General features: G+C 39.4%; 7 protein-coding genes across 7 annotated transcripts in view; 4 read left to right on the top strand and 3 right to left on the bottom strand.

Annotated features, from left to right (window-relative positions):
• Positions 1–12,406: 12,406 nt before the first annotated feature.
• Positions 12,407–16,289, bottom strand: dynlt2b (dynein light chain Tctex-type 2B). Its single transcript, XM_085382944.1, has 5 exons — positions 15,947–16,289; positions 15,264–15,397; positions 13,501–13,570; positions 13,041–13,104; positions 12,407–12,965 (listed from the first exon to the last, which is right to left on the bottom strand). Exons 1-5 carry the CDS (start codon positions 15,991–15,993, stop codon positions 12,918–12,920), a joined length of 363 nt encoding a protein of 120 aa, XP_085239070.1. The 5' UTR covers positions 15,994–16,289; the 3' UTR covers positions 12,407–12,917.
• A 477-nt stretch (positions 16,290–16,766) lies between these two features.
• Positions 16,767–19,057, bottom strand: LOC146653188 (receptor-transporting protein 3-like). Its single transcript, XM_085382513.1, has 2 exons — positions 18,859–19,057; positions 16,767–17,872 (listed from the first exon to the last, which is right to left on the bottom strand). Exons 1-2 carry the CDS (start codon positions 19,002–19,004, stop codon positions 17,539–17,541), a joined length of 480 nt encoding a protein of 159 aa, XP_085238639.1. The 5' UTR covers positions 19,005–19,057; the 3' UTR covers positions 16,767–17,538.
• Positions 19,058–19,978: 921 nt separating this feature from the next.
• LOC146653189 (receptor-transporting protein 2-like) lies at positions 19,979–21,801 on the top strand. Its single transcript, XM_085382323.1, has 2 exons — positions 19,979–20,237; positions 20,620–21,801. Exons 1-2 carry the CDS (start codon positions 20,089–20,091, stop codon positions 20,945–20,947), a joined length of 477 nt encoding a protein of 158 aa, XP_085238449.1. The 5' UTR covers positions 19,979–20,088; the 3' UTR covers positions 20,948–21,801.
• Positions 21,802–21,913: 112 nt separating this feature from the next.
• On the top strand, positions 21,914–25,812 carry LOC146653190 (5-hydroxytryptamine receptor 3C-like). The gene is made up of 10 exons (XM_085381246.1): positions 21,914–21,937; positions 22,649–22,706; positions 23,036–23,199; positions 23,396–23,440; positions 23,567–23,673; positions 23,944–24,113; positions 24,203–24,369; positions 24,588–24,798; positions 25,247–25,432; positions 25,523–25,812. Exons 1-10 carry the CDS (start codon positions 21,914–21,916, stop codon positions 25,810–25,812), a joined length of 1,422 nt encoding a protein of 473 aa, XP_085237372.1.
• Positions 25,813–34,989: 9,177 nt separating this feature from the next.
• LOC146653191 (5-hydroxytryptamine receptor 3C-like) lies at positions 34,990–45,662 on the top strand. Its single transcript, XM_085381247.1, has 16 exons — positions 34,990–35,011; positions 35,235–35,328; positions 36,264–36,382; positions 36,509–36,678; positions 36,922–37,096; positions 37,366–37,548; positions 38,078–38,250; positions 38,891–38,954; positions 39,722–39,885; positions 40,053–40,097; positions 40,379–40,485; positions 42,592–42,761; positions 42,890–43,053; positions 43,332–43,542; positions 45,087–45,296; positions 45,379–45,662. The coding sequence occupies exons 1-16, from the start codon at positions 34,990–34,992 to the stop codon at positions 45,660–45,662; spliced, it is 2,355 nt and encodes a 784-aa protein (XP_085237373.1).
• A 6,227-nt stretch (positions 45,663–51,889) lies between these two features.
• Positions 51,890–58,197, bottom strand: LOC146653192 (uncharacterized). Its single transcript, XM_085381248.1, has 3 exons — positions 54,879–58,197; positions 52,110–52,297; positions 51,890–52,033 (listed from the first exon to the last, which is right to left on the bottom strand). The coding sequence occupies exons 1-3, from the start codon at positions 58,195–58,197 to the stop codon at positions 51,890–51,892; spliced, it is 3,651 nt and encodes a 1,216-aa protein (XP_085237374.1).
• An 11,574-nt stretch (positions 58,198–69,771) lies between these two features.
• The window catches only part of LOC146653193 (5-hydroxytryptamine receptor 3E-like), a 6,377-nt gene continuing 5,288 nt past the window's right edge, over positions 69,772–70,860 (top strand). The window contains exons 1-3 of the mRNA XM_085382887.1: positions 69,772–69,900; positions 70,204–70,248; positions 70,526–70,632. Of these exons, the coding sequence (XP_085239013.1) occupies positions 69,787–69,900; positions 70,204–70,248; positions 70,526–70,632 (266 nt within the window). The 5' untranslated portion in view covers positions 69,772–69,786. The remainder of the gene's footprint in view (positions 69,901–70,203; positions 70,249–70,525; positions 70,633–70,860) is intronic.

The following is a 70,860-nucleotide window of genomic DNA, read 5'->3' on the forward strand; positions in this document are numbered from 1 at the left end:
TGTGTAATTATCCCTTTCATCTAGTTTTTAAGAGAAAAGCAATTTCACCTTGAATGCATAATTATAAAGCAAAATTGATTACCCATCACCTCCTGATTAAAGGCCGAGAGAGAGAGAGAGAGAGCAAAAATGCTTATTTCACTCCTTACACCAGATTATCTTTAAGATCATATGCAATGACAGCAATGTAATTATATTAACTGCATTAACTGTTCATTTATTTGTAACCACAACTGACAAAGTTTCTGTTGCATTAGTACAATTTAAGCCTAGCAGTGTCATTGTTTATTCAGAAAACACTGTATTAAAATAAAATAAATCATTAACAGAATCATAATTTTAATATATAAAACAAAAAGAGTGTGGAGGCTGTGAAACAGAGCTATGACAGTAAACAAGAACACCAAAGAAACATGCAAGCCACTTCACAACACTTCAAAGTCCCATTAAGACTCACACTAGCTGATTAATCAGAGGTTTTAGAAAGAAAGGACTCGTGTTGGAAATATATTTGCCTGTATTTATATGTACAGTACACTGTGTGTTTTTTTCTTTTGCAGTCTGATAAGCTTAGTACATTTGTCACGGCCAGGCGGATCAGCTGCACGCTGATCAGCCCTCTCTGTTTCTCTTCCTCTTCTCTCTCGCCGGGGCGGAACTCACTGTGGGTTCATGCCCTTGGCCCACGCCCTCGGGAGATGAGACCCAGGTGTCTCATTAAGGGGAGCAGCATTTAAGCCAGGAGGTGACTGCTGTTCGTCGCTGGATCGTTGTCTACCACGCGTTAGTAAAGTCAAAGCTACAGCAAGTTTAGTGAAGAGTGTTTTCCTCTGTGCATCGTCCTTAACCCTGTCTCCCTGTCTACAGAACCTCTTAGATTTTTCCCCGTGTGTTTCCCGTGTGGCAGTGTTGGAGTGTGAACCTGTGATCGTGTGAGTGGATATTCTGAAGAACGTATGCTTTCCCTTGGACTTCCCTGGAGACCCCTTCTTCCCCCACTCAGCTGTATATAACACCCCCCTGCACATTCTTGTATATACACCTGGTGACTTGTAAATAAACTCTTCTTGTAAGCATCAGTACCGGAGTCCTGCGCTTGAGTCCTCCTTCCAACCGTAACAACATTTTAAGATTGACCCTGATTATCATCCTGTAGCTTAAGGTGTCAGAAAGACGGCTCTGTTGTTGGACATGAGCTTTGGTTATATTTCTGTACTTATTCTGTAATTGAGAACGAAGTAGATACAGAGCAGAAAAAAAGGTGGCTGGTCTTTGTTTTGTTTGTTTGTGTTTTTTGGTTTCAAAGCAGGTCAGGATTGTTCAAAGTCCAAACATAAAGCAACTCAAAGAAAAATCATTTTCACCAGAAACCTTGATGAGTGACTGCAGCCAATATTCTCCTACAGTAACAGCGGCGCATCGAAGCTGCTCATAAACAGCAAAGTAAATAACAGCAATAAAAACACAATTACTCTGTGGAAAGTATAAAAATCTGATACAAGCAGACAATGTGTATAACACGCTGCATCACTGAGTGAAATGTATAATCAATAAGAAGATTATAAAGTGCATGTAGGGAATGAAAAAAGCCAAGAAAAAAAAGCTGAAACCCAGAGTGTTCACAAAGTGTGCACAAAAAAAACACACAAACTGCCACCAATAATTATTTTCGCCTAATTATATTAACGACCAATTCTTAATAGTTGGGTGGAACTTATGGTGACCACTGCATCGACTGTGTTCATGCAAATCCTGCAATCCAGTAATTATGGCTAATTTATAAATATAGCTACTGAGAGGGAGTTTGATTATCATTGTCAGCCACAATGATAATTACAGGTTGTCAGATTAAACTATGCAGAGGATATGGCAGCGTATAAAAAGACGACACAAATCTGAGCTACATCGAACAGTATTTTAAGACTTCTTGTGGATATGTCCTCCTCCTCTTTCAAACTCCCGTTTTTGTTTTCTTCCCTCTCCCGGTTTGATTTATTGATGCACTTAAATTGATGCTATTATGTTGTTCTAAATGTAAACCTTACCAAGCACCTCCAACAATCATCCTTTTTAATGAAGTATCATAGAGCCAGAAAAAAAGTTTATAAAGACATAAAAGGAAAAATGTAAACAGGATTTTAAGTCAAGATTTAATGAACATTCCCTCCAACTTCATTCAGTCCCCATTTATTGATTTATTTATTTCCACATGTTTGTCCTTACCTGATTTGAGCCAAAGTAGTTTGAAATCATTTCTGAGGGGCAGGTATTTAGGTGCATCTGCTGGCTTTAAGCCGGAAAAGCAATTAAGGCTCAAGAGAAAAGTGTTTACTCTGAAAAATCAATAGACCTGCTTAATCACTGCGTATGCTTTTGGGAATAGGCAAACTAAAAGTGAAAGGTTTAAATAACACATCCAAACATAAACTGTGAGGAACGCTGACCAGTCCATTATTTTTTTTTAAATAATAGAAAATGTGTCTGTGGTGTTTTATTCAATGACCTGGTGTAAACGTCATGTGATAAATGGCAGCAGTTTTCACCAATAAAGGGCCAAGTTTTAAGCATTATTAGTATTAGTATAGTATTAATAGAAGTGCTTGCTCCAAGGGGTCATATGATTGTTGGGTTTTTCTCTGTATTTATTATTGTACGATCTACTGTGCAATATAAATCGCCTTGAGGCGACTGTTGTTGTGATTTGGCGCTATATCAATAAAATTGAATTGAATTGAATATTAATACCTGTGACAAAGACAAAGGCACAGCTGGTTCCTGTGATACAGCTTTAAAACCCACACCGTGATGTCCAGTAAGTGGTGGTTGAGACTATTTTAAACAGGACATAATAAGCAACGCTTCTTCTGGGCTGCTGTTCTCAGCAAATCCCATTCAAAGACTAAAAGAAAAACAAATTGCTTGTTAGAGCTTCCTCACCACTTTCCAGCCTCCCCTAGTGTGGCTCTCAGCTCTAAGCCCTTCCCTCCTACTGAGAATATAAATCTTTAACAACTGTTCACAAACATAATTGAATTAAACTCAGGAAGTCGTTTTTAAGTCAAAATAAGATCACTGTTTCCTCCCAAAATCAAGTGTCTATAAAATATCAATGAAAAAAAAAAGATTCGCCAGTCTTTTAAATCCAGTATTTGATTTTTTTTATGATTATTTTAAAGAATTAAATATGTGAAGGGTTTCACCACTCGGTGAAACACTGCTTGAATAATTTAAAAAGAACCAAAATGTGAATTTTGAATTCATATGCCCATCCAAACCTCTTTTTTAATGAATTAAGGATGAAACACAGGACTAACTGGACAACATAGTAATGCAAATGATCCATGCTAAAAAAAAGAAAAAAGAATCCCTGAGTAAAGCATGTCAACCATTTACTACATTCAGGCACAACATCCTCCAGGTGTATCTAGCGTAAAACATAATTATACTGCTTCCAGAAAAGCAGCCAGTAGGGTGATGAAAGCAAATTATAATAGAGGGTATGAACAAGATGCCGCAGTCGCTGTCTCCTGAGTGACAAACACACAGCAGTTAGTATTTGCATTTACATAAAAAAAAACTAGATCTAAATCATTTCTTACATTGTAAAGTCTCGCTGTGCAGTTCTTGAAAAAACATACAACATACAACAGAAGCAATGTGAGGAGGTTTGATGTTTTAGTGCAATGTTAACAAAGCTCACTGTTTTCTGAATGAAACTAAAAAAAAAGTGCAGATTTTTCACATGATTGTGATCATTCACATCCTGTCAGCTGGACATCCGTCTGAAGTTCATCAACTTCTCAATAGCACTGTCTGTCTTAATATTGGTATTGGTGAAGAAAAAGGTGGTTGAAGTTTAATTAAAAGTAACCTGCACTTTGAAGACACTTATATCCTATTATATTAAAAATCTTCGGTTTAAATCTGATGTTTTTAAAAACTATAGAACTTAATTTTCATAATATTTTTAACAAGCTCAAAACTCTCGCCCTAAGACAGTTGGGATAGGCTTCAGCGCCCCCTGAAAAGGAGAAGCAGAAGTGAATGGATGGATGGATATTTTTAGTTTCCTTTTCCTAGCTGACAGGAGTGGCACCCGGTGTGGTCTTCTGCTGCTGTTCAAAGATGCTGTTTTGCATACCTTGGTTGTAACAAGTTGCATGTGAATTACTTTTATCCTTCCTATCAGTCACTTAAATCATCGTTCTGCCTCATTCTGATGCTCAGTTTGAACTTATTTACTTACTTATTATTTTGTTGCACTGAAAAGCTAGATTTTTTTAATCTGGCTGTGAAGCACAGCTGAACTGTAAATGAACTCAAATACATTATAAATATATATATTCAGTTTTATCAGCTGTGAGATGATTAGTATGAATGGGATGCATTTAAAAAGCAGATGCTTTAATTAGTTAAAAAGATGCAAATATATGCTAGATTTGAGTTCTTGGATGAATAATAATTTAACTGGTTTCTGGGTTTCTCCTACTTACAAAGTTTACAGAGCATAACAGGAAAATAAAGATTAGGCCTAAAGATTAAGCTTCTAAATATTCAGACTTTTAAATTAAATAGACTGACAACCAGTCTACATGTGTTTTGTGGACTTGGAGAAGGCGTTCGACCGTGTCCCTCAGGGTGTCCTGTGGGAGGTGCTACGGGAGTATGGGGTGTCTGGCCCATTGCTACGGGCCATTCGATCCCTATACAACCGTTGCAAGAGCTTGGTTCGCATTGCCGGCAATAAGTCGGGGTCATTCCCGGTGGGTGATGGGCTCCGCCAGGGCTGCCCTTTGTCACCGACTCTGTTCATAATTTTTATGGACAGGATTTCTAGGAGCAGCCAAGTGGCGGAGGGCTTTCACTTCGGTGGCCTCAGAATCTCATCTCTGCTTTTTGCTGATGATGTGGTTCTGTTGGCTTCATCGGGTGTAGGGATGGGTACCAGTATCCGGTGCCATAATGGCACAGTGATCTCATGGGATCATAGTCACCAAGAAAACAGTTGGTAACATACTACGCCGTGAAGGACTGAAATGCTTCACGGGTCTCCCTGCTCAGAAAAGGACATGCATAGGCCCGTTAGAAGTATGCCATTGAACATCTCAATGATTCAGAGGAGGACTGGGGGAAAGTTAGGTGGTCAGATGAGACCAAAATCGAGCTGTTTGGCATCAACTTAACTTTTGGAGGAGGAAGAACGCTACCAAAGACTCCAAGAACATTGTGCCCACCGTCAAACATGGAGCTGGAAACATTGTGCTTTCGGGTGTTTTTATGCAAAGAAAAAGAGGACAACTGCACCACATCACAGGGAGGGTGGATGGGGACAAAATGTAGATGAGAATCTCCTTCCCTCACCCAGGGCATTGAAAATGAATCATGTGTGGATATTCTAGCATGACAATGATCCAAAACACACAGTCAAAGCAACAAAATATTAGCTCAAGAAAAAAGCATATTAAGGTCTTGGAGTGGCCTAGTCAGTCTCCAGGCCTTAATCCCACAGAAAATCTGTGGAGGGAGCTGAAGGTTTGAGTTGCCAAACATCAGCCATGAAACATTAACGGCTTGGAGAGCATTTGCAAAACTAGTGGCCATCTACAAGACACGTCTAACCTCTGTGATTACCAACAAAGGTTTTACTGTACATGAGTCTCTGGGTTCATGCTGCCCAGAATACCCACTGGATAGTTCAGCTTGGCTGGGCACTTGTTAAGACAGAAACATATATGAAAGTGACCTCCAGGGTGATATAACACAACTTTTCAATTTCATCGACAAACTGAGACAGAAGAGATCTCAATTCCTTAACTGATGATCTTTGTTAAATAACTCCTAATTGTCACAACTGATAACTGCTAACTGTGGTTAAAGGGAACTTGTTGTGTCCTTGGGCAAGACACTTCACCTACCGCCTACTGGTGTTGGCCAGAGGGGCCGATGGCGCGATATGGCAGCCTCGCTTCTGTCAGTCTGCCCCAGGGCAGCTGTGGCTACAACTGTAGCTGCCTCCACCAGTGTGTGAATGTGAGAGTGAATGAATAGTGGAATTGTAAGGCGCTTTGAGGGCCCCGAAAAGCGCTATATAAATGCAATCCATTATTATTATTATTATTAAAATCCAAACTGTGTTTTAGCCCACATTTTAAAAACTGTACATCAGGAATGTAATCAAGTAAAAGTAAATACAAATGTGTCTCACTTGTTTTTGATCTAATACCTTTAGAACCACTTTAAAAAAAAAAAACTGACTACATCAAACAGACTGAAAATGGCACATGTGACAGATAAATGGCTGGTAATCACTGGGATAAGTAAGATAAAGTATGTAATGGTGCTCACAGTGAAAGCCACAGTAGACCAAAAGATCAATAAATTCATTTTAATACTTTAATATTAGATTAAATGTATTTAAAGAAGTTTTATATACATTTACATAAGTGCCGCCTGAGTCATTTCCATCTGTGCAAGCAATGTTATATGAAATAAATTCCCTGTTCAAACTCAGTTGTTTTGTTAATTGTCTGTTTGATCTAGAGAAGTATGATTTCAGACATCATTTAATGGTGCCACTGCCACTGTGATGCCACCATCACTGCTGGATTCTAACTGATCTTCCATCGGCTCTAATTTCCATATAACTCAGTGAAACAAGGTAATCAACTCATCACACCTTTGTCTGCAATAACCTAATACATAGCTAATACAAGTCAATTCTGCCATATTTGCCAGTCATACACAGGAGTAAAATATTGTTTCACCCAGTCCACAAACAAAATAAGAATAATTCAAAGTTAGAAGAATATGAATTATGCATGTACAGTAAAGGTTTGAGCCCACGAAGTGGTCCATGAAGAAGACCAGGGGGACAGCAGTGAGCTTTCCTGCGCTATTTACTGTGCACTGCAGTAAATGGCGCTGCTGCGGTTCGAGGAAGTATATTTTTTGAACCACACAGTGATGTAGGTAGTCAAGATGCTTTCAATTCTGCCTCAGTAGAAGGAGCACAAAATCAGCACCGGGGCTCTCGCTCTCCTCAATCTGCAGAGGAAGTTTACTGTGTGTACTGTCTTTTTTGACCATAAATGCATTTTTGTTTGTCCAGGAAAGGTCATCTGTGTTATGCACATCCATAAATTTGGTGCTGCTCACCCTTTCCACAGCAGAACAATCCCTTTTGTTGTCTCCACATTTAAGAAGTCATTATTGCCACTGTACCACACGACCAGTTGGTTGGCCTCTCTGTGTTGTTTTTTTGGTGAGACCACATTACGTTTGTGCCATCCACAAAGTTAATGAAACCACATGCTTGGAGGACTGCAGTGCTCAGCGTGATGGTGGTCGATGTGTTGTTGTCGACCCAAAGTGCTTGTGGTCCCCCATTGATGAGGTCTATTATAAAGTGAGGTGTTCGGGCTCAGCGGGTCCAGTTTGCATACTAACTCCAAGGGGGATGATTGTGTTGAATGCCTAGCTAAAGTCTATGAACAGCATTCTGGCATAAGTTTTATTTTTTCGTGTGTGTGTGTGTGCGCATGTGTGCCCTGGTGGGTGAGAGCTGAGTGGAGGAAAAAGGAAGCAATGTTACTGTCAAAGGTCTCTGGTGGGTGTTTGTAGTCCGTGGTGATCTAAATGCCTTTCCCCAGACTCCTAAAGCCTTTCCTATCTCTGTAGGAGTAGCGGTGTTTGGCTCTTCTGATGCGACATGTGACAGGTTGACCCTGGCTGCCCTCAGACTGTCAGCAGATCTGAAAGCAGTATCCCTGGCTTTAAGTAGTCTGTAGACTTCCTTATCAGCCATGACTTCTGAATTTCCTGTATACTGAATATCCTGGTGTGTCATACAATTATTATATTTGGTCAAAGTGTCAGTGTTGTTGGTTAAGTAACTGTCTGCTTCAACATGACCCAGCCTGTTGAGAAAAAGCAGTCCTGAGGTGCTTCAAATACCAACGCACTTAAGCTTCTTCTGCTTTGTCTCACAATGTTTGCAGTATTTCCTTTCTGAATGGAAAGAAGTTACCAAGTTTGGTGTTGTGCTGGGCTGGCAAAGTAATGCAAGGCCCTGAAGTCATTATGTTAGCGTGCAGTCTAAGTTGTTATTTGTCATTCCGTTGATGTCTGGCAGAACCCAACTACTACACAACTATTTGCATACCAACAAAGACAACTGTGACAACCTTGTGCACGTTTGACTTGGCCTTATCTGCTTCACACTTAAGATTTACAGACTGTTCACAGGATAACAAATAATTATGTTAGTGGTAAGCTGATCATAAGCCGATCATTTAACCTGTGACTTAAACAGCTTCAATCAACATCTGAGAGCAGCCCAAGAGATGACAGAATACACAGAGAGACTGGAGGAAGACAGTTGAGCAGTCTGGCTAAGGAACACAAGTAAGCCTTTGAAATAGCTTTTTAGGATTTTCTGGAAGAAGCTTCCCTCATCATAAGCACTCACCCTCCCTTTTATAGCCACAATCCAGGTCACTCAGGCCAGCCTGATCTTAATGGAACCAGGGTGATGGCTTAAAGTTACACCTCTATGTAATACCTGTGGCCACAGTTTAAAGGTCTGTCCTATAATCTCAGTAAACTATACTGCTTTGGTGAGAGACCCCTAATCTCAGAGCTCCAAAAGCAAACCCAACTGAGTTTCTGGAACAGCTTAAACATTTGAAGGTTGCTTGGCACTCCGAGTTTTGAGGACGAGAGACAGGTGGGCTGTTTAAGCAAAGAAATGTACATTTTTCAATTTTCTAGAAAAAAAAAACAAAACATATTTCATTTATCTGGTGGATATCTGTCTTCATATTGCATTCCACAATTTCTGCAGCATGCATGAGTTATATTGACTGTATGAAAAATAAGAAAGTCACTGCATGCACCATTTTCTGTGGATTGTTGCTAGGTGACCAAATAATTACCAAAAGCCATACATTTAACTAAACCTAAGGTATTTTGTATAGTGCTGTGTAATTTGTGGACTTTATGGTTTTATTATTGTTTTAAATGCCATTATGGCACTTTTATCATTGCCATCAAATTGGTATTTATTTTTTTGTTGTTGTTGTAAACTATAGTTTATTTTAAAATAACAGTAATGCAGCCACACCGGCGAGCAGAGTGTAGGGACAGTACCTTGCTCAGGGGTACCGCAGGGTAACCATTCAGTGGATTCGAATCCCCGACCTCCCGATCATGGGGCAACCACTCTACCTGCTGAGCTATCCCTGCCCCAAATATGAACTAATTAGTCAGTTTAGAATGTTTTGTATCATTTGTACCATTTTTTTTAATAACCAGTGTACCATATACCCATAACAACCATTTCTGCTAATTCCAGTTTCTCTACTGCAAAAACAAGCCTGAACTGTGTAATGCAATCATCTGGAGTTTACTAACCTTTTATTACACAACAGTCCCATATCTTGTATATGTTAGTATAAACTGATATATTATAGTCCCTAAAATGTTAAATTGCGGACAGAAAAAAGACTTAAAGGAAACATCTTAACCCTTGACCCCTGTCCTGAGTGCTTCTTGAGACTTTGTTGTGCTGTGGTGGATATTGTGACGGGTTGACTTTTTCTTTCCTTAGATATAAGTGTCACTGCAAATCAATAAAACCTTTATCTGTAATCCAATGTATTCAGTTACTGAACAGGTTTATCCTGATGTGAGAATTCGCTTCCAAACTGACAATGCCTCCATCCAAAGGGCAGATGAAACCACATCTCAGTCCAATTAAACACCTATGGATTTTGTTGAACGAAGATCTTACATGTTTTTCACACAGACAGAAACACCTGCAATTCACTTTATTTACAATAAGAAGCCAGGGGGCTATGAGTGTAGACAGGGTGTCAGTACTGCTTCTGGCCACAGTCCAGGGAGACTTCTGGGCACAAGTATGGAAGATGCCTACATGTCATCAAGATGGAAAAAAAAAACTTTAGACATGACACTATGCCATATTTTTAAAACTAAATGCTAAAGAGTTTAATTTAGTATTAATGACCCAGTAACTAACAATTAGCTAAAGTGTCATTTAAAATTCAAGCTACAAAGTGATGGAACCAGCCTGATGATGATGAACGTAATGACATGGTCACAAAGTACAGGGAAGCTTTTCAGGCACGGTTTGATTATAGTGCTGTTCTATCCACACACAGTATTACTTCTGCAGCTTTATACAGTCCATTTGTCTTTGACATAAAAGGATGAAAAGACAGTCGAGCATGCAAAGCTATGATCACTTCACTTCTGAAAGTGCTGTTAAATAATCACAATAATGAAAACACCACAGAAATAATGTTCGCAATAAGCCAACAAACTCACGATGGCTGAATCTGTGATGCACTAGATCGCAGTCAGACTGACTTTGATTCAGGAACCAAAGGAACACTGAACAACCAGACAGAAAAATGTGTTGACGTCAATGAATTTTAAATTGAATTATTCATTCAGAATCCAAGAACATTCAATGCTTAACACGAGATATAACATAAAATGGTTCATAAATTTGCTACGGGCCATTCGATCCCTATACAACCGTTGCAAGAGCTTGGTTCGCATTGCCGGCAATAAGTCGGACTTGTTCCCGGTGGGTGATGGGCTCCGCCAGGGCTGCCCTTTGTCTCCGGTTCTGTTCATAATTTTTATGGACAGGATTTCTAGGCGCAGCCAAGTGGCGGAGGGCTTTCGCTTTGGTGGCCTCAGAATCTCATCTCTGATTTTTGCAGATGATGTGGTTCTGTTGGCTTCATCGGGTGAGGGCCTCCAGCTCGCACTGGAGCGGTTCGCAGCCGAGTGTGAAGCAGCGGGAATGAGGATCAGCACCTCCAAATCTGAGGCCATGGTTCTCAGCCGGAAAAGGGTGGAGTGCCCACTCCGGGTCGGGGATGAGTTCCTGCCCCAAGTGGAGGAGTTCAAGTATCTCGGGGTCTTGTTCGCGAGTGATGGGAGAAGGGAGCCGGAGATCGACAGACGGATTGGGGCTGCAGCTGCAGTAATGCGGACGCTGCACCGGTCCGTCGTGGTGAAGAGGGAGCTGAGTGTAATAGCGAAGCTCTCAATTTACCGGTCGATCTACGTCCCTACCCTCACCTATGGCCACGAGCTGTGGGTAGTGACCGAAAGAACGAGATCGCGGATACAAGCGGCAGAAATGAGCTTCCTCCGAAGGGTGGCTGGCCTCTCCCTTAGAGATAGGGTGAGAAGTTCGGCCATCCGGGAGGGGCTCAGAGTAGAGCAGCTGCTGCTCCACATCGAAAGGAGCCAGCTGAGGTGGTTCGGGCATCTGACAAGGATGCCCCCTGGGCGCCTCCTGGGTGAGGTGTTCTAGGCATGTCCCACCGGGAGGAGGCCCCGGGGCAGACCCAGGACACGCTGGAGAGATTATATCTCTCGGCTGGCCTGGGAACGCCTTGGTATTCCCCCGGATAAGCTGGAGGAGGTGGCTGGGGAGAGGGAGGTCTGGGCCTCTTTGCTTAGGCTGCTGCCCCCGCGACCCGGCCCTGGACAAAGCGGATGAAAATGGATGGATGGATGGATGGTTCATAAATTTCCTGCATCAGTAAATAAAACTAAGCATTTAAAGATACAACTTATAAACATACAAATGAAATCTTTTCTTTTCCTGCTCTTTTATGACCTGTTTGTCAGCGGAGCCTTGTGTAATTAGCTCTCAGCTTGATGCCATCACTGTTCAAAACGGCATCACTTAATGAATATGTTAATATATAGTAAAGAATAATTTGTTAATATTTTGTATATTTACAGAAGGTGGATTTCCTAGGCAATTCATGATTTCTTTTACTTCATCTTGGAAATACTTAGACAGTCTCTGAGCTCTTATTTTGAAAGCTGCTGACCAGTTATCACATGGATAGACATTCATACCGAGGTTTCCTAAACTAACTCCATCATCTTAGACTGCAACTGCTGGTGAAATTCTACCATGAAGTTTTTTTTATAGCTAAATCCAACCAGGACCTAAAACTGTTTCCGAGTTGTTTCGTGCTCTGTGCAGAAACAGGGACCAGGAGTCCCGCCGTAAACTGCTGAACAATTTGTTTTTCCTTTGACGAAGTCGGGACTCGTGGCGGTTCCGACCCGAACACACATAACTTTAATTTAAAAAAATAAAATAAAAATCCGTGCATCTGGATTTTGGCGATTACAGGCAGATACTGACCTCTGCTGGACCAGTTCTGCTCAGTCAACTGCTCGAAATAATACAATCTTTTGTTTTTTCACAATAACATTTTCCTGTACCAACAATAGCCTTTTGTATGTCTTTGATTCACTTTTTGTTGTGATAGTTGAATTTCAACAGTGTGGGATAAATAAAGTTATATTAACAGGTGTAGAGGTGAAAAATTAAAATGTCACCAAATATATTAAATCTGACCTTTATTCATTTGTTAGGTTTACTGCATAAAACAAACTAAAGACTCTTGTGAAACTGTATGAAGATAATGACACTTTAAAGGCTTTTGGCTTGGAATAAACCTGCCTGGCCTTTCTCTGTGCATAGAGCAGATGACCATGTTATTACCTGTATTAAAAAATGCTGGAAACTGCACATTGAAAGCAGTCAGCTTTCAGAGAACTCACAGAGCTCAGATGTTATTCTCATAAACAGTAACTTGGGCATATAATAGACCCAAGTGAACATAAAGTATTGTAACCTTGTATACAGTAACAATATATGTATCATTTTAAACAATTACAATGTTTTGAGGCAAAAAAAAAAAAAAAGCCATAACAAGTCTTTGTCCTTAATAAGTCACAAAATCTCAATGAGGTTTTTCATTTTTAAGACCAGATGTGCGTCGCTTCTTTAGTTGAGGCCAGCTCATTTTCATGTAAAAGTCTTTTTTTTCCTGTGGTCCATCCTCTCTTCCTCAGTAGTAATAGCTTCCAAAAACTGCTACCACACAGAACAAGCTGTCCTGTGGAAGGACAATCAGAGTGCTTTTTAGAAAGCGGACTCGAGTGATGAAATTGTGACTGAGCAGAGCACTTACATTCATGAAAACATCCTCTGCATAGCTGTCTGTGTCAGCATCCCAAAAACACCTGGAAGACATCCTGGGGAGAAAAAAACACACAAACAGAGACCAAGCAAAGAAAATCTTAAAGTTTGAACTACTTAAAAAAAAAAACTACGTTGAAAAAATGTAAAATAATGGTTGTGTCTTCTTGAGACGGTCCTACCGTTTGCTTTTACTGATACTTCAAATTTTTAGTAACTTTGAATCACTACAGTTTTACCTTAATCAGGTGTTTGCTGATACTGATGATGTAAATATGAAGAGCAGATCTTTGATAACAACCTAAATGATCCGGTCTCCGTTCTCTGGTACAACATATGACATGTCTAAAAAATACACTGAGCCCTGAGCCCTAACCGTAATCCCTGTGTCAAAGTCAGTTTCTGAAAGTCAAGAGCAAGACTAATGTTTCCAGTACCAAATGAAGACTTACTTGACTCCCTGCCCTCGTTGTTCTCCAATGACCACCTGCACAACAAGCTTATATTTGTCAAATCCTGAATCTGTTCACAAAGAGAATAGGATAGTATTTTATATGTACATCCAAAAGAAAAAAAATACTGTGTAATATGAATATTAGTCAATATTTTTTACTAATCAAATTTGTTTTAAATGGGAAATAATTCATTAACATTGTGGGGCCAGGAATTTATGGTGTTATACATTTATTGCTCCAACAGGCTGTTGTGAAGATCCACAATCCTTTTAGTCTTGTCACTGCTGCATTTCCACTGCTGAAACTTTCAGAAATGTTTGCATTCAAACCATTGTGGTACTGGAGCCCTGAATAAGTCAACACGCATCAAAAAGCTAACACCGATAGAAAAAGATAGATCCCCAACACCACTGGCTAAAAATACAGCCCCCAACCATGACAGAGCCTCCACCGTGTCTTATAGATGTGTACACACTCACTGTTGTGTCTCTGTTCTGACTGTCCTCTGTCTATACATACTGATGGCTTGAACCAAAAATTTCAAATTTGGATTCATTACTCATTAAGACATGTTGATTTTCAGTCCAGATCTTGTGTCTTGTGTAATTTGGCGTAATTTCAGCCTTTTCTCTCTTTTTCCTTTCTTAAAGAATGGCTTCCTGACAATCACCATTCAGTGAGACCATTTCTGATGAACCTTCAGTGAAGAGCAGATGGATCAGCAGAAGGGGCAGTTCCATCTCTCAGGTCCTGTGTCAGGTCTCTGCAGGATTTTTTTTCCAACTTCTTAAGGAAAAAACCTTATTTACCTAAGGATGTCTTAATGACTTTCAGATACAGTTCATCTGCTGTACATAGTTTTTTAAGCCTGGCACGTCTTCTTTTATCTTCCACTTTGTCAGTTTCCCCAATATAATGCTAGCACACTGGACACTATCCTAAGATATTCTTGATTTTGACAAAATAACTTGTTGGGAATCACCATGTTGGCTCAAAAAATATTTTATGACTGTCAAATTATATGTTCATTTTTCTTATATTCAACTAAAGTAATGGGAACAATCATGTGTTTTTGTGACAGGCTGCTTGTAACAAAGTGCCTAAAGACACAATTTAAAACGAGTTCTTTGGCAAGTTTTCTGTTATAAGTAGACACAAACACTGGTTCATCCCCTGAATGGTTTATAGATCAGTGCTAAGTAGTTAACTAGTAGTTAAGTTAAAAATTACGAAAATGATGCAAATGGTCAGGTAAAAAGGACTGGACTGAAAATGAGAGAATAAGTTGGCCATGGCATTCAGAAAGCCTGGAGAACTATTGCTCAGGACCAGTTTTTAAAAATGTAAAAAAGTTTGGCTCCTAAGAAGAAAAATATGAAGAAATGCGGGATGACTCAAGATTTCTGCACAGTACTGAACCTGGAAATCATGACACATATTGGCCTGAGATGTAGTGGTAGCTGCATGAAAAAAGTTACATGCAGCAGATTAAAATGCCTCATCTTTATAGGTCTGAGTACCACAGTGGAAATGCAGAAAACAGCCGTTTGAAGGAACCTTTCAGTTACTTGGAAAAAAGTGCCTATGACACCTGGGTACCTCTACGTGAAACACAAGTTTACTGTTATTTAAACAGATACACAGATGGTTGCCACATCCTATAATTAAAGTGGTCATTATAAGCTGCGGCTAAAATTTTTAGAAATAATTGAATGTTCTGTCCTTTTGACAGCACATGAGAGCGACAATGCTTCACTCACTCTTTACTTTGTCCTTCACAGAGTCTGCCAGTGAACGGGTCAGCTCTGGGACTTCCTCTGGATTGTACTGCACCCCAGACAGTCGCTCCCTCACAATTTCACGAATACACTCCTTCACAACAGCTGGCCTGAACCTGCAAGATTTACAGGAAAACAACAAGACAGCAAATGAACCTTCCAACGAGCACAATGAGCCTCTGATACACAAATATCTTAATAATAAATATCTTAATAATGGCAACATGCATGCTAATACACGTCATGTGAACAATACATTCTATATTCAACAGCTATACGTTTTTTTTCATTTGCATTTTAAACTTATTTACCTATGGCACTGTATATTGTAACTACATGCCTAAAGTAATCACATTTGAATGCCCTGGTACATCTGCATTGTACAGGAAAAATAGGTAAAGTTCCTGCAGATAAATCTGCATGAACGCTGTAACAGACTAAACTTCGGTTAAAAATTCAAGTTTGCACACGTAACCACATTATTTTGATTGACGATTGGTAGTATTTATACTACTAAATTAAGTTTGACGGTAGATGTCATTTATTCAAGGCTGGAACAACTGCGCAGCTAAAAGTAGACCGCGAATCAGCTAGCTAAAATGCTAAATTCTAGTTTTCTTTACTTGTGTGGGAAAAAAGCCGTTTAACCACATGAATCAACTCACTTCTGCTGATGATTGGGTCGTATGTGGTAAGTATCGGACTCCCCCATGGTATATGAGTACTCAAACTACAGTATCGAGCAAATAAATGTGAAGAGCGTCTTTAAGAAGCTAGCCAAATGCTACCCGTAACCATGGCGACGTTTTCCCTTGTTTCCTGTTTCAAAATAAGAGTACCGCTTAGCTAACCGGTTCGTTTTTCTTCCGTGTGTACATTAAAGTTGATCAAAAAAGCACGAAAATCACAGATAATGGCGCTACTGGACACTCTTCACAGTTTTTAACACTCGATTGCAGTTTCGATTTAACTCCGCTCTTCTCGGTGACTAGCTGAAAGATCAACAGCAGTAGAAGCTGTAGTAGGCCTCAAACCGGTTGTCAGTGACACTGCCCCCTGGTGATCGTAAACAGCTACAACATGTGGACAGCTGTCTGCAAGCCTTCCTTCATCATCTTGTAAACCTAAACACATAAACCTTCTACTACTTATGAAATCGTTTCTGTTTCCACCTAATGCATTTATACTCTGTCCCCATTAGTGATGTTTTACTGCCTTTACTCATACATGATTCACACTGTCTTAAAATGATGTTTTTTAATATATGTAATAATTTCAACTGCTGGGCTACTCATGGTATCTGCGTGACTTCTGAATGCAGCTGGTTCTAAGGCCTTTTAGCTGCAGCCTGATCAAATCATGCTTCCCATTGCTCAAAGCCCCTGAAGAAACAGACCCAAAACTGATAAGATGTGAGTAAATTTGTCTTTAAAGAACAACTTCCAGCTCTGGCAATATACAGATGCAGACACATTTTCAACAGCGATTTCAAAAGTTTTAATTCATTTTTAATTTATGCTTGCTAAATAGTGTCATTATATGTGCAAAATCTGCATCTTTTTGCAATTTTTATTCTTACTTTAAGCCACAGAGGTTGTTAGCAAAGAGGCACAAAGATGCACTTGTTTCATTTCAGTTGCTCGTTATATAGAACACTTCAGACCAACAGGGGACAAAGAAAAATATAAATCTTAATAATAATAATAATATACAGTTGTATATGATCTTTCATGTCATTTCTCATAACTCTTGCACTGTCCACTTCCTGCTGTGACAAAACAAATTTCCCACGTGTGGGACTAATAAAGGTTATCTTATCTTATCTTATCTTATCTTATTTAGCTTACTTCATTAAACAGAAGACAAATAAATAAATAAACTGCTATCCACCTCAACAACAATGCATTCAACAGAAGAAACAATATCATAAATTCCCAAATTCTTATTGCAACATCACCACTATGTTTTTTTTTTATTTTATTTACAAATCATTTTGACATAGTGACTCCTGTAAACATTATGCTACATTTACTGATAGTAGACAATTTTGACTTACGTGCATTTTGTTTGTAAACAGTAAGTTTTCACATGTCTAATCACAAATGGACTTCATGTTTTGCTTGTGCAGAATTTGTGAATTGTATACCCTTCAGCTTTGAAGTAATGACTGAGCACTAACATTACCATTATTTGAGGCAAACAGCATAATTAAAGCCCCCGAATCAGATATTGATAATATAAGTAAATAGATTTAAAACTACAGATTGTTTGTACACACTCCTTTTATGCACCCCTCACAGTGTTCAGGCTCATGGGGACTTTTGACTTCATAGAGTCTGAAAGGTCGGTAGCTTTCCTCAAGGTTTTCATGGTAGCACTTTTGTTTTATTTTCTCCACCAGTTTTTCCATGAGGGTGTTTATGTTCTCAGATTCCACGCTGGGATTCTCCATTGGAGCATTTGGGCACTTCTTGCAGTTCTGACGTAAGGGCCTCACTTTGACAGTGCCCTGCCCATTTCTCAGGCACATGTGGAAGAGCACTTTCACCTTGTTGGAAGGCCACTTTCTTCGACACATGGAACATTTGAAACTTGAAATTAAAAAAGAGAAAGAGAATGTCTGTTTCAGTAGAAGTCAAAATTACTTTTAAAAAATTCAGAATTTTTCATTTAACCACACAAACTTGCACTAAACTCATGATTTGTGTAAAAGCTGATAGCTGCCCTATGTGTTGCACTCAGAATCACATCTGTAAGTAGTAGAGATGTTGGGTGGAATCAAATGCATTTACAAGGGCAGTGGGAGGAGATATAACTGAGCTTCTCATGCTTAACTGTGTCCCTTCTGATGGATGAATGTGTGATTCATATGATGTTTATGTTTAAATTTGTTTAAAAAAATTACTATCGAGCTATGAAAGTTGAATATATTTCAAAGGGAAGAAGCTTGTGCTTTTTATGTTTACTCAGCTTTTTTGTTTTATTTAGAGAATACTCAGTGGAAACTTGTGGATGGATAGGTGAATATGACCATAGTATATTCATTACAGTGTTACAGTGATGTGCCACCACAGTAATACAATACATGTCATAAAAGAAAGAGGAAAATCTAATAAATATATCTTTAGATGTAACTGAGCAGACCAAATTATTAGCTTTTTGGCTAATTAATAGTGTAATAATGACATTTGAAAAGTGAAGAACAAGAACATAAAAGGAAAACAAACCATCTGATGTTACTTATTCCAGTTTACACAATACCAGACAGAGCTAGAATCGCTAGAATAGCTCTTAAAGGCAAGTATTGGTAGACTAAAATCTGTATTTTTAGGTAAAGTTGTATTTATACCACTTCCAATTATTTTCCATCATTCAAACTCTGGAATTGTACCAAACAAGGAATGAACAAATATTCCTTAATAACTAAAATGTATTGATGTTGTACTTTTATCACGCACATTGCGTAATGTAAGGCATATTAATGTAACACAAATATACAATAGTGTAAATATTAACACTCATGCAAATACTCAATGCAAACCTGCTGCAGTAATTAACAGTTGTTCAGCATACTGACCTTGCACTTGTGTTCCTGATGTACTCCTTCCAGTCCAAGTTTGGCTTATTAGGCTCAATATTTTCATCATATTGTAATTCCCAGGAGTCTCCTTGCTTAAGATCTTCTGCTTTAATCTGAAAGATTTGTGTCCATTCTGGTGACATCTTTTCAATTAAATCGGCTGAAGAAGAAAGAAACCCCTAACAGCTGATCTGTACTGTAAACAAGGAACTCGTGAGAATGACTCCTCAAGCTGCGAACTTTAAATAAGGCTGTACCAGCTGAGAGGAAACCGAAAGCTACCAGTGCAAAGCAGGCTTCCTTAAGTTTCAGTTATGGTTTATACAATGAACATCAGAATATTAGATGGCGAATCATTAGATTGTAAGTGAAATGAAACTGAAATGTTTTGTAGCAACACTGGAACCTGCTGGTTTATGCTGGTTTATGGTTTAGCCTTTGTGCACACATTTGTTGTCAGTCACTACTTTGAGTGAAATATTCTCACTCTGGCAAAAATAAATAAATAAATAAAGTGGTGAACATGTAAAATTAACATCTTTTTTGCTCTTATGTTACCAGAAAAAGCAAATAAATAAATGAATGTTATATATTCTTATTCTACATTATTATAATTAATGACTCCATATTGTAGAGTTTCACACATTTGCTTAACAAGCAAAAGATTACCTGCTTGAACATGCGCACAGACATATGCAGAGCTACCTGCTACCAGGGAGAAGCTACAAAAAGAAAAACAAAATCAGTAGAGTGCAGGTATAGTGCTGAGTTGAGTTATAAGCACGATGATAAGAATCACGTGTTCACTAATGTTTTTTATCAGCTCTTTTTCCCACTAATGTTCACTAATGTCTTTTTTTTATACACAGTGAAAACATTTTGCACATTTTCGTCACACCGACTAAGTGCAAAAAGTATAGCAATACAGAAAAGCCTTCTGAGTCTACCTGGGCAAAGAGGAGTATGGAGAGCAACCAGAAGGTGTCAGTGTTGCTTAACAAGAAACGCTTTCAGTATCGATTGTACAAAACTGTAACTGAAACTTAAGATAGCGTGTTTTACAGTTGTAAGTTTTGTCTTCCCCACAAACTCTTCTGGCAGAGCCACAGTCAAAGTTCGCAGCTTGAGGAGGATGACTCATTCTCACCAGCTGTTTGTTTACTGCACACATCAGCTGTTAGAGTTATCCTTCTTCTTCAGCTACCAGCGACCACTTTAACCTAAAAGATGCTGCCACCTGAATGGATACGTATCTTTCGTATTAAAGCACAGAGTCTTAAACGAGGAGACTCTTGGTATTTAGAGTATGATGAAAACATTGAGCCTGACAACCTAGACATGGGCTGGAAGCAGTACATCAGGAACACAGGTGCAAGGTCAGTGTGGTTTGTATATTCAGTATGGTATATTTCATAGGTTAATATATAAAAAATATAGTTGCATTATGCCAATTACTGTGCATGAAGATTGCAACATTAAAGATGAGGGAATAAATGTAGTTGCTAAGGAGGCTTAGTTCATTAAAAGTAAAAAGAATATTCCAGAGTTTCAATGATGGGAGCATATTTTTTAGACTAGCAACACTAGAACTGAAGATGTAAGATGGAGCTGACATCATTTGTTTCCTTTCACTTCCTTGCGTGGGTGCCATCTCGTTAAAAAACAATTCGATGCAAGTTTAAACTCGTATTAAAAATAATCATATAATCACTCTAGACTCTTCTAGTAAAGTAACACATGCTCTTTTTCATTTCCAAGGTTTAAATGTTCCATGTGCAGAAGAGAATGGCCTTCCAACAAGGTGAAGGTGCTCTTCCACATGCGCCTGAAAAACGGGCAGGGCACTGTCAAGGTGAGGCCCTTACGCCAGAACTGCAAGATGTGCTCCGAAGCTCCAATGGAGAATCCCAGCGTGGAATCTGACAATGTGCACATCCTCATGGAGAATCTGGTGGAGAAAATAAAACAAAAGTGCTACCATAAAAACCCTGGTGGACGGAAGCGGTATTTCAGAAGCTTTGACGTTGACAGCCCGCATGAGCCCACACATTGTGAGGGGTGCATCAAAGGCGTGTGCACAAAATGAGCTGCTTTTAAAGTCAGCCTGTTTCTGTTCGATCATAACTTTGCCTTCTTTCATTCTGTTTTATTGTATTTCTTCTTTCTGTAATAAGCAGATGCACATTGTTGTATTTATCCTTTATTTGTGCTTGGTAGCAGACAGCTTTAGCTAATATATTGTTTTCTTTGTTAAAAACGTTAATTAGCACAAAAGCTCTCATACATTTACTGTTACAAATGAATTAAATAAGTCAAGATTTAAATATGACATGAAGGTCTACAGGAGTCACTTTTCACATTTAAATTCGTATTTTCTGATTTTGTAAATAAATAATACATATTTTTGAAAAAAAAAACTAGGCATGACATTATTGTTCAAGAGAGGTGGGCAACATCTTCTTTTTTAATTTGATTTAGAGCGACACACACAGCTTACACATGAAGCATGGTACATACCATGAATTTTGGTAAATATAATACATTGTTTTACAATGAGCCTGGGTAATTTTTTCAAAGAGAAAAAAACACCATTCTTCAAGAAAAAATATGCAAAGATATTATTGGATTGGTATTTTAAGAACAAACATGTGCATGTTCATAAATATTAATAAGTACACTTTCTCTTATGTTACTTTTTTAATTGTAAAAAAAAAAAGGAAGGGGGTGAACACGTGCTGTTGTCTCAGACGATATTGTTTTCTTACAAAAATTAAAAAAAATGAAAATCTTCTGGAAATGTATTTTATTTCTCCATTTTTTTCAAACTCGTCAGTGCAAGAGGAGACTTTAGTGCGTCATGTTTACTGATCCTGCAACTGTAGTTAAACTGCCTTTATGAAGTGTTTGTAGTGCAGACAAAGATAATACAAAGAATAAATAAAAATCTGCCTTTAAATTATAACTTACTGTTTTTCATGATTTAGAAAAAGATATTCAAACATCAGTGCAAGCCCCCTAAATCTTATAACTGGTTATGTCATCCTTTGGCAGCATGAACTGCAATCAAGCATCTGTGGTAACTGCAGATGCGTTTTTAACGTCACTGTGGAGGAATTCTGGCCCACTGTTCTTTGCACAATTGTTGAAAAAAGGAAAAGGTTATCTGATAGGAGGTTTTGCATGAAAGCAAAGTCAACCTGTTTGTCACACAGCAACACCTCTTCATTTGCCTGTGATCAGCAGGTGTGGCACTGACATTGCTGTGGTCAGTCCTCAACATTTTTCGAGTCACACACTGAGGTACAGTACATTAACTGTGGTTTATCTGCATGTTGTCTGAAAACACCTACAGGCAAAGCACTTGCCCTGCCTTTAGTTTTGCCTGCTCCACAACTTTTCCATGGGTTTGTCCACATCACGTTTTGTTTAGTGACATTATGTATATCTTGGCCATGAAGGCTGACTTAGACTTGCGAGAGTTAGTTTCCCAGATAAGTAGAGACACACTTTAGGACTGTAGGCGCTGACTAATAGGGCTGACAGCAAATGAATGTGTCCATTTTTGAGAAGATTATTATTCACTAGTATATCAAAGAACAGTTTCCAAAGCAGCTGGAATACAACAATTTCACTTTCAAAATGGTAAGGTATACCTGCATTGTGTTTATGTTATGTTATTCCTTAGGATCAATAAAGCACCACCAATTCAATACATCCTCTGTTACTTTATTTAAACATTTCATCATTTAACCATCAGACCTTTTGATTGTACTTGCTTTTATTCAAGGGTCTCCTGTCATCAATCAAGTCTACCCTGATTATTTCCCTCAGTATCTTCATGCCAGGTAAGAATTTTCTGAACCATACTATGAGTATTTGAGTTTCATTTTCAACAACAAGTCAGCATCAGTTTCAAAAAGAAAAAGTCTAGAAGAAAGTTTTTGGTGTCTACTGAACAATGTTTGTGTAACATAGTAAAAGAACTTCAGGATTAGTGAAATTATCTTGTACTGAGTTATAAATTGGAAATTCAAATCAATATAGAATTCATTAAATTCCAAATGATTTCTACAAAGTACAAAATAAACACAGATTTTTTTTTCTTGTTAAAATCTCATTGCAAGCCAAACATTGCAACATAATTACACTCAATATTATTTCATTGTCTCATCAGCTTTTTGCAGTAATTACACCATTAGCTGCTCTCAGCCAACCCAACCTGCCCTGCTGGAGGCTCTGTCTCCGGTCTTTGACTTGAATGACATACGGCCTGTGAGGAACATGTCAACATGCACCAATGTCACTATTTTCTTCACTCTGTATGGGATTCTAGGGGTGGTATGTTCACCGATCAGAACATCACATCACATAAAATGTAACAAGTGTGTATACAGACTGCACTCTAAAACTCTTTAAGTAAAGGCAAAATACTTAGAGAAATGGATAAACCATATCCATATTGCTCAAATGATTCTCTTTCCATAGCAACACCAATGTTTTTTAATCCCTTGGCATATACTGGGTTGTCTTTCAGGATGAAAAGGCACAACTCTTGACCGCTTACATTTGGCTACAGTGTGTGAGTACTGCAATGATCCGGCTACGTTTGTTCTTCTGTGATACAGGAATAATCATATTTTTTAAAACATCATGATTACGTGTAGCATGCGTGATCTATCCATTGTCATGAGTTTTGTTCTTTTAGTTGTGGATAAATGAATTTGTCAGCTGGGACCCAGTTCAGTGTGGTACAGACATGATGGCTCTTCCATCAAGCCAATTTTGGATTCCCGATATTGTAATCAATGAATTGTAAGTGATATATTACCAAGCCTGTGCCTCTCAAAGCATACACATATTATAATCTATGGAACCAAAACAAGTCTAATAAATACATTTTGTATTTGTCTTTGTTAATGTTTGGCCATCTTACAGCAATATTTATTACATGTAACTGTGCAGTTACCATGTTTTTTATAGGTCCATAATTGTCTAACTACTAGACACTGTAATTCTTACCAAATGTTCAAATAGGTGCCATGTTTGTTATTCACGCCATCATTTTTCTAATTGTTCTTACAGTATGGAGGAAAACAAGGCACCGCCTGTTCCCTATCTGTACCTGTACAGTAATGGTCAAGTGGATCTCGCTATACCTGTCAGAGTTGTTAGTTCCTGTAACCTCAATATCTACACCTTCCCCTTCGACATACAAAACTGCATTTATACCTTCAACTCCTACTTGCACTATGGTCAGAAAATATTTTATACATATACATTACATGTGGACAATTAGTGAGCTCACCTTTAGCTCAGTATTTTCCTCTTTGCTTTTCCACAGCATCGGATATAAAGATTTATCTTGGAAGATCTGCAGAACTAATAACACAGATCTCCCAGAGTGTGATGGCCACCATGGGTGAATGGGAGCTGCTGGAAATCACCGCCAATAAAGTCAATCATGATGGAGAGAATGAGAATCTTTATTATGATGAGCTTGAATTTCAAGTAGGTGGATTGCAGTGCCAATAAACTGCTGTAATTAGGCAGAAAGGAGCACATACTTGGGCTTGTTCACATACCTCGTATTAATGTGTCCATAATGCCTGTTTTGTAAATCCAACACAGCTAAAATCACGATTTGCTTACATACACGATCCACTTGGTCACGATAAGAAGATTTCACAGCACAAACATACCTGACCAAGTTTTCCCTTATTGTACAGATCAGATTGAAGCGCCGGGCCACTATGTATGTGGTCAACCTCCTCCTCCCCAGCTGCTTTCTCATCACAGTCGACCTCTTCAGCTTCCTGCTGCCACCACAGAGTGTGGACAGGTCCGCCTTCAAGATGACCCTCATCCTCGGCTACACTGTCTTCCTGCTCATCATGAATGACCTGCTGCCGGTCACCGGAAACACCATACCCCTCATAAGTTAGTGACACTCAACAAAATGTCTACGGTGATTTCTTGAAACTGTTTGTAGTTATGTTTTTTAATTATTAACTTATCCTATACTAAAATATATATATATATATAATATGAAAGGTACTGGTTAAAGAAAGTTAAGGGAACCCTTACATCCCATATCAGACCTCGATCTTATAGAGTCAAGTTGAAAATCTGTACTCACATACATACTGTAATGCAGTATTAGCATTGTATACTTATATACTTGTTATAGATACACATACATAACATGTGTGAAATAGTCAAATCAATACTATTATGTCCAAATTTGTAAATAATGTTCACTTTTTTTTAAACTATATTTACATGTGCATTTAAAGAACAGCTTTTAAGATAAAAATATATAGATTAGTGACTTAGACTGTGACATTGTAAACTTGTATTGTTTCTGGGTTCCTTTGTCTCTCTGTAGACGTGTTCTTTTCTCTCTGCCTGGCTCTGATGGTGGCCAGTCTGCTGGAAACAATCCTCATCACCAACCTGCTGTGTGGGTCTGCTGACTTCTCTCCTGTCCCTCACTGGATGCGAGTCCTTGTTCTGCAATTTCTGGGTGTTATTGTTTGTATGCCACGAATGAATAAGAAGCCAAGAGTTTCAGGTATGTCAAACATAAGTAGCGAGTTTAGAAATCTAAGGTTACAAGATTAGGTGACTATGAATATTTCTTCTTGACTTTGCTTAGAAATAGACCTTAAGACCAGGACTGCTGTGGCAGCAATTGAAACTTGTGTGGGGCTTCAAGAGCCAAAGGGGCAATCAGCGGAGGACCTGGCTGTGTATGAACTCAAGAAACTGGGCAAGGACCTCCAGGCCATTCGCCTGAAGGTTGATCAGGAGCTAAAGGACAGCCAAAGCTCAGAGGAGTGGATGCAGGTGGGTTTCATCATAGACCGCCTGCTGTTTGGCCTCTACATTCTCTTCATCTCGGTCAGCTTTATCACCATCATCATTATCTGGGTGAACTCGTACAATAAGTAGACAACTGCCATGTGTTTTAAAGCTCTCCATTTGTGCTAGTGGGTTGAATGTTAGTGCATTTTGACCAAAATTTTGTCATTTTTGTAGATGGTGTGAAAAACTACCTTCTTAGAGCACATTTATGCAGTATGTATAGTATAGTTATACTGTATTTTGCATTATTGTTTCATACTGGACTTTAAATTAGCTCTGCTGCATTTATAATCATTCATCTTTACCCTTCTGTGTTGTACTGTACAATTTTTAAATGGAGGAAACCACTGTATACAAAATAAAACGTCTGTAAAATTTAATTCAATTTGTGAGTGACATTCATTTCGAAACGCACAATCATATCCCTGTGTAGATTATATAAATGGTATCATATAGTATAATGGTTTCCTTCTAAGTACTTCAGACTACAAGCTGCACTTGAATCATACATTTAACCCTCTTTAGACTGTGGGAGGAAGCCAGAGCACCAAACCTATCGAGTCACACAACATAAAAACTTCCCACAGACAGGTCCCAAAGCAATCACGTTCAAACAGGGAATTTAGCTTTGAGACGTTATGCCAATCATGGCATCATCTTCTGCTTTCCATTTGATATTTAAAACTTCCAGTTTCAGCACTGTAGTTTTTGTTTAACACAAAGGTAGGCTATATGGGATATTCTTTATTATTATTATTATTTATGTTTTATTGCTTTTCTTATTTATACAGCATGTACAACAATACAACTTAATTACAGTGGGGGGGGGGGGGGGGGGGGGGGGGGGACAAAATAAAACAAAAAAACAAACAGACCAGAAAATACAATGAGATTATACAAAATCGGGCCTCCCATTTTGTACATATTTCAACCATTTCAACCAGTAATCCTCAAATGAGTCCACCTGCAACTTTAGCCTAAAGGTTATTCTTTCCATTAAAAAAATAGTCTACAGGGTGGGCCATTTATATGGATACACCGTAATAAAATGGGAATGGTTGGTGATATTAAAGTCCTGTTTGTGGCACATGTCACAAGAAAAACAATGGTGTGCTTGGTTTCAACGTAACTTTATTCTTTCATGAGTTATTTACAAGTTTCTCTTTGTTCACAGCCATTGACATGTCAAAGAGGTTAACACGTGAGGAGCGGATCGAAATTGTGTTGATATCTGGTGAACGCAGTTTTTCTTGTGACATTACCAATAAGTTTGATGTGTCACATGGCCCTCTTCCTATTGAAAAAACAAAAGTTGTATCCAAGATGGCCGACTTCTAAATGGCCACCATGGTCACCACCCATCTTGAGGAGTTTTCCCCCTCACATATACTAATGTGCCACAAACAGGACTTTAATATCACCAACCATTCCCATTTTATTACGGTGTATCCATATAAATGGCCCACCCTGTATATCACATCAATCCACTCATTTATAGTAGGAGTGTCCTCTTTAAGCCAACGGCGGGTTATGGCCTTTTTGGAAGCTACCAACAGCACATTGAACAAATATTTAACCGGTTTGCATAGATTAAGACTCTCTAAGTTTCCTAGGTACAATACTGCAAAATGAAATTGTATTTTCTTTTGGAAGATTGTTTCCAGGACATTATGTATTTCCTTCAAAAATGGAGCCACACGAGGACATTCCCAAAAAATGTGGAAATGATTTGCTGCTGCATGTCCACACTGCCTCCAGCATGTTGTGTTATGAGAATAATTGGATTTTTGAGCCGGGGTATTAAAATAACGAATTACATTCTTCCAACTGAATTCCCTCCACGAGGGAGAGATTGTTACCGACCACTGCTGCCAACAGATCCCATCCCATTCCTCTCCTGTTAGGGATATATTACCCTCTGTTTCCCATCTTGCTTTAACATATCTTGTATCATGACCCCTTAGATTGGTCAGTGAACAATATAATTTGGAAATAATTTTTTGATAGGGTGCATTTCTATATGCATTCTTGAATATATAAATAATTTCTTCATTCCCAGTCGATAACTGGGGATGTTTTAGCTTTTTATTCAGGAAGTCCCTCAGTTGCAAATATCTAAAAAAAAATCTTGATTTTGCAACCTAAACTTATTCTTAAGATCCTGGAAACTCATCACTTTTCCATCTTTCAACAAGGTAATGTATGTGATGAGACCTTTATTAGCCCATGTTTTAAATGTCAAGTCGGTCTCTGGGTCATATGTAAACCAACTAAGGAATCCGGCCCTCTGGTTTAATTTATACTTTTTAAGTACTCTTTTCCATGTCTTTATTGAGCTTACTATCCATGGGTTGCCCGGGAATCATAACTCTGAGGGATCTCCTATCAGTGCCCCGACAGGGAAGTTACCTCCCAAGGAAAGTTCCACTTCCTTCCATCTTGAACAGTATCCAGGTTTACACCAGCCCACCAGATTTCTTATTTGTGTTGCCCTATGATAGTCATATAGGCAAGGGAGGCCTAGTCCTCCTTTATCTTTGGGAAGCTGAAGTGTTTTAAACTTAACTCTTGGGTCCTATTCCATTCTGCAAAGTATCTGTCAGGGTTTTCTATAGAAATTGTAATATCTACCATGATATCTTTTTTAAGTGGGGAGTAGTTGATTTCTTCCAAACTGGTTATATCCATTGATTAGTTAATGCCCAAATATTTGATCATTTTTTTGTCCCAGCCTAGTTTGTATTTGCTGAGCAAATTGGGGGGGGGGGGGGGGGGGGGGTTGTAAAAGCTACTAAGAACTTGTGTTTTTTGTATATTCAGTTTCTATCCCGAGTAGGACCCATACTCCTTTAACACTGACATGAGCTCCATAAATGATTCAGTAGGTTTTTATATGTAAACCAAAACATCATCTGCAAACAAGGCCAATTTCTGTTCACTTCCAGCAATATTAATCCCTTTTATTTTATCATTCTGCCTAATGCTTTGAGCCAACGGCTCTATAAAAATGGCAAATCAGAGTGGACTCAGTGGGCATCCTTATCTTGTGGACCTTTCAAGCTTGAAAGCATCTGAAAGTTCACCTTTGATCTTTATTTTTGCAGTTGGACTATTATACAAAGCACTCAATATTGTAATGATCGACCCATTAAACCCAAATTTACGCATTACTTGGAATAAAATTTCCCATCTCACAGAGTCAAAAGCTTTTTCAGCATCTAGACTCAATAATATAGCTGGTATTTTATTTAAATTAATATGTCTAATAATTTGCAGAGTTCTCTTAACACTATCATGGGTTTGGCGCGACCTAACAAATCCAGTTTGATCTAGATTTATTATCCTTGGGATGATACCTTCAAGTCTATGTGCTATGATTGACGTAAACAATTTGTAATCTACATTTAATACACTTATTGGCCTGTAGTTGGAACATTCTAATTTGTCTTTACCATCTTTAGGTATAATAGAGATTGTGGCTTGTTTCCATGTGGAGGGTGCTTCTCCCTTTGTAAGGACACAATTAAATGTTTTAAGTAAGACCGGTGTCAAAGGTTCCCTTAATTTCTTGTACCACTCCGCAGTAAAACCATCTGTACCCGGAGATTTGTTTGCCTTGAGTTTACCAATTGCCAAGTGAAGTTCTTCCCTTGTAATTTGCTTCACTAACGATTTTTCTTCTATTGTAAGTTTAGGGAGGTGTAGCATGTCAAGCAAACTCTCCATTTGATCGTCATCGTTTGTGGGTGGTTATAAATATAATTTTTCATAGTATCTCTTAAAGCAATCCTTAATTTCCTCTATACCCTGCATTTCCATTTTGGTTTTTTTTTTCTTTCAAATCAAATCACTTTTATTGTCACATCACATGTGCAGGTACATTGGTACAGCACATGTGAGTGAAATTCTTGTGTGCGAGCTTCACAAGCAACAGAGTTGTGCAAAATACAATAATGTAAACAAGCAAAATACAAGAATGGCTACATCTGAAACTAATAAATATATGTACAATATATAATAGTGTATGCATTTCTGGATGTGTATACTAAATATTTTCCTACGTGTGTGTGTGTGTGTGTGTGTGTGTGTGTGTGTGTGTGTGTGTGTGTGTGTGTGTGTGTGTGTGTGTGTGTGTGTATACACATTTTTACAAATTAAATAGTAAAAAAAAAAAATAATAATAATAATAATAATAATAATAATAATAATAATAAAATATATAAAATATACAGAGTTGAATATGTGCAAAACAAGTGGCATTTATATACAGTGTGGAGTGCATAATGTTGAAGTTCCAGTAGTGAAGCTGAGGTGTCTATGACGTGTTCAGCAGTCTGATGGCCTGATGGAAAAAGCTGTCTCTCAGTCTGCTGGTACGGGACCGGATGCTGCAGAACCTCCTTCCTGATGGAAGTAGTCTGAACAGTTTATGGCTGGGGTGACTGGAGTCCTTGATGATCCTCCCCGCTTTCCTCAGGCAGCGCTTCCTGTAGATGTCTTGGAGGGAGGGAAGCTCACCTCCAATTATCCGTTCAGAGCACCGCACTACTCGCTGGAGAGCTTTGCAGTTGTAGGCGGTGCTGTTGCCATACCAGGTGGTGATGCATCCAGTGAGGATGCTCTCAATGGCACAGTGATAGAAGGTCCTGAGGATGCGGGGGCTCATGCCGAATCTTTTCAGTCTCCTGAGAAAGAAGAGGCGCTGCTGCGCCTTCTTCACTGTTTTGTTTGTGTGTACTGACCACGTAAGATCCTCAGCCAGGTGTACGCCAAGGAACCGGAAGCTGCTCACTTTCTCCACAGCAGCGCCGTTGATGGTGATGGGGGTGTGTACTTCTCTGCACCTCCGGAAGTCCACTATCAACTCCTTTGTCTTTGCGACGTTGAGGGTGAGATGGTTGTCTTGACACCAGTGGGTCAGGGCGCTGACCTCCTCCCTGTAAGCTGTCTCATCACCGTTGGTGATAAGACCCACCACTGTAGTGTCGTCCGCAAACTTCACAATGATGTTGGAGTTGTTAGTGGCTGTGCAGTCGTAGGTGTAGAGTGAGTACAGGTTTCCAGATCCCTTATCGTGTATATTGTTCTGTCTGCTTGTTGTTTCCTTAATCTATATGCCAATTGTTTCATATATTTAGCTCCCCCCTCATAATATCTTTGTTTCGTTTGGACGTCTTGGGTGTATATCTCATCAATTAGATTTCTCTTCTTTGCCATTTCTAATTTTGTCTTAGTATCAATAGTATTTTTGTGTGTGGCCTCTAATTGTAATAGTTCCGACTGCAGCTTCTGGAATCTTGCAACTTTGGATTTTTTAATATTAGAGGTTATAGTAATAACTTTTCCTCTCATCACTGCTTTGCACGCATCCCACAAAACTCATCTTTATCATTGAATTCCAGGTATTCAGCAATGTCTTCTGTCAAATGTTCACATGTCCGTTCATTCAGTATACTAGAATTTAATTTCCAGTTGGTTATTTTTCTCCTTTGAGTAGGGTTTAAAGATAAATATAGAGGGCAGTGGTCGGAAACGTCCATTGACCTGATATGGCACTCATGTATTCTGTTCATGTCAGTACCAAAAGTGAGGAAGTAGCCAATTCTCGAATAGGTTGCATGTGGATGTGAATAGTAAGTATAGTTCCTTGCTGTTGAGTTAAGGTTCCTCCAAGTATCCACCAATCCCATCTCCTCTATCAGAAGGTTTAGTTTTCTAGTTAGTTTTTGTGATAGAGATATTCTCATCCCCGCTGCGTCCAGATGTGGTTTTAATGTAATATTAAGGTCTCCTCCACAGACAAGTAGTCCCTGTGCCTCTATCACTACTTTCTCGAATACTTGCCTATAGAAATCAAATGTGGAACCTGGAGGAATATAAACATTATAGAACATGATCAATTCCCCATCCAATTTGCCCTGTACCAGGATAAATCTGCCTTCTCTATCCCTAATTGTAGCAAAAAGTTCATAAATAACCCTACCTGATATTAAAATAACCACCCCTCTTGTATGTCTTAAACCATTTGAAGAGTAATAAGCATGCTTGAAACCTTGTCTCTTAAGTTTCTCGTGCTCAAGGCCCACCAAATGAGTCTCTTGTAGAAATGCCACATCAATGTCCTCTCTTTTCAGTTTACTAAGAATTTTTCCCTGCTTTGCCGGGCTTTGGAGCCCATTTACAGTAAGTGAGAGTACCTTTAACGTTGGACTTTATTATAACCAGATAGAGCCATGAATGTGCATTCCAAATGTCACTGAGGTAAAACGTTGCGCCCCCACTGTTAACACAAAACTAAGATAGGTACAAAAAAACAATAGAGCCCATATGGAGTCCTCCAATTACTCAGGATCGTTCAACCCCTTTAGGTCCCTGTTGGGGAGAGGAGAGTAAGGACCCACCATACGGTGGGAGCTCTCCCTAGTGTTGTGGCGACTGTCCAGCAGGTACATCCCACTTACACTAGATGAATCCAACATATATGGCAACTTATAAATCTGATCAACTGAACTATCAACGCACCAACTTGAACAGCAATGAAACCAAATGGTGCATATTCCCTTCTTATATAGTCTGTTTGCTTGTGAGTTTAGCTCTTATCCTCCTTGTCATTCATATTTAATAGTCTCTTCTATATTCCCGCAGTTTGCATCGGACTTGAGTTTCCATTCATGGCCCTCTGTCCCTCTCCGTATCCACTCCATGCCATGAAAATGCGTTACGTACTCTCTCTTCAGTGCTGGGTCCCGGGTTCCAACTCAATGCCCCGTGCTCTCAGCTCCTTCACTGTGTCCTCGTAAGTCCGTGGGTCGGTGCTCCAGTGGATGCAAATCCGCTTGAAGGGCGTTTGGAACCGAATGTTCCTCTCTTTTAGTGCCTTTTTTATTCCCGTGTAGGATTTGCGTTTCTCCATGACTTCAAAGGCATAGTCGTGGTCAAAAAGAAATCTGCTTGTTTCCCAGAAACACTTTTTTCTTCCAGGCAAGCCTAAGTCCCTCTGCCCTAAGTCCTTCTATGTCCCTTTGCCTCCGCAATGGCCTTACCCTGTGACTGCTGTGTAGCCACACATTCGAGTAGCTTTTGGTTTAGTTCCTGTTTAAACGCTGCCAACTCATCGGCCAGCTTATTGCCAGTGTCCTCCGTGAGTCCCAGCAATGATTCTTGGACTTTATCTTTAAAGCTGCCAAGCTCCTTGGACACTTTTGCGATCTCCCGGAGGATGATGCTATCTCCTCCTAACTCAGGCAACGCTGACTCGTGGCTAGGTAGCAAGCAGCCGCCATCTTCCTTGTCGTGTGGTTCCATTCTTTTTTGGATCTTTGCCTCCTCAGTCTTTGATTGGTTAGTGTTTTTCTGTCCTCTTTTAGATTTTCCCTTTTTCATCCCTTTTTGAAAGGGCTGACGTTATTACTTTCAAGTCTGGAGGCCGCAATTTAGTTCAGTTGGAACAGAGCTCAGTGACTATGCGTCCATTGTGCTGCCACGCATCACCCGGAAGTCCCAGCCTCCGGCTATATAGGATATTCACTCCAAGTATGGTGAACTGTGAGTATAGTCTTAAGACATTCAAGCACACTCTAAACACTTTCCCCCAGTATTTTTAAAAAAAATATTTTTACAAATATTAGGAGTTTCAGTGTTTAGTAAATTAAATGACAAAGGCGATATTGATATGATGCTTCAGGACAGGTCACTTTTTTTTTTTTAACATGTACTGATGTAGCATTTATAGATCATGTAGTTCATGCCGATATTTATCATGAGGTTTGATTATGAATAAATACTTATCTTGCTAGACAACATCTGTAAATCTGACTGAGTGTAAAAGTTGTTGAAAATTTCATTGAAATACTGGATGTCTATGAGGTATCATATCATCCAAGCAGAGAACTGTGTGAAATTTTACACATCTGTCCACTCAGTAGCTCTGAAGCTAAACTAAAAACTAAATAATCAGGAGCACAATGAATTCTTGGTGGCTTTTACTTTGTGGAGTAAGAAATCAAACTATCATCAATCAAAAAAACAAAACAGATATTGCAACAAATATAAGAATCTGATATGTTGATATGATCCCAATATGTATTTTATTTAAAATGTTGCAAGTTCTCCATCACAGTTAGGAAGACATTCATTAAATGTATATGGAAAAGTAATAGGCTTAATATTATGTTTTATAGCTTGTAGCCATGCTACTGCAGTATAGGTATAATAGTGTTATAGTTAAATTAATTACTAGAATATAATTTAGTCTGTTAACACTTTTCTGCTCACTGATAAACAAACAAAGTAACGCTTAGGCTGGGAATCTTGTTGTGGTGCATTATGATCACATATCGAAAATTTCCACAGTTGGACTAAAAATCCGACCTGATACAAAGTATCTTGATACATAACTCATAAAGGAGAAAAGAAAATTACATTTTAAATTCAACAGAGAATTTGACGTAGTAGTGACGCAGAAACACAGAAAGTGATTATAATCAAAGCAAGTATAGCCAAGATGACATGAGGAATTTTGTTTTATTAGTAGTAGTAGTAGTAGTATCATCTCAGGTTATTTCTTTGTTCTCATCGAATGGGTGAATTTTAATTTATTTAAAAAAAAAAAAACATGTTACATAAAATAATAAAAGCTTGTTTGGCAGACTAACACCTGCTTGTCACAGGTTTCTCTGATTTGCCTGTGATGGGCATGTGTGACACTGATGCTACTGTGGTCAGTCCTCAGCATTTTCAAGTCACACACTGAGGTACCTTACATTACCTGTGGTTTATCTGTGCTTTGTATGAAAACACCTACAAGCAAAGCAGCTGTCCTGCCTTCTGCTCCGCATCATTTGCCCAATGTTTGTCCACATCACGCTTTGTTTAGTGACAGTATGTATATCTTCGCAGTTTAGTCTTGCAAGAGTAAGTTTCCCAGATAACCAGCAGACACACCTTTGCTCTGCTGCTGCTGACTAATACAGCTGTCAACATTTTTTTTTTTTTAAATGTGGCAATTATTTAAGGAGATGATTATTCTGTAGTATACCAAATAAAACAGTTTCCATTCAAAAAACAGCTGGAATACAACACTTTCACTCGCAACATTATGGTAAGGAATTTTTTCTCGTTACATTGTCACAAGTGTTACTGCTGAAGTTAAATACTAATAATAGTGCATATCTGTTACTTGAATCCAAAATGTTATTACCATTTTTTATCCATAAATCCTCCTGATTGCGATTACAGGAGCTTCTTCCGTCACTCAGGCCAACCATGATTTTGATCTTCAAGACAGGTATGTGTTTTGTTAAGCACAATGAAAGTGTTTGAGTTTCAGTTTTAACAACAGTGTGTTCAGTAGTTAATCAATGACGTTAAATATAGTAAAAGTATGAGCATTAAATCTGGAGAGAGACAATTGAATTGACAACTACTGAATTCACTTCAGCCAAATCCCATTGCAAGCCAAACACTACAACGTAATTACACTCAGATTCATGATTTTGTTGCCTCATCAGCTCTTTGCAGTGCTTACATGGTGAACTGCTCTGCACCAGACAAACCTGCCCTGCTGGAGTGTCTGTCTCCAGTCTTTGAAGTAAGTGACATATGGTCTGTGGAGAAAATGACAAATTCCACCGATGTCAGCACTTTCTTCGCTCTGTGTGAGATACTAGGAGCGGTATGTCACCTGTCACATGAGCTTATTTACGATGTCATTAGTGCTTCCCAACAGTGTGTATGCATATTTTATATTTTGGTATCTATTGTATCTGAAACTCTTGAGTTGAAGGACTGTCACAAACTAGTTCAAACTTCTTCAAAGAGAGGCTTTCTGTGTTTTCTGTGGTAGAGACTTTTTGTTCTGGTCTTCCAGGATGAAAAGGCTGAACTTCTCCTCACTTATTATTGCACTATGTACTGCAATAATTTTAGTAGCCATGCAGGGGTTTGCTTACTATTTGTGCTGATACCAATTTTGTTGTTTTAGTCTTGGATCAATGAGTTTGTCAGTTGGGACCCATTTCAGTGGCGTACTGAGCTACTACATCTCCCCGGAACCAAATTGTGTGTTCCAGAGCCTGTAATCAACGAGCTGTAAGTACAAAATCATTTACTCTTTATCTCAAACTCCGCACAAGTATTTCCAAAAGAGCAGACATCTAGAAACTAAAATGAATGTTTCAGCATTATGTGGGATACTCTGTTGTTGTAAATGCCACAAATCCTCTGTGCCTTTGTCTTGAAATTACAAATCTAACTTATATGCAAACAAGAGAATATGATTACACTTAATTAAAAACCCTAAATTTAATCCCGGGATTTGAGAATGTTGAATTTTTGGATTTTGAAAATTGTTCTCCTGAATATTGTGCAAAAAGACACATCAAGAAGTATTTTTACAAAATAATTTAGTTTTAGTTTTTCGCTGTGACATAATGGGGTTATTGTTGGGGTTGTTTGTCAACATCAACGGTGCTTTTAATTTATGCCATGTCCTCATTTCACACATCTATTCACAAAAAAACACCCTGTTCCCTGTGTAGTAATAGTACGGGGGATGGCGGTCTACCTGTCAAGGCTGTCAGCTCTTGTAACCTTGATATCTGCACCGTCTCCTTTAACATACAAAACTGCAACCCCTTCAACCCCTACTTGCACTTTGGTAAGAACATTTAACACTTATGCATATCAGTTTCACCCTTTTTAATTATATCTAAATTGAATGTGGGTTTTAAGTGAGCTCTGACTAAAGTCAGCATTTTTCTCTTCACTTTTCTTCCCCGCATAGCGAGGGACATAAAGATTTTTCTTGGAAGACCTGCAGAAATAAAGGCAATAGTCTCCAAGAGTTTGATGGCCACCATGTGTGAATGGGAGCTACTGGATATCACCTCAGATAAAGCAACAGAGAATGATATTAACAGTGATGGTTTATGTGCTGATGAGTTTAAATTTCATGTAAGTTGATTCTAATGAGAAGCTACAATAAATAGTAAGATAAAATCAAAGCTATGTTGTAATTTTTTCCCTATATTTTTTAAATCTTTAACATTATTGCAAAATTAAAACACACCTAAAAATATAAATTCAGTCTAAATCCTGAATTATACAGTTATATAGCAAACATTCATGTACCAGGTAATGACAAGCATGGTTCACAGCTTAAGAGTACCTCAGTTATCTCTTCTTTTCTTTCCACAGATCAGATTGAGGTGCCGGGCCACTAAGTATATGGTAAACGTCCTGTTCCTCAGCTGCTTTCCACATAGTGTGGACAGGTCCGCTTTCAAGATGACCCTCATCCTCAGCTATACCGTCTTCCCGCTGATCATGAATGACCTGCTGCCGGGCACTGGAAACACCATACCCCTCATATGTGAGTAACACTCAACAAAAAGTCTACACTGATTTCTTGAAACTGGCTACAGTTGTGTTTGAATAGAAACTGGACTGGGAACATTCTTCTAGAGTGTGTAAAAAATTACAGTATAGAGAAAAATATGTAATCTTACATGGAACAGGTTTCCATGCCAACAGTATTTAATGCTTATGCCCAGGCACACGCACAAATTCAGTCAATTAGGCTGCGACATTGTAAATCTGTATTGTTTCTGGGCCTCAGCACACACCGTTGTCTCTCTGTAGGTGTTTTTTTTTCCATCTGCCTGCCTCTGATGGTGGCCAGTTTGCGACAAATAAACCCCATCACCAACCTGCTGTGTGGGTCTGCTGACTTCTCTCCCGTCCTTCACTGGATCCGAGTCCTCACACAATTTCTGGGATTTCTTGTTTCCATGGCACCAATGAATAAGAAATCAAGAGCTTCGGGTATGTAGTTTTTAAGTCGCTTTGAAGTGGTTAACAATCAGTAGCATGAGGAAATTCAGGATAAAAGAAATAATTGATTTTACAGAGTTCAAAATAATTTATTTTGCAAAGTTGTAAAAAAAAAAAAAAGACCTAAATCAAACAATCCTCGGCACATGAACTACTCCACAGGAAGGCAGCACAGGACAATAAAAACCAAAATAAACGGCACATATTGAGGGGCTGTTGTGATTGTAAATAATAAACAATAACTGAACATTGATATGTTCTCTTCACAACCTGTGCAATCAATAATGACTCAATTAACCACACATGTACCTATCTATTTGTTTATATTTCTATACTGTTTATACAATATTTATTTTCAGAACATATTTTTTATTTTTTATTTATGTATTTTTTCAATAGTTAAACTGATTGTTTGCTTCCCTTGCTTTGCACTGAATGGAGTAGCACATAATTTTGTTGTGCTATTAGCATTATGGCACTAAAGATTCTGATTCTGATACTTTTTCTCTCATTGATTTAGAAATAGACCTTAAGACCACGACTGCTGTGGAAAATATTGAAGATTACGAAGGGCCTCAAGAGAAAAATGGGCCAGCAGTGGAGGACGGGGCTGTGCAGGAGCTAAAGAAAGGGGGCAAGGACCTCCAAGACATCCACCGGCAAGTCAACCAAGGCTCAGAGGACTGGATGCAGGTATTCAAATATTTATCTATTTTGAGTGTACAAAAAATACATTGTAAATATGTTTGCCAACCTTTATGGTCTTTTAGGATGAAGCCTTGGATATTTAATCTGTTTTTAAGACTGGAAAAACATGAAAAAATAATGTTGTGATATCATGAAAACAGAGGCTCTCCCTCTTATTGAAAACTCCAACAGATATTTCTGTATTTCCTGAGATTATATCAATAATATGTTTACACAGTGTTACCAGTTACAAAATCTAATTTTATCTGCAACTTAAGAATACAATGATGATTAAACCATATTGCAGTGTGGTACTTAACCCAAGTAATCTAAAACATCAGTTTCAAGACCAAGATACACCTCATTCATTATTCACACTTGTAACTACTGTTGATTGTGTATATCTAACAGATAAAAGATATAAACCTGCTTTTACATTGTGGGCATACAAGGAAGGTTTGCATAAATTTCATACCAGATGTTTAACAGATCTAAGATGAAGAAATATTTAACAACGTCAAGGTTTAACAGTTAGGTTCGATTTGAACGTTGATTTTTTTAATGACCTGTAATGACTGTCTTTAAAAAGATTCCCACGCCACTATCACACCACTCAAACTGACAACCACAGTTTTAATGTTTTCAGTGCTGCTCGCTGAAAGTCAGGCCTTCAAAGCTTCTATTAATCTTCATCTCTCTGCTCATGCATGGTAAGTTCCTATAATGTACAAATACACATTTATTTATATTATTAAAAAATAACTAATTCTTATATTACTGATTATTTGAATCTCCTGTGTAATTAATTGTTGATGTGTTGATTTTCTCACAGTCACTATCCAAAATACTAAATAGTATTTAAACATATAAATGACGCATTGTAATGGTTCATCAAACTGTGTTATTATTTGCACTATACCGCCTATTTTATGTGCATAATCTACAGTGTCAGACATCTTATTAAAAAATAATCTTATTACAAAATGATGTTATACCTGTTGAAATTCCGAACTGCAAATGTGATTTCCTATAGTCCGATTATAACACCTATTAAAGGATAAAGTGTACATGTTTTGTATTGGAGGATTTTTTTTTAATTTAAGGTTGTTGTACTTGACTTGTTCACTTTGTCAGCGCCACTCACACTGACAGTTAGCTAGTCTTATAAATATTTAAGGAAGAGGAAACATGAGGTCCTAGCAGCCAAAAATTGTCTAAAATACACATTTAGCCAGAAATGTTATGGACCATGTTGTCCAATTCATTCCTGTCTAGATTTTAAAGATTTTACTTTTAGATTAAAAACTGAAATTCAAATTTGAAACTTGATAAAGTCAAGTTTAGATTTAGATAAATGTAGATATACATGATGCCTCACTCGTATTTGGGTCGCGTTTGCCAGAGTTGTAATTGTGGGCGTTCAGACAAAGGTATTTGCTGCGACATCATAAGGGCACATTTCTTCTTTCCCTCGTAGCTCAGTACAGCTCCACCATACTGAACTGCTCCAACCCTGATACACCGTCAGTGCTGGAGGCTCTTTCGCCAGTCTTCAACCTGAACGCCATTCGACCTGTGGTGAACATAACAACAGTCACTAACGTTGGCCTTTTCTTAACTGTGTTTGGCATTTTGGGAGTGGTAAATGACACCTTTGTTACCATGAAACCATTTCATTATTAGATCATGTGCATGCGCTTTTCTGCATACTGTACAACATTAAGAGCATAAAATGGTCAAAAGCAATTTTCCATGAGGGCAATTTTCTATTTTTTTGAGAATAAATAAATTAAAATCTTCTTTTTCAGGATGAGAAAGCCCAGCTCCTCACAACATTTCTATGGCCAGATATTGTAAGCAGTTTTTTCATAGTACATTTTCAAGCAATAATGAAACAGCTGATTTCTACCCATATCTATGCATAAAAAAATGTTTTTATAGATGAAAGTTTAAGTTTTGCCCTTGAAATCTTTTTGGGCAGCAAATAGGCAAACCCATTAGTGACATAAAAGTGTTAAGATAAAAGAAAAGTTTTTGGGGTTCCCTTTTAAATTTAATTATCTCGAGTTTTTAAATGGTAGCCAGCAGGTTTTATATTGTGTTTATGTTTACATCTGCATGGTTTGTGTTGCAGCAATGGGAAAATGAATTCACCAAGTGGGACCCAGAAAACTGTGGAACTACTCGGATTTCAATTCCAAGAACAAATCTCTGGGTACCAGATATTGTAATCAATGAAATGTAAGTGCCATCTTCAATAATTCGCAGATTAAGATCATTTCTTTTTTATGTATATGTGTGATCTTGAGACCTAGCCTGACACATCATTAGCCAATAAAGCGCTAACTTTACTAAGCAGCAAAAACAAAAATGGAGAAGGTGCATACAGGTGAAAGTAGAAAGGCATGGTCTCTGTGCATACTATTGTCAGGAAATATTTGAGTTGTGACTCCAACTAAATGGTAAATGGCCTGTATTTGTATAGCGCTTTTCTAGTCCCTAAGGACCCCAAAGCGCTTCACACTACATTCACACATTCACACACTGGCGATGGCAAGCTACATTGTAGCCACAGCTGCCCTGGGGCGCACTGACAGAGGCGAGGCTGCCGGACACTGGCGCCACCGGTCCCTCTGACCACCACCAGTAGGCAAACACGGGGTTAGTATCTTGCCCAAGGATATTTGGCATGCAGCCAGGAGGCAGCCTGGGATCGAACTACCGACCTTCTGATTAGTGGCTGACCTGCTCTGCCACCTGAGCTACAGCCACCCCTAACTAATTTCCATCTATCCATTTTCTTGCTCTTATCTGGTCGCGGGGTCAGCAGCATCAGCAGAGAAGCTCAGATTTCTCTCCCAAGCCACCTCCTCCACATTAGTTAGGGGAACAACGAGGCATTCCCAGGCCAGTCAAGAAAAATAATCTTTCCAGCTTGTCCTGGGTCTTCCCCGGGACCTCCTCCCGTTGAGATGTGTCAAGCACACCTCACCAGGACGCATCCTTATCAAATGCCTGACCATCATAACTGGCTCCTTTCAACTGTCGTAGTTTGCTGTGTGACAGACCCAAATGCAGGACTTATACACGGGGGAGTAAACCCAAAACAGCACCTTTATTGCTGGAAAAACTCCAACACTGATACAAAAAACAAAACCAAAAACAAGAAACTAGAATCATGAAACTCAAACTAAAAAGCTAAGAAACTAGGAAACTTAACGTGGGAGTACAGAAGAAACACACGCAGCACAGAGGTACATCATGGTTAACAACATGAGGAAAACACAGGGCTTAAATACACCAGGGAGTAAAGAGGGAATGGAAAACAGGAGGGAAACAGCTGGGACTAATCTGACATAACGAGACGAAGGGGAAGCAAAACTCAAAACAGTGAATGCAGGACACAAGACTATCAAAGTAAAACAGGAAACAAAAGACAGGTGCAGAGACGCAGACTTGACAAGGAGGCAAGGCTGACAGAGAAAACAGAGTGAACGTGAAGCACAGAGGCAAGAGTACAAACTGCGACATGGAGACACGGCTGACTGGGGAGACACAGGGAACACAGAGACAGGGGAGAGTAGACATGAAACGTGGGACACGGGAACAGAAACTAAACACAGGCTAAGATGAACACTGAGGGAGGGAGCACTAAGATTCCTGAGAGCTTAAGAAATTAAGATAACCAAAACCAAGAACAACAATAAACAAAGAATATTTAACAAAAACACAAACACTGGGTCACCAGACCCAGCACCTTGACATCAACATGGAGAAGTAGCGGCTCTAGTCCGAGCAAAGTGGTCCTGAGCTAGGATAGTAACTCCATTCCAAGCAGGGTGAATGGTTCCTTTGGTCGTGTACACATAAGGGTCTTCTGAAGGCTCTTCTCTTTGTGTGATCCCTCACCCAGGACCAATTTGCCATGCGAGGGGACAAAGCTCCCTGACAGCATAACCCCTGGGATCAGTAGGACACACAAACCCCTCCACTACTATAAGGTAGCGATTCACATAGGTGTCCAACTGATGTCAGTGGAATAACATAACAATAGTGTGGATAGGATAATAGAGCGGCTTGGTAAGACTGCTATCCACTATATGAAGGTATAATCTTTTTGATCTGCCTCCTACAATATTTAGCAGACAGAATGAAGCAGACAAGTTAACACTTAGCAGTCATACTTAATATTAGGCGGCACTCTACATATCAACTGTAAGCCCTTTCTTCATACATTTTCTATTTCTGCCATGTAGCTATCTGAGTAAACTTAATTTTAATAATGAGGGCTCTATCAGCATACAGGTGCTTGTGTTTCTAAATGTTATGTCTTTCATCTTCCTGCAGCATGGATGAAAACACTGCTCCAAACGTCCCATATACCTACGTGCTTTCTAATGGCATTGTGAGTGATTCACAGCCTGTCAAAGCTGTCACCTCCTGCAGGCTTGACATCTACTTGTTTCCATTTGACATTCAGAACTGCACTTTAACCTTCAACTCATTCACACTCAAGAGTAAGTTCATGAGGATCTTTCACAGTCTGTCCTATGAAATGAATGGTTTAGTTTATAATACAGTAAAATTATTTCACTGACATTAATATGAATAGTCTTGTCTGACAAATTGACTATTTTCCATGCAGGTAATGCTCTGCAGCTTTATCTGACAGAGACTCCAGAGAGGATGTTTGAATACTCTAAATCAAGGATGGCAACGATGGGTGAATGGGAATTAATTGGAATTACAGCAAAGAAATACACACTACCATCTACAGCATCGGGCTTTTATGATGAAATTCGCTTCCATGTAAGACACTCTTACACTGTAAAACTATAATGTTATTGTATGATTTAATTATTCATACTATAAGAAAACGGAGGACACAAAGGCAAAGGCTTTTAGAAAGTAATCCGAAACAAGAGTTTTCTCTTCATTATCAGATATTTAACTGTTCAGTTAGTATATCAGAGGAACTTAGGATCTATAGAACATTTAAATCAAATACATCTAAAAGTTCTAAAAACATCAAAAACACCCAGGAACATCAGCACCGTCCTTAGTGTTAAGTTCTCACTTTGCTGCAGATCTCATTGCGGCGCCAGGCCATGCTGTACGTAGTGAACCTCCTGCTCCCCAGCTGCTTCCTCATCACTGTGGACCTCTTCAGCTTCATCTTGCCTCCCAATGAAGTCGACCGGTCTTTGTTCAAGATGACACTAATCCTGGGCTACACCGTCTTCCTGCTCATAATGAATGACCTGCTGCCTGTTACTGGAAATGCCATACCTCTCATAAGTGTGTTTACATTGTCTGGTTTGGTATACATTTCGTCCCAATGTGACTTTTTGGCCCAAATACAAAAGGGTTGCTTGTTCTGACCTACCTAGAGATTTAACAGTATAACTACCATAATGTAATGATGAAGCTACATGTGAGAAAGAAAACGATGTATAATATATTCTTAAAAGTAATAATAATAATAATGATAATGGATAGCATTTATATAGCGCTTTTCAAGGCACCCAAAGCGCTTTACAATTCCACTATTGATTCACTCTCACATTCACACGCTGGTGGAGGCAGCTACAGTAGCTCAGGTGGCAGAGCAGGTCAGCCACTAATCAGAAGGTCGGTGGTTCGATCCCAGGCTGCATCCTGGCTGCATGCCAAATATCATTGGGCAAGATACTAACCCCGTGTTTGCCTACTGGTGGTGGTCAGAGGGTCCGGTGGCGCCTGTGTCCGGCAGCCTCGCCTCTGTCAGTGCGCCCCAGGGCAGCTGTGGCTACAACGTAGCTTGCTATCGCCAGTGTGTGAATGTGTGTGTGAATGGGTGAATGACTGAATGTAGTGTGAAGCGCTTTGGGGTCCTATGGACTAGAAAAGCGCTATACAAATGCAGGCCATTTACCATTTACAGTTGTAGCCACAGCTGCCCTGGGGCAGACTGACAAAAGCGAGGCTGCCATATCGCACCATCAGCCCCTCTGGCCAATACCAGCCAAAGTTTACCTTTAAAAAGTACAATTCATCATATCTAATCATTAACAAAGTGCCAGGTTTTTGGTTATACTGCACAGTTATTTTTGGCTATTTTGTTTCAGCTTTGTGTTTCTAGGTCTGCACATTTCAGTTTAGTTCTTATTATATGAAAATGTTTAGTTTTAATTTAATTGTTATTAAATTAAATTAGTTTCAGTGTTAGTTTGGGTCTTTTTAATTATTCTTATTATTAATAATGAATAACAAATATGTCAGACTCGAGATTTAGGAAAATCAATATATGCATTACAGCACACAAAATTTTTGAGAGCAGTTGAGTCATAGTCTCATAGATCAGAATCAGAATCAGAATCGTGTTTATTGGCCAAGTATATGTGCAGACACATACAGGGAATTTGGTTCCGGTAGATGGTGGCTCTCAAGCACAGCAATGTAAATCACACACACACACACACACACACACACACACACACACACACACACACACACACGTCTATATATACACATACATACACAAAGCTGTGTAAACCAACTATAAATAACGAATCTAAACTTACATACATAAAATACAGAAATGAATGAGGTGGAATGAATACTACAAAATGTACATAAGGTGCAGCTGCAGTCTGGCAGATTAAAGCGTCAACTGTGACAATTTTTGTCACTGAGCTGACAGGGGCTGAGGATATTTCTTAAATAGTTTACGGCTTGTCTCCATTCCTCTGAATAGACCAAAAATATTCATGATTTTAATTTTTAAATATTTTGTCTGGATTTAACTTGTATTTGTCTGTAAAATGTAAACATTAATTATTATTCCACTATCATTTTTATAGATGTTTTCCTGTCTATGTGCCTGACTATGATGGTGGGCAGTCTACTGGAAACTATTGTCGTTACAAGCTTCCTGCACGGTTCCTCTAACTATTCTCGAGCTCCTCGCTGGATCAGAGTGCTTTTTCTTAAAATCCTGGGTCGACTAGTATGCCTTCCTCCAAAGCCCAGAGATCGGAACGACACAGTGATCCAAAATCCAGTCACACAGGGTAGGAAACAAGATCAGGATATGCAAATTCTTAAAAAAATGTCAAAGCTGACATAATCTTCTGACTTGTCTCCGCTCAATAGAAATGCCAATCTACTCTCCAGTGACAGAGGAATCCAAGACTCTGGAGAAGAAGGGGCCACTGGGTGAGGACAAAACCCTGCAAGAGCTGAGGAGCCTGGGCAGAGGCCTCCAGGCTATCCACCTTCAGTTGGAGAAGCATCTGAGCAAAAGCCTGAGCACAGAGGAATGGATCCAGATAGGTTTAATCATAGACCGCCTGCTGTTCATCCTTTACATCATCTTCATAACAGTCAGCTTCATTACCATCATCATTATCTGGGTGGTTTCATACAATGCGGCCTAATTTAACTTTTTAGCTTGTCTGTTCTTTAAACTCTTTGTATTGTATGTTTTGTCATTTTAGTATGCCAGTTATGCAAATAAATATATAGCAGAGCCCTGTTTTCCAACAAAGCCCTTCATCTGTCTTAAATTTCAATGACTTTGTGAACCAATAAGACAATTAAATCAAGATATTTTAAAGTCCAGATAATAAATCTTACAAATATTCTAAGCTGTGTAAAAGCATCTTAACTGATGATTGTTTTATATTGAGTTCTTGTGAACCCTATACATACATCTTCTATAGCAGCAGTTTTCTGTATTTGATGTTTGGTGCTAAATTACTCAAAAGGCTTCAAAATTAAAATAAAATTAAATAATAAAACAAAAGCACTCATAGTGTGCAACCCCCACACTATGGTGTATTTTATTATCTTCACCCACTGCTATCTTTTATGGTGTGGTCTGCTGGGGCGGCAGCATCTCTGCTGGGGACAGGAAGAGACTGAACAGGGTGATCCGAAGGGCCAGCTCTGTTCTAGGATGCCCTCTGGACCCAGTGGAGGTGGTGAGTGACAGGAGAACGGCGGCTAAGCTGTCATCCCTGATGGACAACATCTCCCACCCCATGCAGCAGACTGTGACAGCACTGAGCAGCTCCTTCAGTGGGAGACTGCGGCACCCACGGTGTGGGACGGAGAGATTTCACAGGTCTTTCCTCCCCACTGCTGTCAGACTCCATAATAAAGACTTTAACTGATCAAGCACACACATCCATACATATGCAATAATACTAAGTGCAATAATCCTTTCTGTCATCGTTGTATTTTTACTCAGTTGTATATAGTATTTGTATTTGTATTCTATTTTTATCTTATTGTATATTTATTTTATTTTATTCTACTGTATATAGTATTTTATTTTATTCTATTCTGTACAGTTGTGTACTGTATTTATTCTTATTGTATTCTAATTTTTGCGTCATAACTTTTGCACTGTCCACTTCCTGCTGTGACAAAACAAATTTCCCACGTGTGGGACTAATAAAGGTTATCTTATCTTATCTTATCTTATTTTGGCTGAAATTGTTTGCTTCTATAAGCTGTAAAATTCCTTTAAAGCCTGAACCACACTAGAGGATCCTTTTTTTGTTTTTGAAAATGGACTGTTTATTGACTCTATTGATGACATTTTTAAAAAATCTTAAATATTAAATTCAGTATAATTTTCATTTGTGTCATATTTGCTACATCCTGCATTTGTTTGTTATTTTAATGCTTAGAAAAAAAATTCCAATTTATTTCACGCTGACGATGCAGAAGTTTCAAAACCCCCCAAACTCATGTAGGAAATATGACACGGATGGTTTTAAAGGGTTAAGATGTTTTCATGTACTGTGTGATTTTGCTACATTTATTGCGTCATTGTGATTGGGAAAAACTATGTTTTGCACAGTTCTCTACAGGCATTTTCATATGATATATTACTCAGTGTGCTTTGGGGGGGGGGGGTTTGTGGTCAACTTTGATCTTGGGATATAACAATGCTCTGATTTATTCCATTCGAATTCTCACCACCATGGTCATCACACTGAAAATCTTAGGATCTACATGATTGGTCTTGTTACCATGCCTTTGCCAAACTTTATGGTATGCTGAAGAGGTAATTCAACCATTTGATTCAGCTGTGTTGGAGTAGGGATGGATCCAAAGCTGCAGAACAGTAGCTCTGGACTAATTGGAGTTGGAAACACCTGGTTTGAAGCATATTGCACACCATTCTATACTGCCCCCCTGTGGTCATCTTACACACAATGTAGCATGCCGAAGTTGCATGTCACATACAATGATGCAATGAGAATCCTTTTTAAAATAGCCAGAGGGGGTTGTAAGACGTTTTTTCAGATGTTTGGAACTGCAGGTGTTTGCACTTTTAAAGCACTTTTACGAAAGTTAATATTTGGTTGGTTTTATATATTGTGCTTTTTTTTCTTTTGTATAATCATGAACTTAAGTCTGTTAATAAAGCTTGATTAATGAATTATATAATCACATGGAGCACAAGCATACTTCCAGCCTATTGTAAGATTGTGTTGTATAGATTACATTCAAATTGTTTTTTGGATTTTTATTAAGAAAAAAAACATCAAGAAGACACAAGCAAAAGGAGAACACACAATTGTATTCATCAAAATGATTAATCAAATTGACATAGCATAATTTTTTCACCAAAAAATATATGTTCAAAGCACCAGAACGGTAGCCCAATATCCCACAGAACCGTCACATGATCTTAAACAGAAGCTGTCAAATCAGCTCTGCAGATGGGGCAATCATAATTAGGGATGGGTATCGTTTAGGTTTTATCCGATACCGGTGCTTAAATGGTGCTCGAACCGGTGTTTTAAGAATGGAGAACACAAACTTTGTCCAAAAACCTCTCATGTTTAGCTGTTTTTCTTTGTAAAAAGATAACAATGTTAGCCTTTTTTGTAGCTATAGGGCATATATGGTATCACTCTATCAAACAAGAAGACAGCCGCATGTACTAGGGCTGGGTATCATCACTGATATCTAGAATCGATTAGATTCCAATTCACAAGGTCCTGAATCGATACGATTCGATTCAATTCGATTTGAATCGGGGAAATTTTGCCTCAGACAGTCAGAAATATTATATTTCAGATCATGCGTCAGTACATTTCCATATTTTTATATCTATAAAAAGAAAGCTGACACTTGCAAGACTTCATCAGAGGTATAAGCATCACAGCAGATGCCTTTGTGTCAAAGTAGATGAGGATGAAACACAGAAAAACATGAAGGCAATTTTCCTGGCCTGGGATTTTATAAAAATATTCTGCAGTAGATCAAAAACGCTGCTGAAGTGAAACAGCAAAGTTACAGAGGTTTGATTAGAGACACAGCTAAGAGTTTTGTAAAAGTTTAAATTTGTTCAGTATTGAACAGCAGGAATTAGGTTTTCTTTTCAGAAGTAAGTAAAAGCAAAAAAAAACAGCATCCGACAGCGCTGTACGTAATAAGCAAGTTAATAATGCAGAAAACAGATTTTTAGACGGGAAACTGTTCTTGAAGTGTACAGAGAGAGCGAGAGCTGTGCATGAAGTGTGATTTCATCGCTGGGAAGCAAAACAGCAAAAGTCAGAGGGAATCCATGACGATGTTTATGTGAAGCCTACACTGTAAAAAATGTTTGTGAAATTAACAGTAAAATTGTGTAAAATCTTGACATCAAAAATGTTTAAATAGAAAAACAAGAAAGCAATGTTTAATTTACATCAACATTTTGTAAATAATACATATATACCTGTAAAGTCCTGAACCAAATAAAAGTGTTAATTTTACAGCAGGAATATGTTTTAAATATCAAATGTCCTTGTTGAATTTACAGTTTACTGTTTTATAAACACTGAAAAATTGTAATTTAAAAGTCAACACATACAACTGAAACTGTACCAAAATAATGTTAAAATTACATATTTTGTTAGTTTTTTTTAAATTCAGAAAGTATCTGTATTACATTTCACAAATTCATTCAAACTCATTTACAATGTTGGTCACATGCAGACCACTTTTTAAGTGGGACAGACCAGTACAATTTCTGTCAGTGTAAGGAAGTTATCAGAGATATCTTTATATGACAGTACAATTTCAACAGTACTTGTCAGTTTTTCTACATTTTAAAGACAAACTGTTGTAGTACATAAATGAAATCATTCAGCATAAGTCTTTAGTCTTAAACTGTAATAAATAAATGTTAAAAATGACCTAAAAGTTATGGCGGCCCACTGGCCAGATTGTCATGTAATTATAAAATAGAAAGGTTTTTGTTGTTTCATAGAAAATGTCCTGTTTTTTTTATAGACAGTGAAAAGACAGGAATGTTTCTTTCATTTAGTTGTTATTATTTTGGTGTAGTAGGAATGGCTTTGGGGGAGGTCTTTTTCAGTGGAAGAAAAATCCAAAACTTGTTAAAATTAAAATTTCCAAAGCTGGCCAGTGGGCCAGACTAGAGTCTGTGCTGATTATCTTTCAAATAGACAGCTGGTCATCTCCTCCATGTTAGTCATTTCTTTAATTTTGCACCACGTTCAATCAATTTTAGCCAGATTTAGTAAAAGTTAAATTAATCATTTGCTCAAATAATTATTTTTTTAATGCCCAAAGTGTGTTAGTATTTAAAACTACACAAGCTCTACCTTGGCAAATCACTGAGAGTTTGTTTCTGTTCTTTGATTGGACTACTTAAAATTATTGCGGGAGTAGCAAGCTTGGCGGCTCGTGCCATTACGCGCTCAGTCTGCAAGCAGAGTGGTGGAGATGTGTATACGTTGAGATATTCAGCTATTTTAGCATGAGCAAAAGTTTTGGTAAGCTAACATTGCATTTTCTGTTATCTTAAAATACATGAGAGTATGTTTTCCAGTAATAGTATTAATGGCGTCTGACCGAGCAATAGGCTACTCCTATTTTTTCCATGCTGTTTTCAAGCAGTGGTTATTATAAGGTCATAGGAGGTTAGTAACCTAAAACAAATGTGCTGTTGACAGCTACAATGATTTCGTGCTCTTTTTGCAACAAAACGCTGAAGACGTTGAGGGGTTATGTGCTGCATTGTCGCGTTCACAGGAACAAACCCCATCATTTTTTCAAATGCATCGGTAGTGAATGCAGGCATACATTTTAAAGCCCATTTCTATCGGGTTCACAATGTACCTGCACGCCCTATTGCTGGTAGCGCCATTTTTACAGACTTAAAATGTGCCACAACACTATGTGAGCGCCAATGTCACACAGTGAAAGAACTTATATCTCACTTAAAACAGCATAGAGTGGAGGGGTGACCTGTGGCATGTCCAGTAACTGGTTGTAAAAGTATGTTCTCTGTGAAATCGTCATTTACTGCTCATATGTCCAGAAAATATAGAGAATGCTCTGTTGAAAGCATAAACGACATGTATAGGGGGACACTTCCTCAGTCTTCTACTGTATTTGAAAAAAATAATAAAATAAAAATAATATGTACATTTGATGACAATATGTACTTCTCTCGGCACACAGACTCATTGAGGTGTGTAAGGTCGACACATATGCGTACATCTTCTGTCTTCTTCAGTACCACCACCACCAGAAATCAGTGTCAATTAAGCCCGAAGCTCCTCGGAAGGTGCGGATGCCGCTGGGTCCATGTTTGGTCGGCTCGTACTATCACGGCAGCCGAGGCAAGCCGCGTGGTGTTGGAGGAAAAGGACCCAAAATGCAGGCAGTTGACTGATAATGCAAGTGATGTTTATTTACAAGTAATGGGGTGACGGAACTGGCAGTGACAAATGACTAAAGAAACCTAAACTGGGAAAACCAAATAACAAACCTGAGAACATAAGAAACGGGGTGCGGGGCAGAGAGACGCAGAGAGGGGAACGAAACACCATGGAACACAGACAAGCCCACGACGAGCACAGACCGACACCCACCATCGAAGGCGTTTGGAAAGGGGGGGATGGGTGTGTGCATATCAGTGTATATGTATGTGTGTGCGTGTCCAGAGTTCAGCTGAGACAGTGTCCTTCGCCCTGCCAGGCTAAGTAAACAGTCTTCCAGCCAACCCAGGTGGCCTTGCATGGAATGGGAAGGAACAGTCTAAACACAGTTGTTATCAGGGTGTTTTTGTTCGGCTCCAGCCTTGGGACCGAAGCTGGCGCCGAAAGGGTATCCACATGAGGTGTTGGTGCTTTTTACTTTAGTGCGAACAGCTCATATGAATTTCAAAGCTGTTCTAACAGCCCAACACTGGTAGGTAGATATCTTCAGCACTCAGGCTCACCCAAGCCCAAACTTCTCGTTGAGAAAGGGGTGTCAATTGCATTTAGGGACCAGTTGATCAAATCCATAATTCCTCTTTTAGGTTTTAGAGAACAGACTGTGAGAGAGTGTTCCAGGGAAAAGTAATACAAAAAACATGAGACTAGACAAGGACATAAGAGGCAGGGAAGCTAAGGGAGAGGAGGAGAGGAGAAAAGTGCGACCGCCTTCGTCAAGAGCAAGAGGTGATGAATAGGTTGCTGAGCTGAGGGCGACTGAAGTAAAGGTTGAGATGATAACGGTGGTGAAGTTGGAGTAGGTGGTGGAGTAGATGACTGCACTAGCGGGGAAACAGGAGACTGAGCTAGTGAAAGAAACGATGACTGGGCTTGTGGCTGGGCAGCTATCTGAGCTTGTGGCTGGGCAGCTATCTGAGCTTGTGGTTGGGCAGAAAACTGAGCTTGTGGCTGGGCAGCAAACTGAGCTTGTGGCTGGGCAGCAAACTGAGCTTGTGGCTGGGCAGCCAAGTGAGCTTCTGGCTGTGCAGCCAAGTGAGCTTCTGGCTGGGCAGCTGACTCAAAAAACACAGCCCCGGAATAAACAGTCACAAAGTCTGGCAAAACAGAAAAAGTGTCTTTTCCACTCACCACAGCCGGCAGTTCTGAAGTCCCAACATCCGGCTGTGGGGTGATGGGCCGACGGCGCGAACGTCGCTTCCTTCTCGGAGACGGCTCCGATGGGCCGGGTAATTCCATATCCGGCGGGCCGGGCCGCAGATTCCCTGGCGGGCCGTGCAAAACATTCACCGCCGGGCTGGGTAGGGAAGCGGTAGCAGCTGGAGGGTGAAGGTGAAGCTCGTGGAGGATAAAATCCTGTGCGAGCAGGTGAAGAGAGTCCAGTAGCCTGGGGTGAGCAGAGATTAATTGCTGTAGCCTGTAGGGGTGGGGGGAAAAAATCGATACTGTGTAGTATCGTGATATTTAGTTTGCTAGTAATGTATCGATACAGGGACGGCAGAAATCGATATTTTGTTACAAAAAAGGTTTTTGTGCTCTGACTTCAGAGCATGTTGATCCTTTTTCTGAGCAAGAATCCTGACATTCCTTCACTGTCCAAATGTGTTTAACTTTTTTTTGGCAGCAATAAACATGACAGTTTACTTATTTTAATTTAAGACATGTTTTATTTTAATTAAGTTTAAAACTTTTTTATTTAATGTAAAATTATATTTTGTTTTAATTTACTTTCAAATTCTTCAGTTGCTGAAGGGGCTGCATAGTTTTCATAAATTGCATAGTTTAGAATAGCTATAATTGTACCAGATGGTTGCATTCAGTTAAGTTGGACTAGACTGTAATACAAACCGTTCAGTTTGTCAACAATAAAACTGACTGAAATGAGAGAAAGACTGAGTGTGAGACTTTGATATTAGATAAAGTGAATATTGATAAAGTTTACCTTTATGTACAGAATCTGAATATCGCAAAATATAAAAAAAAATTGCAATAATATCGTATCGTGCATTAAGTATTGTGATAATATCGTATCGTGGGATGTATGGTGATTCCCACCTCTAGTAGCCTGGCTTCCACAGTGCGGTGAAATCCTTCTCCCTCAGGTTCGAGCCACAGGTTAACCAACCTCGAAACAGAGTCCATTTAAGCCCGAAGCTCCTCGGAAGGTGCGGATGCCGCTGGGTCCATGTTTGGTCGGCTCGTACTGTCACAGCTGCCGAGGCAAGCCGCGTGGTGTTGGAGGAAAAGGACCCAAAATGCAGGCAGTTGACTGATAATGCAAGTGATGTTTATTTACAAGTAATGGGGTGACGGAACTGGCAGTGACAAATGACAAATGACTAAAGAAACCTAAACTGGGAAAACCAAATAACAAACCTGAGAACATAAGAAACGGGGTGCGGGGCAGAGAGAGGAACGAAACACCATGGAACACAGACAAGCCGACAATGAGCACAGGCCAACACCCACTATATATACACACAAACAAGGAGACCAGGAAATGACATACAGGTGGGAGCACAGACGACCTGAGGATACAAGCTGAACACAGTGACAACAAACACAGACCTTCAAAATAAAACAGGAAATCCACAACACGAACAGGGCACAAGGGGAGGACACAGAATACCAACATCAGAATAAACTAGAACCGAAGACAATAATAATATGAAACACAAAACGCTGGGTCAACGACCCAGCACCATGACACACCTTAAGGGGTAGGACTGTCACATCAGCGCCCGTATCAATTTTAATTGACACGTTCTTGTTGTTTATGCTTAAGCCGACAGTCCACGGCTCACCCTCACACTTAACAAATGCCTAGGAACAAACCACGTTCATCCTCTTCAACCTCATGCACGGTTTTGGGTGCCCTGCATATGCTCCTGTAATGTCCTTTTTCCCCACATGCATGGCATTTCCCTTCATTCGCTGGACAATCCTGCTTTGAATGGGATGGAGCGCCACCACATTTCTGACAGGTTGGCCCTTTTTTGCCGTCTTCTCGGAATCCACGTGTTTTAGCTTGACGACTATCAGCCTGGAGAGGTTCGGTTCTAACAGGCTTACGACTGATTTTGTGCACTCTATCTACAGACTTAGCATCGCTAGCCACAGCTCTAGAGTCAGCTCGTAAGGAGGATTGTTGTCGCTTTACCTCTTCACTTTGCCTCGCCATGTTGATAGCCTTCTGCAAAGTCAAATCTGGGTCAAGCTGCATGCATTCTGACAGCCGTTTGTCCGTGAGACCAAAATGAGCCTGTCACGTATCAGCTCATCATGTAGCACTCCATAGTTGCAATGTTCTGCTAGCACATACAGTGCAGTCACAAAAGCATCCACTGTCTCATTTACGCTCGTAGATCACATTCTTCTTCACAATGAAAAAAGCCTGGAAACCATCATGTACCCCCTCATATGTTGTCCTTTGCTCAGCTGTTAAACTCAGACCGCAAAGCACATCGTCCTCCTCGTCTCCCATGCAGTAAATCAACGTGTTGACTTGGTTCTCCTCCGAACTGACGTTCAAATTACTGGTGAGATGGAATCTCTCGAACCTCCGTATCCATTTGGACTCTTGCGGTTTTGAAAAGTCGAAGGACTCCGGTGGCTGGATGCTGAATGTCGCACTCGGCCCCGCCGGTGCTCTCTGTGCAGTCTCATCCGCCACATTCTCCCCCTCGTTTTTACGCAAGCTCCACCAGACACAGGTTCGTTCAGTCGAGGTTATATGGATCAGTACAGACTATACTATACTATAAAGACACATCTCCTGGATGCACTGGTACGCATCTTCAGTGATGTATCCTAGGGTCATCAGGTGTTTCGGGTCTCACAACATCATACACCCTCGCCCAGGCGACCCAGCCGGGGGTGATCAGGCCCCGACTTGCGTACCAGTAGCTACCCATGGATCAGCCCTCTTAATCCACAGCCACCTTGTGGCTTTCTCTGCCGCTTCACTCACAGCCTGGATGGCCCTCTTCTTGGCTGCCCCAGCCACGCCCAGCCGGCCTAGAACTTTGCAGAGTGATCGTCCTGCAAAGCCCCTACAACCCACTTCTATGGGCTCATAGAAAGTCTTCCAGCCCCTTCCCCTGCACTCTTGCACTAGTTCCTGGTACTTTCCTCGTTTCCTTTCATTAGCCTCCTCAATCCGCTCTTCCCAGGGCACTGTGAGTTCCAGCATGATCAGCTGTTTTGAGGCCTCAGAAATAATTATCAAGTCTGGCCGGAGTGATGTTTCTGCAATGTTCTGAGGAAACTTTAGTTGTTTACCCAGGTCAGCCTGTAGCTGCCAATCAGGGGCTGTGTTGAGAAGGCCAGTTGTCAAATGTGGGCGCCCCTGGGGTTTCTCTCCAGCCTTAATAAAAGAGATTGCCTTCCTCGGAGCATGATGATGCTTGCTGATGCTGATTGCTGAGGCAATCTTTTCAGCAACTACTCTGAGCACCTGGTCGTGCCGCCAACGATACCGACCATCGGCCAGGGCCCTTGGGCAGCTGCTAAGGAGGTGTTCTAGGGTCCCTCTTCCAGAGCACAGGGGACAGGCAGGTGTCTCGCTCTTTCCCCACAAATGGAGGTTTGCTGGGCTTGGCAGAGTGTCGTATACTGCCTGCACTAGGAATCGGATCCGGTGGAAGTCTGCCTGCATGATGTTTGCCCAGGTGACCTTGCGCTGCAAGGTGCTCTCCCACCTTGTCCATGCTCCCTGCCGCTTAAGGCCTACAGCTCTGCTTACTCGCTCCTCCTCCACACCTGCTCGGACCTCTTCCTGGAGTAGCTGGTGTCTCTCCTTTCCCTGTGCCCTGCTGACCTGGGCCTTTGGGATGTACCCCAAGCCTGCTCCCCCTGTTGCTAAGACCCCCATTAGTGTTTTCTGCCTTAGGCGTGACTCCGCCACCTCAACTGCCTTCTCAGCCTTCCACTTTCTTCCTGTCCTTACCTCAATGCCTGCTGATGCCACCTTGCAGTCTTTAGAATCTCTGTACTGTAGGGCTTCTCGTGTGCGAGCCACCTTGAACTCTTCTGTGAGACCACTGAAGGGTAACTGCACGCTGTTGCTTGTCCCATACAAGGCAGCGCTGGTGAGACTGCGGGGAAGTCCCAGCCACTTACGAAGAAAGCCACTGATCTTTCTTTCAAGGGATTCCACAGTAGTTATTGGAACTGTATAGACAAGCAAGGGCCACAGGATTCGGGGCAGGATGGAATGCTGGTAGATCCAGGCTTTAAATCTTCCAGGCAAGCCGGACTTATCCACCTTAATAAGCCACGCTCCCAGCTCCTCATTTGCCTTCTGGATAGCAGTAGAGTCTTTCAGGCTGGAGTCAAAGAGTTTCCCCAAGCTCTTAACTGGTTGTTCCGTTATGGATGGAATAATGGTTCCTGAAATTGAGAACCGGAACTTGTCCGTCACCTTGCCCTTCTTCAGTACCATCGATCTTGACTTGGAAGGTTTAAAACTCATCCTTGCCCATGAGATGAGTCTCTCAAGACCTTGCAAGATCCACCTACACCCGGGAACTGATGATGTTGTAATGGTGAGGTCATCCATATAGGCTCTGATAGGGGGCTGACGAACACCTGACCTTGTTAACGGCCCTCTGCACTCCACCTCCGCAGCCTTTACCACCATGTTCATTGCCAGGGCAAAGAGCGTAACTGAGATGATACAGCCTGTTATTATACCTTTTTGGAGTCGGTGCCAGTCTGAAGTAACTGCCCTAGAAGTGACCCTAAGCCTGAAATTGGCGTAATAGTCCAGGATTAGGTCCTTGATCTTGCTGGGGACGTGGTGGAGGTGCAAAGCATGCTCAACCAGTTTGTGTGGGATCGACCCATACGCATTAGTTAGGTCCAGCCACAATACAGCTAGGTCGCCTCTGTTCTCATGTGCTTCTCTTATAAGGTATGTAACTACACCAGTGTGCTCTAGGCAACCAGGAACTCCTGGGATTCCCCCCTTCTGAACTGATGGATCAATGTAATTGTTTCTAAGGAGAAACTCGGTCAATCTCCGGGAGACAACGCTAAAAAACACCTTCCCCTCCACGCTCAATAGCGAGATACTCCGAAACTGGTTTATGTTTTTCGAATCCTCCTCTTTGGGAATCCAGACTCCCTCTGCGCACCTCCACTGATCAGCAACTCTCCCTCTCCGCCATATCACCTTTAAGATCTTCCACAGGTGGCGGAGCAGCTCTGGGCAGCGCTTATAGACAAGGTAGGGTACGCCACTGGGACCTGGGGAGGATGCTGAGCGGGCTGCTTTGATGACCTCACACACCTCCTTCAAACTTGGCTCCGTCAACTTGAACTCTACTGATGGTGGGGCAGGGTTGATGAGAGCTTTGTTTGGTCCCAAGTCTTGTTCCCTCAATGGGTCACTCGTGGTCTCATGAAGGAAGTTATTCACCTCCTCTGCTGAGCACTCCAACTGCCCGCTTCGCTTGACCCCAAGCAATTGTTTGGAAAATCGAAAGGGATCAGCAATGAAAGCTGCACGTTTCCTGGCTCTCTCTCTTCCTCGCCTCCTGTGCCATTCTGCTCTACGGAGGGTAATCAGCTTCTTCCGCAAGATGTTATGCAGCTCCTCTAAAGCTTGCTTCTCCTCCGCATCAGCGTTCTTGAACTGCTTCTTAAGGCTCCTAAGCTCCTGGCGTAGTTGATGAATCTTCATGGCCCTGCGGTTCATGGTGTAAGGGGTCTTGTTGTTACACTTCTCGATCAGGCCGAACCTTTCTGAGGCGTAGCTGACTATGATGGTGGTCATTGTTTTAAGCCTGCTGTCGGCACCTCTTTTGGCCACAGCTTGTATGATGTTGGAGACATCCTCATCAAACTTCTGCCACTCGCTCTGGCTGCTGGCTGGGGGCCACTTAATCCGCTGTTGTGGAACTACACTGCTTGGATTGGAAGAGTCCTGTGCATGGAGGGACTGGGCTCTGTGGGGTGCCTCCTGGCCGGGCTCCTCCTGCGTCTCACCAGGTTCAGGACCTGTGCGTTGCACCTCACTCTGCCGCTCCAAACATTTCATTCTAGCCTGATGGACCTTTAGGCCACGCTGGTTCTTGCACAGCTTGCCGCAGATACATGTCTTACTCGTAGTCCTTTCCATTGCATTAGTCGTTAACCTTAAGTCCGTCCGATTGGAGACCTCATTCTCCCCCCCTCTCGGGGTCTCCTGGGGGTATCTTTCTTTAGGGCTTTCCATAGCTTTTTGGGTGCTTTCTGTTGTGTTATTCAATTGTACGCGGGTCCACTGTACAATTCTTCTCCCCACATAACATAACATTCTATTCAAAACATACCGGTCTCGCCCTCTAGCTGCCGTCAGCCTAACTACACTTACCGGCTGCATTAACATCTACTGTACAATGCAATTACACCACAATAACAGGCACCACACCCGCAGTAGATGTGCTCGGTGTGAGGTCTTTCAGCAAGCTATCAAACATGGTGCAAAGGGGCGATCGTGGCTCAAGAGTTGGGAGTTCGCCTTGTAATCGGAAGGTTGCCGGTTCGAGCCCCGGCTTGGACAGTCTTGGTCGTTGTGTCCTTGGGCAAGACACTTCACCCGTTACCTACTGGTGGTGGTCAGAGGGCCCGGTGGCGCCAGTGTCCAGCAGCCTCCCCTCTGTCAGTGCTCCCCTGGGTGGCTGTGGCTACAATGTAGCTTGCCTTCACCAGTGTGTGAATGGGTGGATGACTGGTTGTTTAAAGTGCTTTGGGGTCCTTAGGGACTAGTAAAGCGCTATGCAAATACAGGCCATTTACCATTTCTTGGCTTTTAAAAAAACACACCAGGTGTTTCATCAGATTCGAGGTGTTACATCCTTTGCATAGTATCACCTTAAAGCACTTCTTGCAGGCTGCTGAGTTTGCATCTTTTGTTGTGAAATACAGCCACACTTTTGACCGCTTGGCCTTGGGCGTTTTTAATCTGTAGCTCTGCTCTAAAAGAACGTACGTACCTGGGCCCGCCTACTATCCTTGGAAAGGTAAAATGATTGGCTAGAATCCAAAGTGTATGACATCTCAAGAAAAAAATGCACAGAAATAAAGCACCGAAATGTGCGCTGCTTTTCAGTCTGGTTACTACCGTTTATGTCAGAACCGGTGCCACACCGGTATCCATCACTAATCATAATGAAGCAGTTTATTTCAAGTTGTAGATTCAAGCTGTTATTTATATTTTTGGCCACCAGATGTCAGCCAAGAGGACTGTGTTGAAAAATTTTGCATAATGAACCCTTTGTCAACATAAACTTCAGTAAAAGTATTGGCCACAAACAAGAATATCAAGAACAGGTGTGTGATTACACCAGGTGGGTGGAAACAGAAGACAGGAACCAGAGGAAGGCCCCACTTTTGCACCAAAACCAATTCATGGTTTAAAACTTTAAAAACAATTATGATGAGTAAACATTTATGGTATCTAGCAATGAGTTTTTCACATCACTGCAGAAGAATTGTGGGAGGTTTTGCCTGGAATATTTCATTTTTTCTGGACTGAGCTGTAATTGGAAATAAAAATTCATTAAATTCCAAATTATTTCTAAGAAGTACGAGATTGTTGAAATTGTTTTATTGTGAAACTCATATTGCAAACCAAATGCTGCAACATAGTTTGACTCAATATTATTGTACTGTCTCATCAGCACTTTGCATTGCTTGCAAGGCGAACTGCTGTAAGCCAAACGAGCCCACCCTGGTTGGTTTGGCCACAAGTGCCAAAATGAATTCAATAAATACATCATTAGACCATTAATTACATTTGTGATTAATAAATTAAAATAGACAAAAATAAATATATAAATAGTTAACTAAAAATCAGGCAATTTCATTTAAAACATTTATGAAATGATTCATTTATTTCCCAATTTAATTAATTCATTAATGACACATTTAATTAGTTATTCAGTTATTTATTTAATTATTTATTTTCAGCTTACATAAACACTGACTGCCACCAGACACAATTCACTTATATCTGTTGGGTTAAGTTTATTTCGCTGTTTTATTTGTTCCTGAGCAAATTAATATTAAGAAGTATGCATGCATTGTTATTGTATATAACTTAAACCAAGTCTGAAAAAATAGTAGACAAAAAAACTTTTTCAATAAACATGTTATATAAAATGATAAATAGCTTGGCTAGTAGAAGGTTTTGAAACCAAACACCACCTGTTTCTCACAGGTTACTCTTATTTGCTTGTGATCAGCCGGTGTGATACTGACGTTGCTGTGGTCAGTCTTCACCATTTTTTGAGTCACACACTGAGGTACATTACATTACCTGTGGTTTATCTGCACTTTGTTTCAAAACACATACAGCCAAAGCAGTCGCTCTGCCTTTAGTTTACCCTGCTCCACATCATTTGCCCGTGGTTTGTCCTCATCGCGCTTTGTTTAATGAGAATATGTATATCTTGGCCATGAAGGCTGGAAATTTGGAGCTGGTTTCCCAGAAAAGCTGCAGACTCTGAAGTCATGAAAAGGAATCTTCTGGTCTTTATGTTATGAAGTGTAACTAATAGGTAATGTACATAATAACTAATAGCAATAGTGCATCTGTTACTTTAATGCAATGTTTTACTGCTAGCTATTATTAATAAAACATCTTGATTATACTTCCTTTTAATTATACGGGGTCCTTCCATCATCAAGCCAACCATGATCGTTATATATATATATAAATTTCTGTTTAACCAGTTGGTGAAAATTCAATTCAATACTTTATTTTCTCACAAGGAGAAATTAGTTTAGCAGCATGGACAAAAAAAGACAACATGCATGGGAACATAATTAGACTCAATATTATTGTTCAACTGTTTCATCAGTTCTGTGCAGTGCTTACATGGTGAACTGTTCTGTGCCAAACCAACCTGCACTGCTGGACTGTCTGTCTCCAGTCTTTGAAGTAAGTGACATATGCCCCATGTCGGCCCTTTCCTCATGCTGTGTGGGATTCTAGGAGTGGTATGTTCACCTCTTTGAAGATGAGCTTGATATATAATTTAATGAGAGTATATACAGGCCGCAACATTTTCCAGAACTGCTTTCTAAAACTCTTCAAGTGTAGACAAATTACTGAGAGAAAAGCTTCATGATTTTATAAATAAATATTACATATGTTCGCAAACATGGCCAAAGCCTTGAATGTGAGTGTGAATGGTTTTCTGTCTTTATGTGTGAAATGTGTGTTCTTTGAATTTGAATGTTATATTCTAAATAGACTTTAAAACACACATTGTTATTGTTTTCCTGGAGTTGATCTCAGGTGTGGTGCTTGCATTTCCATGGTCAAGAGAAACCCCTCCACAATAGCCAACTGTGCGATATCCAAGTCTACCTTAAGACTGCATGAAAGTACTGGAAGTATTGGACTTTGAACATTTTTTGAACATCTAAAAAAGGCCAGCAAGCTTCTGGGATAAAAATCTTTGGACAGATGAAACCAAGATCAACCTCTACCAGAATTATGGCAAGAAAAAAGTACGGAGAAGCCGTGGAACAGCTCATGATGCAAAGCACATCATCACCACATCATCTGTAAAATACAGCGGAGGCAGTGTGATGGCACTAGCGTGCATGGCTGCCAGTGGCGCTGGGACACTAGTGTTTACTGATGATGTGACACAGGACAGAAACTGCCAAATGAATTATGAGGTGTTCAGAGACATAATGTCTGCTCGATTTTGGCTTAATGCATTCAAACCGATTGGGCGGTGTTTCATAGTACAGATGGACAATGACCCAAAACATGCAGCCTAAGAAACCCAGAAGTTTATTAAACCAAAGAAGTGGAATATTTTTGAATGTCCAAGTCAGTCACTTGATCTTAACCCAAGTGAGCATTTCACCTGTTAAAGACAGGCCCACAAAAAAAAAACAGTAACTGAAAGCCTAATGGCCTGACAGAGCATTAAAAAGGAGGAAACCCTGGTGATATTCATGAGTTCAACACTTCAGACCGTCATTGCCAGCAACGGGTTTTCAACCAAGTATTGGAAATGAATGTTTTATGTTCAGTTATTTAATTTGTCCAATGACTTTTGAGGCCCTGAAATGAAGAGATTATGTTTAAAAATTCTTAGTTCAGTTCCACTGAATTAAAGCTGAAAAACTGCACTTCACATGCATCTGAGTTGTTTCATTTTAAATTCATTGTGGTAATGTCCAGAACCAAAATCTATCCAAATACTTATTTAGCTACGATATGTAAAGTAGTATGATAGTCCTATAAGTCCCATAAAGTGATTTAAGGGTTTAGATTTATATTTTGTAAATGTGATGACTACTCAGACCTGCTCTTTGTGCTGACACCAATTTTATTATTTTAGTCCTGGATGAAAGAGTTCATCAGTTGGGACAAAGTTCAGTTTGGTACTGACCTCCTGCATCTCCCCAGAACCAAATTCTGGCTTCCAGATATTGTAATCACTGAGTTGTAAGTATCATCATACAAAAGCTCATCAAACTGCACAAGTATTTTCCAAAGAACAGGAGAAATGTTGAGATAACCTCTAAATAAATAAATAGTTTGTTTAATTGTTTATTAATTCTTTGAATAGGGATATAATTTATTAAAACTACTGTACACTAGGTTTTGGTAAACAATTGTGCATAATTCTGCACGAGTATTTTGAGTCTTCAGAAAACTTTTCTTTAAAAGGAGAGATGTGGAGATAACCTGTGTTTTCCTTACTGTCAACTATTATCATAAAAATCTTTCCAGTATTTAGACCTGTTAAGCTTAGGTTAATAGGTAAATGAATAAATATAATTGTATACTTTAAATCTTTGGGTGCCATTCTCTCACTTCACACATTTGATCTGGTCTCGCAGTATGGAGGAAAACAAAACACCACCTACTCCCTACCTGCATAGCAACAGTAAAGTGGATGATGCTCAGCCTGTCAAAGTTGTCAGTTCCTGTAACCTTGATATCTACACCTTCCCCTGTGACATACAGACTCTACCATCGGTGAATGGGAGCTACTGGATATCACCTTGGATAAAAAAACAGAGAATGATACTGGCAGTGATGGTTTATGTGTTAATGAGCTTGAATTTTATGTAAGTTGATTGTAACTATAAACTACTATAAATAGTCAGAGTCAAAAGTAAGCAAATTTATATTGGAAATTTATTTTCATTTTTAAAAAGTTTTTCTTGTATAAGTCAAACACACCTAAAAATATGAATTCAATTAAAACCAGAATTATACAGTTATATAGTGAAGATACATGTACAGGTAATGACAAGACAGCTTAAGGACGCCTCTCATCTCTTCTTTTCATTCCTTCCACAGCTCAGATTGAAGCGCCGGGCCATTATGTATATGGTAAACCTCTTGCACCCAAGGTTTCTCATCTCTTTAGCTTCCTGCTGCCTCCACAGACCGTGAACAGGTATGCTTTCAAGATGACCCTCAGCCTCGGCTACACTGTCTTCCCGCTCATCATGAATGACCTGCTGCCAGTCACTGGAAACACCACACCCCTCATAAGTCAGTGACACTCAACAAAAAGTCTACAGTGATTTCTTAAAATTACATTCTTACAAGAGTGTCTAAAAAAATTGAGTGTAGATAAAAAATAGAAACCTTGCTTGTAACGTCTACACTTAATGCCTACAGCATGTATTGCTCTTCCTTCATGAGCATGTAGGACAATTAATGTGGCTCAAGGGCAAAATTACTAAAAGTGTTTATTGTAGTTTACATATATTTAGTCGATTAGACTGTGAAATTGTAAACCTTTGTTTCTGGGTCTCAACACAGACCGTTGTCTCTCTGTAGCCGTGTTCTTCTCTATCTGCCTGGCTCTGATGGTGGCCAGTCTGCTGGAAATAAACCTCATCGCCAACCTGCTGTGTGGGTCTGCTGACTTCTCTCTTGTCCCTCGCTGGAGCTGAGTCCTCGTTCTGCAGTTTCTGGGTTTTCTTGTCTGTACAGCTCGATTGAATAAGAGATCAGGAGCTTCAGGTATGTAGTTTATATTTTAACAAAAACAACTGAATTCACGGAGTAGTTGAAACTCATTTATTTTGTCATGAAAAGTTGTAAAAGAAGAGAATCACACTGAAAAACTAAAGCTAAAAAATATTTTTCCTGAATTAACTTAGAAGTAGACCTTAAGACCACAACTGCCATCTGAATAATGAAGCCTCAAGAAACAATGGGGCCAGCAGTGAAGGACAGGGCTGTGCGGGAACTAAAGAAAGTGGGCAAGGACCTCCAGGACATCCACCTGCAGGTCAAGCAGCAGCAGAAAGAGAACCAAGGCTCGGAGGAGTGGATCCAGCTGAATCCCGCAGAAAGTCAAGCCTTCGAAGCTTCTATTCATCTTCATCTCGCTGCTCATGCATGGTAACTAAAGTTCGTATAACATGCTAATACACATTTATTTATGTTTCTTATATTATTAATTCAAAATTGCAAAATCGATGTCAAAGAGCCAGATTATAACACCTATCAAAGGATAGTGTGACATTTTTGGATTTTGACAGTTAACTGGACTTAAGATAAGATAAAATACCTTTATTAGTCCCACAAGGGGAAATTTCATGTTAAGGCTGCCAACCTATTGCACGCAATGGCGGCGCCATCTTACCTTTCCTTTGCAGCTCAGTACAGCTCAACTACATCTTCAATGCTGGAGACACTTAAGCCATACTTTTACATACTGTACAAGATAAAGAGCATAAAATTAATCTTTTCTTTCAGGATAAGAAAGCCCAACTTCTAAAAACATTTCTCTGGCAAGATATTTTTAAGTACCTCATAGTAAATTCTGAATCAATAATGTTGATTTCTATCCATGCTATCCATAAAAATGTTTTTATAGATCAGAGTGTAAGTTTTGTCATTAAAAGAAATTCTGTACAGCAGAAGGTCAAACCCATTAGTTACTTTCAGTTAAATTCAATTCAATTCAGTTTTATATATATAGCCCCAAATCACAACAATTGTTGCCTCAAGTTGTAAGGTAAAGACCGTACAATAACACATTAAAATGATGAAAGACGGTGCCAGGCTCTTTAGTCTCTGGAGTTTCTTTTCATATGAAAACATCTGAGGTTTGAAATGGTAACTGTCTGGTTCATTTTATGAGACAGAAGACAAATATGCTCAAAGTATATTTTGTTAAATTTATTAAGGGTTAAAGGTTTAAGTTAAAAACAGTGCTATGTCTCTTACAGGAGACTGAAATGAACAAAGAGCACCACACCCAGGTTGCATACGCTTTTACTGTGTGTCATAAAAACACAATGTTAATGTGATTGGTTGAAACAGTTGAGGGTGTACCACGGTTTTAGACTTGGTCCTCCCTTTGGCTTGGGTCCATCCCTCAGGTCATCTTCCACCCTGTATGGAGCAAACATCTCTTGTCCTCTGGCTAGGCTAGCAGAGGTAGATTTAGACCATGATTTATACAGTTGTTTTCTTTTAGGTTTCACAACCCACACCCAAATCCTCAAGAGGGGTCTTCTGTCTTGTGTCTGTTAGCATCACAGTCCAACAGTCTAAATCCAAATCAGATTTGAATATGTGATGTCAGATAAAGCATAAATGTGTGATCGAAATTATGAGCTAATTGTGAAATATAAAATAATGGGGTTAATAATGATTAAAGATAAAAAAATAAATAAATTCTAACATAACCAACAGGTTTCATGTTTTCTGCATAATTTCTGTTGTAGGAATGGGGAAACGAATTTACCAAGTGGGACCCAGAACAGTGCGGCTGTAGTCGGATTTAAGTTCCACGAACAAATCTCTGGGTACCAGACATTGTAATCAATGAATTGTAAGTCCCATCAGCAACTATTCAAAGATTACAATCCGTGTATATTTTATGTTTTTGTAAGATCTTGAGAACTAGAACTGAAGCATTATTAGCTCATAAAGACCTAAGTAGCAAAAAAAATTAAAAAATGTAAAAAATGCAAGTGAGAGTTTTTTCATGAGAGAAGACAAATATGCTCAGATTATACGTTTTCACAATTTATTATCAAACGGTTAGAATTTCAGATTAGTTTTACATGGCGCAATGGACCTCTGTCTCTCTGACTCAGAGACAACCAGCCACACACAGGCAGCAAACACTTCTATTGGTGGGCTCACAGAAACACAACGTGAACATGATTAGTAGAATCAGTTGAGGGTGGTCTGATATCGGCTCATGTTTCTTCTTCTGCACCTCTCTGGACATTTCCTTACATGGAGATGACCCTATTCCAGGCATCACTACCATTACCATGGCAACCCCTTCTTGTCCTCTGGTCAGGCATGTACAGTTAGAGAAGAGGAGAGAGTCAATTCCATTTCCTAACACCAGATATTACAGCCCTGTTTTGGTGTAGGAGAGTCAGCCAGTTTTGTACCTTCTGGTGCCATCAAGAGTCCAGGCAGACCATCCCCCACAAATTCCTCAGAGAAGAAGTCCTCTCTCTGTTTATATCTGTTATTAGTGTAACAATCTAAATCTCAAATATTCTACAATACATATCTGTGTGTAGTAAATGATAAAACAAATGTGTAATGCTAATTATGAGGTAATTGTGTAAGATACAGTAATGGGGGGACATAAGCCTTAAAAATAAAAAATAAATAAATTCCAACAATACCTGAATGCTGTTGTCAGAAAATATTTGGGATGGGACTACAGCTACTTGCACTGAAAATAAAACAATGATAAAAGGGTGGATGGGATAATTTAGTGGCTTGTTGTTAATACTCCTATTAATATTTGAATGTTTTTGTCATCCAAAATGTATTTAGTCATGAAAATAAATTGAAAATAATTTGTGAATATTTTAGATACATCGAGTAGGCAAATATTCCGCAAATAATTTGGAGTGAATCTCCATGAATCTGCGAATGCTGCACTGCAAATAGGCAGGGGTCGACTGTAGACGTAATTTTAATGATGTAGATTGGTTTTATTTAAAATCCATACTGCAATAAGGTCAAAACTGTGAAGCACTTCAGAATGTGTTTTAAAAGCAGCTGTACAAATAAAGTTATTATTACTATTAACAGGAAAACAATGTAAACTATCACACAGAGGATTTTATGTTCTCACAAAACTGGTGAATTTTAATTACCGTGTTATAAAAAATGACAACGCTTCACTGGTAGGAGGTTTTGAAACCACCACCTTTCTCAACGGTTACTCTCATTTGCTTGTGAGCAAAGCAGGTGTGGCACTGACGTCACACACTGACTTGAAAACCACATTAACCGTGGTTTATCTACACTTTGTCTCAAAACACATACAGCCAAAGCAGCTGCCCTGCCATGCCTAGTTTTTCCTGCTCCACATCATTTGCCCGTGGTTTCTCCAAATCCGCCAAATCAATCTTTGTTTAGTGACAATATGTATATCTTGGCCATGAAGGCTGACTTTAAGAGGGGCAAGAGTTAGTTTCCCAGGCAAGCTACAGACATACTTTTGCACTGTAGCTGCTCACTAATGCATCTGACAGCAAAATGTTTTGAATGTGACAATTCTTTAAAGAAGATAAATATTCTGTAGTAGTTTGAAGACAAACTTCTCAGAACGGAAAGAATACAATTTCACTTGGAACATCATGGTAAGAAATATTCTTGTCTTTATGTTACTAATAAGTAAAAACTGCCTTTTGTTTGGCCTCTGCGTTCTGTTTGTCTCAATCAGCTTCTTTGCTCGGTTACATACTGTTAGTAGCCGGCTGCTATGTTTTAGAGGTCCCAATTTATGCTAGTGACATGAATGTTTACTTAATTTTGAGTAATATCCTTAGAGCGTTTGAAAATGGGTACATAGATAAGAATTGATATTCAAATATTTTTAGCATTTTTGGGTGCATATACAATCATAAAGCATGCTCATCACTCAAAAATAGGAAAAGAAAAGGCTTTAGCAGAAGAGTGTTAACAAGCGTAAAATGACTTTTATGCAGTAAACGCTTGTTTGATGAATGCGGAAAAAAACAACATGAAGTATGGTTGCTGAATCTTATGGTAGTTCAAATTTCTTGAATAGTCAAGTTTTTTATGAGACTGAAAACATTTATAATGTTGTGATATCCTGAAAACCCCTAAGCATATTTCTGTATTTTCCTGATACTATCAGTAATATGTTTACAAAATGTTACCAGTTAACGAAGGTAATTTTGCAGTTTTCCTGCAACTTAAGAATATCATTGATATAATGTCATGTTACAGTGCAGCACTTAACCCAAGTAATCTAAAACATGAATATATAGTTGTAACAGCTCTTATACATATAAAAAACACTGAGTCAATGACCCAGGTACCCTAACATGAGTCAGCAAAGTAAAAGTAATCTCTGTGTCCCTTGAGCTCTCGCACTCTCTCCTGCCTCTGTTGCCTGGGTTTCATCTATCTCTGTCTCTGTGTGTTTCCCATACTTCCTGTTTTACTAAGTTAGTCTCCTGTCCTGTGTGCATCATGTTCAGATTTGCTTCTCCCTGTCTTGTTATTTGGATCACACTCAGCTGTGTTCCCTCCTGTGGTGTGTTCCCTCGTTTGCCCATGCCCTGGTTCAGTTTGAATGGTTTTTGAATTAATTGTGATGATTTTCTTAAAACAATAAAGGCAGTGTTACATTAAAAGTGAAAAACATTATTTTCTGTTTTGTCTTAAATAAAAATATTTATTTCATATCTTGAAATATCTGATTCTACTGTTGGGGATAAGTATCAGATTTTTGAAACAGACGAAGAAAAAGAAGAGATGTAATCATTAAAAAACACTTAAAATGCCACTAAGAATCTTTACAGGCATTCCTCACCACTTGCACACCACTGAAACTGACAACCTGTTTTGATGTAATTTTAATGTTTTTAGTGCTGCCTGCTGAAAGTAAGACCTTCTAAGCTTCTATTCATCTTCATATCTCTGCTTGTGAATGGTAAGTACAGCTGCTAAAATGTATAAAATGAATCAACTTGATTTGTCTTAAAAATGTATACACATCTTTTATGTGATTCCTTGATTTACATTTTTAATCAATTTTTGAGTGTTGATTTTCTTACAGTTTTCATTCAAGTCAGTTATCCAAAATACTAAAAAATATGCAAATGATTGTATGCATGGTAGTGGTTCAGCATTAGAACTTTTTATTTTGTCTGTTAATCCAGGGTCATGACTTGTTTATTTTGTTAGCATAACTCACAATGACAGTTTAGCCAAAACATGTCCAAATCACACATTTAGTCAGAATGTGTGTTCGTGTCCACATTTTAAAGATTTTCTATGGCTGGATTAAAAACAAAATATTCAAAATCTTCGGAAATCTGACCACTGAATAAAATCACGTTTAGATTTAGACACATTTAGACTGATCATGCCTCGTTTGTGTTTTTAAAAATGAGGCATGATATTTAGATATTAAGAAAACTTGCAATAAATTGAGTGGGACTTTTACTGTAATGTTAATCAATGTTTACTCTGTACTCTGTTTTCACCTAAATGTAGGGTTGAAAAACATTTTGATGAAAAAATTCAAAATTGCACAAAACATTACCAGTCGTAATTGTTCATCCAAACCGAACCACTGTATACATTGAGGTTCAGGGTTATGGTTCTTCATTTCACACAAATGTTTATGTGGGTTTCTGATGCTTTGCTAGGGCCATTTATTCATTTGGGGCAAAAAAACATATCTGCTCCTAGATAGTGAAGCAAATGTCAATGTATATAAATCATAAGGGCACATTTCTTCTATCCTTTGTAGCTCAGTACAGCTCCACCTTGCTGAACTGCTCTAACCCTGATTCACCTTCAATGCTGGAGGCCCTTAAGCCAGTCTTCAACCTGAATGCCATTCGACCTGTGGTGAACATAACAACCGTCACTAACATTGGCATTTCTATAACTGTGTTTGGCATTTTGGGAGTGGTAAATAACACCTTTATTAACTTAAAATCAATTCAGTAATGGTCGCATGTGCTTTTCTGCATACTGTACAAGATAAAGAGCATAAAATGGTCAAAAGAAACTTCTCATGAGAGGCTTTTTTAAAAATGTTGTCTCCCTCTCATTCCACATATTTTTAATTTGAGTTTTAAATCAAAATGAATAAGTATAATACATCTGAACATCAATAATTAAGACAAATGAATGATTCAGTTCAGTATGTGCTCTACAGACATTAAGGTTCAGTAAAACTATCCAGTTATGGATAAAAATCTTCTTTTTCAGAATGAGAAAGCTCAACTCCTCAAAACATTTCTCTGGCAAGATTTTGTAAGTAGTTTCTTCATAGTAAGTTTTCAAGCAATAATGCTGATTTCTATCCATGAAAACGTTTTTAGGGATCACAGTGTAAGTTTTGTCCCAAAATAGCAGTAGAAGGTCAAATCCACTAGTGACTTTCAGTTTAGTACAGTTTTATTTATATAGCCCCAAATCACAACAATAGTGCAAGTTTCTTTACATTGTAAGGTAAAGACGGTAAAATAATACAGAGAGAAAGTTAAAAAGAAGAAGGACGGTGTCAGACTCTTGGGTTTCTTTGTTGCAGAAATGGCAAAATGAATTTACCAAATGGGACCCAGAAGAGTGCGGAACTAGTCGGATGTCTGTTCCAAGAACAAATCTCTGGCTACCAGATATAATAATCAATGAATTGTAAGTCCTATCTTCAACAATTCACAGATTACAATCAGTTTCTTTTTTATGTATTTTTATGATCTTGAGAACTAGCCCTGAAGCATCATTAGCCAATAAAGAGCTAACTCTGCTAAGTAGGAAAGAAAAAATGGAGAAAGTGCATACAAGTGAAACTACAAAGGTACAGTTTATGTGTAGAATTTTGTCAGAAAACATGGGGCTTGTGACTCCAGTTGGTTTCATTGT

Source organism: Rhamphochromis longiceps, linkage group LG15 (assembly GCF_057381845.1).
Source record: "Rhamphochromis longiceps isolate RC_006_pf linkage group LG15, R_longiceps_female_GT1.1, whole genome shotgun sequence".
Classification (NCBI taxonomy): Eukaryota; Metazoa; Chordata; class Actinopteri; order Cichliformes; family Cichlidae; genus Rhamphochromis; species Rhamphochromis longiceps.

Bases quoted from the DNA above. Each gene is read 5' to 3' on its own strand.
- LOC146653188 (XM_085382513.1), bottom strand. From the start codon at position 19,004: ATGTCACCAGAATGGACACAAATCTTTCAGATTAAAGCAGAAGATCTT. The intron at 17,873-18,858 runs GTCAGTATGCTG...TTTAATTTCAAG, and splicing joins ATCAGGAACACAAGTGCAAG to TTTCAAATGTTCCATGTGTC.
- LOC146653189 (XM_085382323.1), top strand. From the start codon at position 20,089: ATGCTGCCACCTGAATGGATACGTATCTTTCGTATTAAAGCACAGAGT. The intron at 20,238-20,619 runs GTCAGTGTGGTT...TTCATTTCCAAG, and splicing joins ATCAGGAACACAGGTGCAAG to GTTTAAATGTTCCATGTGCA.
- dynlt2b (XM_085382944.1), bottom strand. From the start codon at position 15,993: ATGGGGGAGTCCGATACTTACCACATACGACCCAATCATCAGCAGAA. The intron at 13,571-15,263 runs GTGAGTGAAGCA...CTTTGTGAACAG, and splicing joins TGTGAAGGACAAAGTAAAGA to ATTCAGGATTTGACAAATAT. The intron at 13,105-13,500 runs GTAAGTCTTCAT...TTTTCTCCCCAG, and splicing joins CAACGAGGGCAGGGAGTCAA to GATGTCTTCCAGGTGTTTTT.
- LOC146653190 (XM_085381246.1), top strand. From the start codon at position 21,914: ATGAACTGCAATCAAGCATCTGTG. The intron at 22,707-23,035 runs GTAAGAATTTTC...TTGTCTCATCAG, and splicing joins CCTCAGTATCTTCATGCCAG to CTTTTTGCAGTAATTACACC. The intron at 24,799-25,246 runs GTTAGTGACACT...GTCTCTCTGTAG, and splicing joins AAACACCATACCCCTCATAA to ACGTGTTCTTTTCTCTCTGC.
- LOC146653192 (XM_085381248.1), bottom strand. From the start codon at position 58,197: ATGGAAAGCCCTAAAGAAAGATACCCCCAGGAGACCCCGAGAGGGGGG. The intron at 52,298-54,878 runs GTACGCAAGTCG...TTCACCCTCCAG, and splicing joins TGATCCATGGGTAGCTACTG to CTGCTACCGCTTCCCTACCC. The intron at 52,034-52,109 runs GTGAGTGGAAAA...TTTTTGAGTCAG, and splicing joins CTTCAGAACTGCCGGCTGTG to CTGCCCAGCCAGAAGCTCAC.
- LOC146653191 (XM_085381247.1), top strand. From the start codon at position 34,990: ATGATTTTGATCTTCAAGACAG. The intron at 35,012-35,234 runs GTATGTGTTTTG...TTGCCTCATCAG, and splicing joins GATTTTGATCTTCAAGACAG to CTCTTTGCAGTGCTTACATG. The intron at 40,486-42,591 runs GTAAGTGCCATC...ATCTTCCTGCAG, and splicing joins GATATTGTAATCAATGAAAT to CATGGATGAAAACACTGCTC.